We start from the raw sequence: 72,089 nt of genomic DNA, 5'->3' as shown, positions 1-72,089 counted from the left end.
GGAATTTGCAGGATTCACAGCTTCAAAAATGAGATGTGCCAGCCTTTAGAACAAGCTTGTACAAACACGGGAAACCAAAGCCTCCATGTAAACAAAGGGAGGTAATACATATATTCACACCTGAGCAAACAGACACACTCGTACATGAAGCAGCAATGCTCCAGCAGGTTCTACAGCATTCACTGTATTAGCAGACACAGCTCTCATTTCTGCTATTGCTTTTCTCTTGGCTTCATGATCAGAGAACCACTGGGGCCAAGCCTGCTAGTTTTGCAGCACACTGTAAAATGTATGAAGAGGTCTCAAAAGCTCTGACAGGGTCTCATCTATACTGAGCTAGCTTTATAGTTGTGCTCAGGGAGTGCAGTGTGCTGCACTGAATTCCTACTTTATTTTTTGTTGTCCATGTACTTTTTGTGTTTTCTGTAGTTTTTGCCTGTAAGCATGGATTTGCCAGTTGTCTTGCTGAGATCTTGGAGGGAAGGAGATGTTGTTTGATTTTTGAGGAGACAATGAAATTTTGAAATATATCCTGTAATTTGAAAGACGTAGTTTAGATACTAAACCACTAAGTGATGTGTAATCATAGAGACCAGAAGAAGAAAAACAACTTAGCATCACAAATATTGAACACTTCTGAACTCAGGCACAGAAGACCTGCCAGATATCTCAAGACTTCATAAGAAGCAAGTTGCTTCATCGTAGTCTTTGCTGCCTCAGTGCCTTCCCTGCCCTGCCACTACACCAAGGAGCAGCCCTACCTTCATTGCTGGTGTAAGATGAGCTAGACTGTACTTTCTGCTTCATTACAGAGTAGCCATATTGGTCCTGAACACACAGTCAGAACACGTGGAGTCTTTCATGTCTGAGCACACTTGTCCAGCTAGTGTGGCAGGCTTCTGGATTACCAAGGCTCACCGTCATCTCCTTAGAGTTGGATAGGCTGACCTCTTGTATAGCCACAAGTCCCATTTACTACGCTGAGAGGTAGAAACATTCAACCATAATCACAGTTAGCTCAGATTTGACATAGTCTTCAGTATAAGATTTACAAAGATTTAATGTTACTTCAAGAGGCTTGAAAAAGTCCCTGAGGGAGTTCATCCACAGGAGTTAGATTCCTTCATGGGATGCATTGAAGTCAGATGGGTACGTAATTCCCATTAAGTTAACTTGTACAAGTATTTTTATAAGTCCCTCTCGGCACTATTCCCTCTTGGCTTCTCTTCCCTCTTCTCCTTCCCCCTTCAATCTTTTACATAAAGATAGCACTTAGCATAAAGATGTGTTGCAAGGCTCTTCTCAGTGCCTATGAAGTGGTTTTAAACTCTGGCAGAAGTGCCTAAGTGTACAGTGTTCAGTGAAACTGAAAACAGTGGGGATTTTTATGGAGATGTTGTGCAAGCTCTGTTCTATCCAATACATTAATCTCAAATTTCCCAGGTGTCAATGTAAGAAGACTAAAAGATGGTGCTGATTCCCCAGGGCTCTCCCTATCTTTTGGCACTGCAATTAAGTCCCCTAAGTCTGATTCCCATTTCATCTATTTCTGCATGACTGAATCAGGAGTGGTGGTTTTAACCAGTGACATAACAGGAAATATTTTAGCCAAAGCTATGTAGCTAAGTCTTAGTTATACTTTTTTATCTTCAAAGAAAAGACAGATAATATACGATGAACTGCATTACCAACAAAAAACACGGAAAGAAAGTAGGGAAGGGTGGAAGCAGACAACTGACAAACCAGTAATTTCTTAACAGGGAGATGAAATGAACAACAAATTTGTTTATCAGACATTTGGTTAACCTCTAATGGAACATTTCATAATTTATAATTAAGCTTTCCATTTTGTTTTTAGACCTTAATAGCTAAATTGGCATCTTGTAGACCAGGCCAGGAATCAGGCACAACTCCCTCTCTTCATCAGTTCTCCTCCGAAGCTGCATCAGCCCCATTTTTCGATGTGGCTGATGTCTTGTTCCTATATCCTCTTCTGGCTATGCTGTGTTGGTGAAGGAGACCTCCTCACTCCTCCTTCCCAGGCCACCTTCCCAGAACTGTTCACAGAGACCCCTTCCTGGGAGCCCTCCCCACCTCCTTTGTGTTGACTGAATAGGTTTGCTTTGATATCTTCAAGCTACAATGAGTTTATTTCAACTGAGATTGGTTAAGGCGTTGTGCATCTTAACAGCCTTCTCTCCTGGCAGGGTGTACAAATGAGCATTTGGTGATAAAAACTAAGCCAACACAGCTGCAGCTGAGAGAGAACATGTGGACAAGACTTTGCTTCTCCATCTGAGCCCATTCAGTTGTGTAAGGTAGAGCTTCAGCGCTCTTTATGCTCCATCCATTTAGGCAAGAGCAGGGAAAAAGAAAACAGACAGGAGACAGAACTTGAGCCAAAACTTTCCCTTTGCTACCACGCCAAGAAAAGGCTGGAGAAGGGTCTCAGATGTGGTGGTTGTGAAGTCAGATGGGCAGCCTGGGTGCTATAAATATTAGAGTGTGGTACTCGGCTTTAGCACAGCCCGGCTGGAAAGGATTTTGCTCTGAGGGCCCCACCAGATCACAGTGACTGGAGGTGGGAAATGGACTTTCATGCCGTTCCAATTTGGTAGACACAGTTTGATGTCCCAGCTGAGGCTCCCGGGGGGAAATAGGAAGATGAGGGTCTAGCTTGTGAATCGTGCCAAGTGTTAGCTGCCACACTGCCTGCCTGCATCAGATTTGCATAATTTTCCCCTTTCTCAATAGCAGAAGTGCACGCACCTGGAGGGCTTTGATGACAGAAGTACAAGCGCCTGGGGAATTCTGGCACCACCAGGGTCAGCTGGCTGCTGAGAAGAGGTTCAAAGGCTCTAAATACTGAGCCTCAGGGTCCAAATTCTCTGTCCAGGAATGCTGATCATATTGGCTGTTTTATTTCAATGGTTGGACAAATATTACTCCCAAAATCTGAAAAGTTGCTTTTGCACTTTGAGGAACCTGCCTTTTTCCTCAAATGTCATTATTCCATTTAAATCCCCCATAATAGCCACTCTTGCTCCATCCCTTTATCCCACTCTTCCTGATGTACTCATCCTTTTAAAAACTCACAAATTAATAAAGCTTGTTCCTAAAACTCTGCCAATTATGTAAGTGGAGACTTTTATCACCCATGTTTTGGAGTAAAAAAGGCATCAAATTACCTAATGCCAGGGCAGATACTGTGTAAAACTGTGTGTTTTAACCAATGATTCCATCCAATAAGCGAGGTCAGTCCATGACTGTCTTCCATAGGTTTGTTACAGGTTTTTTAAGGTAGGGAAGGAAGAAAGTAATTTGTTAATTGGAAATTGATTCCATCCTACTCCTCTTGAAGTCCATGTAAGAAATCCTATGAATTTGAGTAGGCATAAAAAAAGGCAAAATCCAGTTAGTAATAAAATGTTATTTTCTGGCCAGTAAGAGGCTTTTATTAAAATACTATTAAGTATTAAAAAACAAACATGAATGCTACAGAACTCCACTTGACATGAATGTCTTTTTAAAAATAAACAGATATGTTTGATTATTTGTAATCCAGTATAATCGACTGTGTAATATTAAATATTTTAAGAAAAGTTTTCTTCCATTTGTTCTCAGCATGGTTGGCCTGAAGCCAAATCTTGTTATTTTTAAAGGCAACACTCCACTAAGGGTTTCAAATTTCTTTCATGTTGGCTCTTTTTATGGCGTTTTGAAATTGATTATGCACAGCAAATTTATAAGACAGGGAAAAAAACCAAAACCCACAAACAAACTATGGCAGCATATTTCTCTCATGTAGGTAAACTCCAGGTCTTGTTCCCCAGGTTTTTACAGCAGGAGAGACTCTACAAAGTAGTTGCTAGGAGAAATAAACCTGTAAGTATGGAATAATGGTTAAAATACTTCTTCCATAAAGCCAAAATATAACCAGTTCCTCCCTAAGCCACTATCAGAGAAGGAGAAGCAGGTGCATTCAGAGCTGAGAGTGCCAGTGGTGAAAGAACTTGCCTGAGCCTCAGCCAGATATAGAGGTCTGGGGAGAAGACAGCTTGTCTACAGACTGAAACCAGGACCTTCATTTCATACAGTTTTGAATGCACTGTTTAATGGCCTTTTGGTGCCAAAAGATCACATACATCAATCTCTGCAAGAAACTGGATTCTGCAGTAGAAGGTGACAGAGCAATTTTTCTCTGATGGCATTTCACTCCCTGGCAGAAAGTGTATGCTTTTGCTCTTTCCTGGATGTACACCTAGCAAATCAAGTTTGCTATGACTGTTCTGTTCCTCATGGTCACAATAGGTATTTTGCACCCCTACCACATCCTCCTTCCCATGACAGCCTCTTCCGTCTGCCATTCTCAATCTCAGAATGATTCAAGTCTTGAATTTTAAACATCCAGAATTAACCATGCCACATTTGAATGTCTGGGGCCCAGCCCCAATGTGTATTAATTTGGCTTTCCACTCAAGAGGTGTTTTGTCTCAAACAATGAAAACACACTGTACATTCAAATTAGCTTTCATTGCATTTGAGCCCAGCTAGCAGGCTAGGACACAGGTTATATTTCCAAATATTGTTTGGCAAACATCAAACTAGAAACATGCTTTCCTAAAAGAAGATGGAATTTCTCCAATATTAAACCATCTCCAAGAGCTGGGACTTTAATTAAAATAACGATTACTGCAAGACTCGTAATGAAATTGCTAGTTTGATCATCTCACATTCCTACCCTACTCAGGCTTCTAAGGTGACATCCTTTTCTTCCTAAAAATTTCCTGCAATGTAAAAAATGACATGTGTGGGCACCCCAATTCTCTTGTAAGATATTTGTACAGGCCTATAACCTCTTTTGGGGATTTCTTCTTAATTTGTATTCATTCGCAACCAGCAGAGAGAATGAAAAGTGAGGCAGGGAGAAAATCATTCCAGCAGTTCTGCAGCACCCTGCAGCTTAGCAAAGGTAATTTGTGTAGTTACAGCCCTGCTTTTATTGAACACATCTGCAGCAGTCATTGGATTGGGATGTTTCCTTTATGCCTCCTTGAGAGCTAGTACACGTCCTGGGTGGAAGGCTGAATTTGAGAAATGTTCATATAGCCTGTGACCAGCTATGAGAATAAAAAGTCAGATGACTTTGATCCTATTAAACCACAGAGATACTATAACACACACACATACACACACACACAGAGAAGATAAACAATAGAAAGGACTCATGGGTAAACAGCTATTTATTTGTTATGATCTCACCCTAAAGATTTTCACGTTAAGGCTTAATGTGGTTTGGTGCAGAGGTGAGCTGGGGCATGGGGTTGGACATCAAGCCTGTAAATAACAGTATAAAAAACACTTCAAAATTCTGTTCAGATCTTTTTTCCTTGTCTAAAATGGAATTTATGGATTTTGCCTTTCTACTATTAGGATGAAAATAAAGTAGGATAAGACATCCTTGCAATTAGAAGCAATTCAGGATAAAAAGTTAATCATGACTAAACAAGGGCAGCTGCGGGCAAAAGGCAGAAGAGGACTGACCTACAGCCACAAGGTTGATTTTACCCAGCCAAGCAGATGAGGAATAGGGCTAGATACCTGGAGTGTTCATGGGGCACTATTCCCTGAGAGTGAGTGAAGGAGATGCAATGGAAGCACACACTCCCTTTAAAAACCAGAAGGAAATTCTGTTTGACCAAACCAAAGGTGCCTGCCATCCCTTTCCCATCCCTCCCAGGCTCTGAAATGTTCAGAAGCAAAATAGTGGCCCATTCTACTTCTGATTTTATTCCTGCAGTTTTTTTTTGCATTTTAATATCATTCCTGCTACACCTAGCACTGCAAGTATTGTGTTCATATATACCCAGGGAAAGAAAAAGACATTTAAAAAGTGTAGATTCCTCACTACACTACATAGAAATCTGTCAAAATTTTGCACAATAGACCAACTGACAATTAATCTTCCTTTCACCCCCAGCCACAAGCTGTGCTTACATTCCTTCATGTCAGAAAAAGCACATTCATCCATTATCTGCCTCTTTCTTGTCCCACTCACCAAACAGCTGTAATAAAAAATCCTACCTTATAAATTACTTCAGAACGCAAAGGGAAATCTCTCCATTTTGTAACAACTTGGCTAATTTAAAATGGAATGAGGATTCTTTTTCCCTCATGTTTTATGCTAGCATATACTTTCTAGGACATCATATCTTGTTATCAATTTACAGCAAGTATTCATCCAGATTACTACAGGGTCCTCCAGCAAATGCAGAAACAAATTGACATTAAGAAGCCACACATTTTCTGTAGGGAGTCACCTTCTGCAAACCTTGCCTGCCCATAAGTATGCATAAAAATGCGGCTTCTGGGAAAAAAAGATTGAATTCTTATCTTGGGGGAATGGAGCAGGGAAGTTGCATTATTAATAAATCCAAATGTTAGGCTTAAAAAATTATGTAGAGTTTAAGCAAGGGTGATATATTGTACTTCCCTATTTGAGAAGGAATGGCAAGGCAGGCCAGACATGGCCATTTTTTCCTTGAAGACAACTCATTTTCTTTCATGTGCTTATTCAGGACTCATGACTTGAGTGCTTTTTAAGTGGGAGTCCCCACAGGACCTGCATTCTGGCCCTTTCTCCACCATGTCAGTTCAATGGGTATGCAATTCCACTGAAGTGAAATGCTCTCTTTTCCCCGTTTAGCTTTCAAGAGCAGTGAGGCATGTTACTTTTTATTTTTTTATGACTGAAGAAACCAACTTGTCTGTCACACCTTTTGCTGCAGTCGGATATGAATAGAGACCCAGCAGCCATCGCTCACAGATTCCCTGTATTTACCAGAGGGTCTGTTTAAGGAGCTGATAAAGGAACTTTAGAAGCCCCAGACACCATCAGGAAGGACATATTCCCTCAGACTTCACTGCCCAGGAACTGAATTTCAGCAGCTCTGCTCACATTCTTTATCAGCTATGGAGCCAAGGATGGTCTTGGATCTGGAGTCTAAACTGCAAAACCCACACTGGTGTGGTGACTACAGAGCTCCTCAGGACTGCCTAGGCTTTGTCCAAGGCCACTTCAGGCCCCAGAGCATGGCAGAAAGCAAGGCTGCCTAAAGTCACCCTCATCCACATTTCCCTCAGGCATCCATACAGACTGCACCTCTGAGATGCGACTGAATTTCACTCAGCCTTGACTAATGAATTGACACTGTCTGTTTTGGCATGGGCTTGTCCCTGCAGTGCAAAACTGCTGAGAATAGGGGCTGATTCAAGAGCAAAAATTATCTTGTGACCAAGAGAGCAATCACAGCCCTCATGACTGCACACAGTGCCCTTCCTTCAGTGCTGCTCTGAGAGGATGGCACAGGGGAAGGACACCCACTCAAATAATTTGCTGGGCTGGAACCCAACTGCTGCATTGATGGTCGGCATGTCAGAGTGCTGCTGGCATGAGATTAATATAAATGCATGAAAAGGTACATCTGAGGGGGTGTGTCCTGAGTCTTCCTTGCTGGCTGCATCCCAGGATCACAGCTGGATAACCAGCTGTGTCCCAGCTCTGAAGCACTGCCAAGCTGGAAGCCTCTTTACTGCCACTCCTCTTTATCCTTGCTGCTACTTATTATTTTACCCTTTTCCACACTTCTGCTGCATACAAATTGCCCAGCTGACAAAGAGTATTACAATCAAAATCTTGATATGGGCACAGGAGGACACACACAACATTTTATGCAGAGCCGACAATTAGAGTTTATTGTTAGTCTAATTATTTTTTCAACAGTAAAATCAAAACTAATTGAACAGTAATTCGAAGTCCAGTTACAATGATAAAGTTACTATAAATATTTATAGTTTGTATTATCTAATTATTGCTAATTCCCATTAATAGCCCAGTTTATTATTCACGAACTTCTTGGTATATACCTCTTTTTGTTATATCACACTCACCTTTCTTATGAGTAGCAACAGCAAATAATTAGCACCTGAAGTTCTTCATTGGGAGGAATATCTTTAGTCAGGTGGCTGCTTGAATTCTTCACATAGTCTGTTAATACCACTTTTTAAATTGGTGCCAAACTTTAGTTACTGGTTACTCAGAGGAGGTGTTGGAACAACACGCATGCTGAAATTTCTTTAGGGTAAAACCATGAAATTTTACAGAATGATGGCAACATCCAAAATAGGTTGGATATTAGCCATCTGTTGTGTAAATGCCAATTCAGGTAAAACAAAATCTGCAATTTTAACAATGGTAATGGTAATGGTAATGGTAATGGTAATGGTAATGGTAATGGTAATGGTAATGGTAATGGTAATGGTAAAACAATGGTAACATCTTATTTCCTAAGGTGAAGGGCTATAAAAGCCTTTCTGACACTGGTTCTGCTGATGAAGTCTTGTACATGCCAATTACAACAATGCTTATGTCAGTAAAACTCTTCTTACCCGTTCTTTTTCCAGCTACAGCCAAATAAACTGCAGTCAAAGTGTTCCATGTTATTCCCCCAAACACATGAGGTTTTCTTTCCAGCTGTTCACATCTGATAGAGTCACACTTTCATTTCGAGGAACAGTGACTTGTGGTTTTAAGTCTTCATCCTATTCTGGATACTAACATCAAGTAATCCCTTGAGCTATTCAGCATTGAAATTAAAATTAATTTCCACTGACAGTAGTGGATTTAGGATTAAAATAGTGATTAGCATTTTAGGTAGTAGTGCACAGTACACAGGTACAGGCTTAAATATATATATATACACATGTAAGCTGAACACTTGGAATATGGTACTAAGTGACAATGTATCACATTTCTGGCAAAGTTCAGCATTTATAAGCAGAAAGGAATGAACATCTAAAACCATAAATCTTAGACTGAAGTAGATTGAATCTTGTTTTTTCCATAGACAGACTGAATCTTGGGTGATCCCTACTGCTTTACTTGGAAAACAGTCATATTACCACCTACCAGCTAAAATAGCTTGCAGTAAATCAGAAGAAAGGGGTATTGGTTAGTGATTATGAGAAGGGAGAAGAGCCAGATAATTCTGGGGAAGAATTCCCCTCACATTGCCTGTGTGTACCCAATACCTGTCTGGTGGCTAAGTTGGAAGGGTTTTAAATAGGAGAAAGAATCTAATTTCTGGTTTAAAACAGAAAAAATATGGATTTGTTATGCACCTAAAGAAACAACATTTCATCACAAGACAATTCAATAGATAATGTGTAGATAGAGCTAATAAACTGCTGGTGTAACCTCAATTTTGTTTGTAAACTTGTCTTCATCCAGCAGGCAAAAAACGTCATAAAACTGTAAATGACTTACAGCTCCTTTAAGAAGAGATCAATAAAAGCAAAGTTGTCAAGACTTATGTAGAAAAACCTTAAATCTTACAGAGTAATGAAAAAGAAACCTATATATATTTATGAGTTTATCCATGTTCAGTTTATAATAATTTCTCAGATTTTTTGGTGTCCATATAGTCTTCTTCTTCTGCATTAGGTCTAAAATGTCAGGGTATAAGAGGCTTAAATGCCATTGACTTGATTGCAGTAAGAGTTAGGTTTTTAAATGTCTTTGAAGGTCTGGTCTTTACATTTACTTTCTATGTTCAGGAATGATAGATTTACAATTCTCACAGAACTACACTGAGAATAAATACAGTAAAGATGATTAAGTGATAAAACTCCTTGGTAATTGAGACTATGTGGGTATCTTAGGTGAATAAACACTCACGTTTGCAGGACAATTTGACAATTTTCAGCTTACATCAGTTTGCCCATAACTAGAGGTGAGAAGGAAACAGGAAAGCAGAAACTGGGAGGACTTTAGGATCAAAGCTAAGTGACCTTGACAGGAAGAAGGCTTTTATATCTCCAGAAGGAAGCAGCCCGAGCTAATGACAGTCAAAATGCACTAGAAGAGCATGTAATATTTAAGATACTGAAGTGGAACACATTATGAGTGCAAATAAGTAAAATTTTTAGAGATGTTTGAGATTTAATTAATTGCATTCTTTGTTGCAAAAGCATGCATTGCTCTGGATATAGGCAGCAAACATTTGGTCACTTCAAGTTATATTTAAGTTCCAGTCATTTAAGCTCTTGTCATGAAAATCAGGCTAACAGAAATTTTGCCAGTAACAAAAACTGAAAGAAGCAATAGGAGAACAAAGAAACATTTTTTTTTAAAATTAGGAGTGACTTGCTGGCTCTACTGACACAAAATTCTTTACAGACAAGACTGAGGCTGATTGTTTCTGTTCACTGCTTTCTGTAAGAGTATCAGAGATGTTTAGATTTGGCTCAAGAAAATACTTAAGATACGTGGAGTCTTTTCATTAAAGGAAGAACAGATAATTTGCCCCTCTCTGATGCGAAGCAGCATCAGAGATTGTTCTGGCACCTTAGGTGGTCACGTTTCTTTTCTTACTGGAAATAATTTTCTTGAGCATTAACTGCAATGGGGAATGCCTGATGAAAAGGATTTTCTGAAACAGAAGTCTCTCTTGTCCAGATTAGTATCTCCTTGTTTGTTTGTTTGGTTTTTTTTTGTTTTCTTTTTTTTTGTTGTTGTTTTGTTTTTTTTTTTTAGCAGGGACATCTATTTACAGGCATAAAAGCTCAAATTGTACAGAAATTATTTATTTTAATTTTGCTGCTCCCAGACTACTTCTCCAGTTTTGTTTTTTTTATGTTGGCTATCAATCCTGGCAACTCCATGAATTAATTCAGAATCAAAATCAAAAGCTCTGGTGAGCAAAGGCCAATTTTGCTGTCTTCATTGGCTTGCACAGAGAAATATTCTACTGAGTCCTGGACTGAGAACAACCACTTGAATCATATGTTCTGTATTTTTAGGATTAGCTCCTTCAATTGTCTAAAACATAAAAGCAGAGCTGTCCTAGAAGCTTCTAATCCCCAATTTACTGCGTATGATGATCACATAGTTATTTAGCATTAACAATATAGTTAAGAGTTGCAGGATGGCTCCAGTTCCCTTACATGGAAAACAATAGAGAAGAGTCTGTGTGGAACAGATTTTAAAAATAAAGTACCATAATAAAGTCTCCATTACACAAGAGGAAGATTTCAATAATTCCATTATAGACTCCACTTGCAAAAAACCCAAATTCTTTATATCCCAAAGAGATTCCACATATAATTGCAAAGAATTTAGCAATACCAGAAACACCAATGGTTTTAAGTCAGATTGCAGTCTTTCCTGACTTTTGTTGATGTTGTTTTCTGCTTTTTTTTTTTTTTTCCATTTCTATGAAGAAACATTTTTACAGGGATTTAATCACATACATTTTTTTGGTTTCAATGCCCAGAGAAAACTCCTCACCAGAGGAGTATGGTTTAACAGTACAAGCAAAGGCTTTCATCACCTGTGTAGTATTTGATTTTCACAATGTATGCACACAGAGCTGTATGAACCAAGAGAAAAAAAAATAAAATTGTGCCATTCAAATTTTCACAGTATTTCTAATTAAGCAACTCATTAAGGTTTTTCAAAGAAATAGTGACATAAGTGGCATTATGAAATACTTCAGAAGCTATTCAGTCACAAGTAACATTATTCTTGTATACATTTTCATATTCTGAGAAACAAAATTGCTAACAAAAAAATATATTAAAAGGCCCTTCTCAAAGAAGAAAGCCACCTCTCAGATTAGTGATTTGAAAAGCAAGTATGCATGTTTCCTATTCAAGAAACTTCAAGAGTTTCAGAAACATCACTCACTGTTCACAAAACCGCAGTTAAATAATGAGTCATCACACTGAACTGCTGAAGTTTATTGCCTCACCTGAAGTCACAGGTTGAGCGTAGCTGCTTTTGCCATGCACTTGAACAAAGAATAAATATCATCCTTCTGGAAACAGAATGTCCTGTTTTTCAAATTTCTAGAACATCCCTGCTAGCATGGCATGGTACTTATTCACCCTGAATGAACCACAAGCGTGCCTTATTTCCATTTTAATACTCATTATTCAGTCCTAATAACTCTGAAGTCACTCAGCAATGGTCAGTCCTTCTTGCTGCTGCAGCAGCTTCCTTATGCTAGTCCTCCTGGGCTATCCTCGTGGCTGTCTCAACCCTCTGTCATCCTCTAACCCTGCTTGAGAAGATCTCCTAGGTCCTTAACAGGATCACAAGTAGGATCAAAAGATCTAAGAAGGGAGGCCAGCCCATCTTCATTAGCTCTCCTCTCTTTTGCTACAGCTTCTTAGGTTGTGTAGTTAAAAAGGATAACATTAAGAAGCTTTTAGAGAATCTATAGTGTTTTAGTGTAGCCAGTTACTACCATGATCAAAGAAATAACAGACCTTTTCATCAAGAAAGAGACATGACCTCCTAATCTACAGTTCTTTTAATAGCACATTCATAATGAAATCAGTCTTAATGGGCATCTCTGTATTTTCTAGTTGACTTGGCCCATTGAAGCATACTTGCACAAATGGAGTTTGCTTGCCCACAGTGAGCTGAGAATTGCAGGCATTTCTGATTTGGTAGCACTCTGCACCCATTTCACATTGGTAAATGGCCAAGAAAGTCTCTGAGAGATAAGAAAGCTCCTGACAATCAAATGCAAAGTCAAAGTTTAGCTATTTCTATCATGCCCAGGTTCCAATACCTAATGTCCCACGTTTGTTTTCAGAGTGGGAAATTAGCATATGTTTCTGTCAAGAAGTCAGGAATAGTGTACTGAGCACTGAGCCTCTAGCAGAGAGGAAGATGCAAGCAGCAGCTGGTGAATAGAAAATGCTTAAGAAAGACAGCTGCTTTGCTCTACCACAGATGCAATGGGGCACACTGGGAGTAGGGATAGTGAGGAGAGTCACTGTTTCAGGGAACTGTGAAACACAGGCAAAAGAGATATTAGGGTCACTAAAAGAAAAGAAAATAAATAAGCAGCCATCCCACTTGACATTGTGGCTATCCTAGAAATGTGAAGTTACAGACAGTTGTAAAGAAAAAAAAAGAAAATAATAATCTCTTTTGTACATAGGAAAAGTGCATAAGTTCTATCATGCCTAAATTAGAACTATGCGAACTTATGCTTACCTGTTTGCCGTCACTTGATAAAATGGTTCTGTTGTTAGAGTGGGTTTCTTCTGAAGAAATAAATCAGGGGTTTAGCAATTAATATAATATTTTACAACAACATACACTCTCCCCAAAGCACATCCAAAACACCCCTGTCTAAGAATTTTCTTTTACTTATGTCTGTTACTGAACTGCCTAATTTCTACTGTCAAAAATAGTCAGTCTTTGATGAGAAGATATGCCTGTACCTATTGAGAAAGACTGCCTCACCTCCTCCTTTCTTTTATTCCTGGCTATGCATGTGGCAGTATAGTCTCTGCCTTCATTATCACACTACAATACTTGAGGGAGAACTGCAATGCCACTAAAGCATCTGCAAGCCCAGATTTCTCTCCTGTGTTTGGAGAGTATCGCTGACACTTTGGCTTTGAGTAATTGCTGATCAGCACTGAAAGGATCTGTTGCCTGTGGTTCTGCCTTATTTATGGGACTCTGTGGATAATTTTCCTCAGATGGCATGAGGGTAGATGCTTAATAAATGGTAGGCTAAGTGTGCATGGAGTAAGGCAAAACAGGGTATCTCCCCTAGAGCGAGGGAAACAGTTTTAAGGGAGAAGCTGAGCAGATTTTTCTTTAATGTATCCAAAGATTTTTAGCAGTTTTCTTATCAGATATTTTTGAGTGGTGGCATCCTATACCTTTCTTAGACTAGAGTCTTGTTTAAAATAGCTCTATTTTTTTTTAAATGAAAAGCCTAAATGTCACTGATCACTTCTAAGAGCATGTCTAGATTTCCAAATTCCAATGTCTAAAGAGAAATGAAGCAACAGGTATTCAGACCATGTAGCTTTTTCAGTGGGAGACAAAGCACTTTTAATTAGGCACTTGATGGTCACCTAAGAGTGTTTCTATTATCTGAATAGGAAGGCTAGGCTCCTTTTCAGACATCAAATTTTGATGCATAGTGTAGACTGAATTTCTTTGTTTGTTCAAAACACACCTGTTTTGAAGAGCCTGCTAGTTCTCTGTTCTAACATACCTAAATAAATAAATAAAAAGGGTTAGGGAAAACCACAACCTTATAATTTGCTAGTAGCTTATTGCATGTCTGAGAAAAACAGTAACTTGTACGACACGATTACAACACTGCAGGCTTATATCAAGTACTTCAACAAGAAATTAGATTTTCCTACAGCATTTTCACAGCTTCAGGGTTACTTTGGGTACTGCTGGAAACTCTGGCTGTAGTTCCATGCACATCTGCTACTCTCTGCCATTAAGGTATTCATCAGGAATAAAAAATATGCATATCAGATAAGTATAGCAGTAGGAGCATTACTGATTTGTTCTTCTACTAAACATAGTTGATTGCTTGGCTGTTTTAATCTTCTATCAAGGAACAACTCAAATATAATTTACAGTATTAGTCTGTGTTATCTACTAGTCACATACCTGTCCCTGGTTTATATTAGAACACAGCATTACCAGGGTTCTTCCTGCTGCAGAGGGACATTGAAATGCTGTGGAGGCCTGTCCCCACACCACCTGCAAAAGACAGAAGCAGCTGGGAGCAAGACCAGCTCCTGCTCCGTGTTAGTGCCACCCAGAGGTAGCTCACAAAGAGGACAGCATCAGCTAGGGCTGTGTCTGCCCTTCCTCTCCCACATCACTCTTTGCAGAGGTGACCTGTGATACCTACATAAGGCTGTTGCTCTTGCCTTCACACCCAGGGAATGTCAGATCCTTTTCCAGGTGCTCCAGCTACAGTGTCCACATACCCTCCAGCTCACACCAATGTCCAGAACTCGTGGTGCTTAAAGCGCAGGTAGGATGACTTGCACTTCCATCAGAAAGGAAGAATAATAACCTGGTGATTACAATACTTCTGCAAGCCTCAAGAGTCTAGGTCCAGGTGCTGGCCCTTCTACAGATATTCTTGAATTACCACAGAAATGTCACTTAATGCAGCCATACAATGAAAACAAGATTTCCTTTTCTGTGCCATTTCTCTGTCTTGTGTGTTGAGACCGTTTTTGCACAGTGGATGAAAGATACATTCCCAATGTGGCTAACTACAGAGACTGAGAGTGGGCATCTCTGGAACAAGATGACCCCTAAGGCTTCTTTCAAATGCCAGGTGAAAAAAAAATAAATCAAAATTTCTGGAAACAGACAAACACCATCATCAGTTCACTCATCAGCTATTGAATAAATTTGTACATCATCTTTTGCCATGGCCATTCATGAACTTAAGAAGGAGATACACTTCTCGCTTCCTCTCTTTTGTCAGTGTGTGCTTTTGTGAGGCCTCATGCTCTCACTAGGTCCACTAGGATTAAATCAGTTGTGTTGTACAGAACCGCCATGTTAATAGTTCCCAGTGCAGGATGGAGGTAGTAGTTATCTTAGTATTTCTGCTGCATTTAGTTATTTTTATAGTTCTGCACCTTTCTTCCTGCTGAGGGAGCTGAATAAAAAAAAATTACTTTGAAAGACATTATAATCAACGGCTGCTGACTGCAATTACATTGTGTACTTGATGTCTTCATAAAGCACCTCTAGTTTAAACCCACAAATCTTTCAGTTTGAATTCTCTCTTGGCTCTGTTCTGTTTTGTTATTTCAGTGGTGTATTTACAGGAATGATCGCTAGAGTATATGGGTTTATGTAACAAAGATACAAAAAAAAAAGTTATCAGAAGATTAAAATTTCATCAGCTATCTGTACAGTGGAAAAGTAACATTTTGTTCCATTTATGACTGGTATTTATAAAGGCAAGCCTTGTGGACAATAAAGGAAAAAAAAATTGAGTTTCAGGGCTGTAAAAGCTTATTCACATTTAAGAAAATTATTAGATGAAGACTTTTAGATTTAAATGGTCATAAGAGACACATAATTGTAAAGTAAGCTCAAACTTAACAACGGCATTTTAAGTCCAAGTCAATTATGGACAAGTCTGCAGTGTTACAGCTTCTCAGCACATGAAACTTAGCTATTACTGAAAATATCCAGGAAGAAATTCTTTGCTATATATGAAAATGTATTAATATGATTTATTAAAATATATGAATATGACACTGAAAATAAGTGAATATGATAAATTTGGAAGCTTCTATTTTTTGAAGCTAGCTGGAATACTTTTTTTTCCTTTGTGCCACTAATGTCACTTTAACCTTTGCCCCTCTATGGTAAGAAAGTAATTGTTTTGCAGATTTTCCTTTAAGACTTAATAATTTCCTTGCAGTCTTGTCTCCAGGCTAGCAGAATCACACTCCTTGTATTAGATGGGACAGCCCCAAGGACACCCTAGGGTCCTGGCTTTTTGACTCATTCAAATTCTCCTAGGGACTTGGACATTGCTCCTTTGTCTTGGCCTTGCAATAAGGTAAAATCCAAGCAATAGATCACCAGATCCTTACCTAGAATGCCTCATTCCATACCCCAGACTTCTGCACAGTAAGAGCAGAAGTCACTATTTAGCCTGTTTTTCTTGTTCCCCATTAATGCTTTCCTCACCTTTGGTTCCTCAGGCTTTGACAATGAGTTGTTGATGTTTTCCCCTGTCGCAGACCTGAGATTTAACACTTACATATGATATTTGGGCCAGGGGAGAGTCCTTCCAGCAAGACTATGTGAGTACAGAGAGTTCCTCTCGCTTCAGGGTCTCGCTGGGGGACTAGGAAGTGACTCTGCTGCATAGGGAAGCTCTGAATCCAGAGCCTGCAGTCCAGGTGCTGTCACTGCCAGTCGGCTCTGTGGAATTATTCGGGATTTAAGCAGGCTCGGTTTGCCTGACAGACTTTGCTGGTGCTGGTTGGGTAAGCACCTAGAAATTGATGTCAGAATATTTCTAATGTGTTCCCACATCATCTACAAAATTAAATATAAATTAGAGCTTCCAGTGTAGAACCCTCCTTTTCTTCCAAACATGCTGCTGGTAAAGACTTCATACTATGATGAAGCCAGGGAGTAGTTTGTATTTTTCTAGCAACAACTCTAAATTAGACCTGATTTGGGGGCAGTAAAGGTACATATTCTTGTGCATTCACAGTGTAATCTTCTAGAATGAGAGAGTAGAGTCTATTCTCTTTTTGCATCTTTGTCTAAGAATTTAAGCAAGCTACATGAGGATAGAGTCAATCTTGTGTCACAGAAATAAATAAATAAATAAACAAATAAACAAATAAATTAATTAATAAACATGCCCCAAGCCCTAAAACATTTCTCATGCTCAGTTTCCTATATGCTATGCCAAAACAAATATTAACTTTCACCCCCTCAGTCAGTTTCTGTGTGAGAATAGCAGTATGCTATCAGTTCTTCAAAATACAGTTGATGTTCATTCCAGTGTACTAATGGACCTTAATCCAAATCTGCAAAGCTTTGTATGCAGTGCTCAAACAGTGAAACTGTACCCCAATGACAGGGAGTAAAGGATTTATTAAACTGGCACTTCTGTTTAATAAAGGCTGTATCAGAAACTTTAGAGATGCTGATGGTTGCTGGCCTATTTAGAAGCTTTGTAACATCTAATTAACAGCAGCCATTAACATCCAGGATATATAAATTCATACAGAAGCATAATAGAATGCTTAGGATCAGAAAAGAAATTATCCTAAAGTCCAGACTCTAGTATGCTTTAGAAAGCATGCTCCTTGGAGTCTGCTGATGGATAGAGTACTATGGGGCTGAACAGAAAGGAATGAGGAAAAGCTGTTTTCCTTCTCCTTGCTGATACCTCTTGTGGGAGGGGTCTTTGCTCCTCTGGTTTATTTAACAACCAGCCAGGAAGACCACTACAACCCACAGTGCTGAGCAGGAGCAGAGGTGGAACCTCTTTGGGGCTCCTCATGTCAGGAATCTGTACCTGATGCCTGTGACTGTGCCAGAAAGGCATTTCCAGGGCAGGGCTCCCTGATTCATAGTAGTAACTCCAATGGATGCATTTCCTTTTTGATTTATAGTTGAAATACTTGGATATTGCTCTGGAAGGATGTAAATTTGCACTGAGTTCTCACATTAAGACATTACATTAATGAAGTATTGGAGAGGGTGAATAGAAAGGCTGACTATGACTGCTATCATCTCGGGAAATAATTTTGAAATAGATATTTATAGTGATTAAGCAATTGTCTGAGATTTAAATCTTTCGAAGAGGCATGAACATAAACTTCAGCTCTGCAGCTTGTCACACTGAAGAAAGTTCTGTGGCTGCAGGTGACATTGCTTTTATCTTAACAATGACCATAGCTAAGGTTAGACTGGGATGTTTTTAAGCTTGGATGTGCACATTCCTTCATCTCTTGTAAAAAGCCCAGATTTGCTATATATTTGAGCTGCCAGAGCTAAGCCAGTTGTCTGAGGCTGTTGTACACTAAAATTGTTTTTCACTCCTGACAGTTGATTACACAGCAAGTTCCCCAGCCACCTGACCAGCTGATGGTTGAGAGAAGTGCCCTGTTTAAAGAGCCTCTTTTTACCTGTCTTTGTGCAATGTGAAGAAAACGAGTTTTAGCCCCCTTCCCTGGATCCTATCAGTTGTATTTGCACATCTGCACTTAAAGAAAATAAAATCCTCCTGGTGAATGTCTTGTTTTCAGAATAGAGATTGCATGAGAAAAACTATTCCATTGCAGAGACCTCTCTGTAGCATGAGGTACTGGGACTGGAGCACAAAATGGTGTTTAAGAGCCACAAGAGCTTGCTCTACTAAAGGCTCAGCTCAGAGTGTAGTGCTCTGTCCTTTTTATTCACTCTACTGAATTTATCACTACAAGCCATAGAAGAGTAATCAGCACCAACAGGGCAGAGGCACCCTAGATGTTGTTGGTGCTTACCCCAGTTGCAAGCTTAAGCCAGGGTCTGTAAAGGTGTGTTTCCTCTCTTGCCACGCACAGGGAAGTTCCTGAGGCTTAGCTGCTCTGCTGCATCATGAAGGCTGTGCAGTCAAGAAGGACATTAAGGGGTCATACCTTTATTTCAGCATTTTGGACACATCTCTGCAGGCAAGAGAAAAGGGTTGCATTTCACAGCTATGATATCATTCTTGTAAGCTATAATTCAACATGAACCACTATAAAACCTTTCCTATGACATCAGAGATGTGAAATATAGCTGACTTCAAGTGCAGAAAATTCCCCCACAGGAATAATTGTTTCCTGGCAATTGGTGTTTGAAGGACTGATCCTTTAAAAGGCTGGCGCAAATCCCATCTAGGTAATGCTGCTCCAAACAGCACTTCTCAGGAAATGTTATATGCAGGAGCAGAGGTATGGAGCCCCACCAAAGGATCTGGCCATAGAAGTGATGGGATGGGCACTAGAGGAGCTTGTCAGGTGATCATTTTCACTTCCTTATTTCTCAAAAATCCATGCAGACCTCACTAATAGCAAAGTAGTAGGTTTGCTCATGTGCTGCACTCCCTGCCTCAGACCCTGCCTCTCCAGTAAGGGAAGACACAGATGCACAGTCAGAACCACTGTCTAATCCATCTTTCCACACATGCCCTTCAAACACAGATCATCCTGATGATACACCCATGCTGATACATGGCAGCTCACCAGGTCTGCCTCTGCTTAGGGCAGTACTTAACTCACCTAGGCCGGTCCCAACCTCCCCCCACAACAACGTGGCAAGTAAATGGAAGTAATAAATGTTGTGTGAGACACAATTTCCTTTTCCATATCATGTGAAGGAAGACGTCCACTTGAATACAGTCCAATGAGATTCAGGGTAATAATCGATGTTGACAGAGCCATAAAGGACAAGACCTTACAGAAGGGTACAGAAGGGGACAAAAAGAGTCTATAGACATGGAGAAGGTTAAAGCCAACTCAGCTCTCCCTACCCTGGTGCCTGAATCTGCTGAATCTGCTGCCTGTGTCCTGCTCTAGCAGCCTGCACATTACTTTGCCACTGCTCCATCAGTTGCATTGAAAGCAATTGTTGAACACATTGGAAAGCTTAGTCATGCCAGCTTTTCCTGTTCCTTTTCTGGGAAGGTCTTGTTGTGAAGGCAGCTCTGTTCTTGCTGTTCTCTCTGTGTGCATGGGTACATGTATGGATTAATACACCCAGGGGTCTGTGTCTCTCTCACAAACTCTCAAAGCTGTGTGTTGACACAGCTCCCATGACCTGCAGGACAGAGCTGTCTTTCCCTGGCTAATAAGAAATCTACCTACAACCCTTTCCTCTTTTCCATGGTGTCATAATTAATTGTACTATTTACATTCTTCCTCTTAATGCTAAAAATCTTACTCCTTCTCAAACAGAAATTTCCTCTTAACAGTATTTTACCTTTTGGAAGAGTAAAATAATAGTTTTGAACAGTCCTGTTCTCTTGCCTGCCATTTATATAAAAATTAAGTGGTATTTATTTATAGAAAATCATTTGCTTACAGAAACTGTAAGAGACTTGAGGTTATTTCATACAATTCATTACCAAGAAAAATAACAGCCAGAAGAGTAGCAAACCCAAGGCATTGCAGGTGCTGTAACTCCATCAGTGTAGCTCAAAGGCTAAATTCTGTCTAATGTACACCTTTAAATAGACAAACACATTTTATTGGAGAAAAAATGGTCTTTGATGTAGAATATGATCCAAGTAGTATTTCATGAAACACAATGAAGCAAACAAAAATTTTCTCTTCAGTTTTGTAATCAGATTGTCATTCCACAGTCTTTATTTACAAATAATGAGAGATGCTGTATTGAATTTTGAGCTGGTTCAGAATGATTTATTGGGTTTGATCAGAATACTGAAAAAAAACTCCAAACTTTTTTTCAAAGAGCATCAGTGAGAAAGCAAATGAAAATTAATCAAATTATCCTTCTCTGAGGATATAGATTTGTTAGAACTAAAAATTTAGTGAAGTGTTTATAACAAAAATATATGTTGTGAAATGTTTCTGTCAACTGATTCTGATTTTTTCACATTATAAAATGTTCCAAAACTGTTCATTAAGCATATTTTATGACTGGTTACCTGAGACATGTAGTATATTTTCTTCCTTTTAAATAGAAGCTTTCAGCTTTTTTAAAAAACAAAAGAGCTGTCCACAGTACTCTGGGGCACTGTATTTGTAGCTTTTTGGATGCTAAAAATTATGCGGTATTCAGAGGTGGAGATTATTTTTCATAATTATTTTGTAGGTGCACCAGTATTTAGTATTATTAATAGTAGGAAGCAGTAGCTAGTAAAAACTCACAGTTAGCAATGCACTAGCTGCGGTTTGTTTTCTATTTTTAGAAGTTATTAGTGGAAGCATTTACATATATAACTATGTATTTAAAGATCCAAAACTCTGGCAGTAGATAATGAAAAAACCAAAGTGTCCACTTCATTTTCTATGCAATACCAAGCAGGTCTATTATGTGTGAGATGTTGACAAATACACACATTTATTTCACTAACCTACTAAGCCAGGCCTTTCCAAATGGAGGCAAAGGCAAAAGTCCTTAAATGTGAGGGAAAAATCCTGGAGTTAAGTCCAGTCACTTCAGTCCATAACAATAGCAGCAGAATCCCTCCTGGGAAGACAGTGTGCAGTTTTGCTAGCACTTTTTTAATGTAATATGGTAATCTCATCAAGATCCCCAATCAGAAAGTAATCAGTTGCATCCCAAAGTTCAGGCAGTAAAAAGAGAAATATCTGGCTTGCCATTATAGACGAAGGGAAGCAAATGGGGTTAAAGGGGACCCAAACACACCCTAAATCCAAACATCATACTCCTTCCCCATACTTGATATAGATTCACTCGGATAATTTGAAGGACCATTTGCAATATTTTGAATCAGAAGTAGCCCAGGTTTTCAACAATCATTTTTACTTGCCTACTTTGTGGACTTACTGGCTGCAGTGATGACAGTTAAGTATCTTTGCAAAAGCTAAAACAGTTGTTATTTTTCTTTTCAGAGATCCTTTGAGACTGCAAAGACTATTTAAAGAAGGAAGACGGCATGAGATTGGATTTTGTGCAGTAAAGTAGGTTAATTTGAGGACAAGACAAAAAAAAATCATTATTTAGACCTTCTTGTGTTGCCGTGATGAGAACTTACCATTGCTTCTGGCTGCTGTTTTGGGCTGGTCAGCCCCACCAAAGTTTCTTAACTCCATTATCCAAAAGGACTAGTGGCTTTCCAGAAAAGGAAAAGGTTTTGGTGTTGTCTGGAAACAGCAGGCAAGACCTCCATCGTTCTAAAAGGAGCTGGATGTGGAATCAGTTCTTTTTATTGGAGGAATACACAGGAACTGACTACCAATATGTTGGCAAGGTAAGTTTCTTTTGTATTCATCTGTGTTTTGATCTCAGAAGCACTGGAAAGCTAGCTGTAGCAATTGGGGAAGAACAATGCCTGCTACAACTTTTAGTTCGTGTTCCCATGTGCCCAGCTTCTGCTGAGGACTAATTCAGCAGAAGGGTTAGTGTGCTTCAGCCTCAGATTGTAATCAGCAAGTCTTCATTTAACCAGGAAGTCCCATGGCAAATCATTGGCAATTCTGTTAAAGATTTTGCATTTTATTTTGTGTCTGGAAATAATGCAGCTTAATTATAGGCCAGATTTTTAGTTTTTAACTGGGATATGTGTTTTCCCTTGTGCTCACTAATTTTGCTGCAGTCAAACTATATAAGCCAGGAGAGGTTTAGATCTAAGTTAGGATTCACAGTACCTACATTTTTGGTGAGGATTTGCTCTACCCAGCAAAAGGTAATTGTTTTCCTTTTTATTACTCAGTGCACACAACAATGATGCAGCCATTTCCTGATAAGGTTTTGTGGTGCCACTGAGGACTGTGTGACATGACCTTCACACCACCAGTCATGCTACTACAAGGCATGGTTGAAGCACACTGTGCATATATGCTAAGAAGCAACAAGCAGCTGAAAATTTCTAATCTCAAAGCATGCTATCAGTTGGGAAAGGGTAAAAAAAAATTAAAAGAAAAATCACAGCTTAGTTCTGAGAACATTCGCCTCCCTGAGCAGCAGACCCCCATGTAGGTAACAAACTTTATGTGAGCTGTAGAGATAATGCACCTGTGTTAGGAGCCTAAAGAGAGTCTATACTGCCCGAGGTGCCACAGTCTATAGGAATATGTCTTGCAGAATGCAGAAATTATGCTACTGATGATGACATTCAAAGCAGAAACAATACAGCACCTTGGTTTTCCAAACTAAATTGGGGTTCTATCTGATCTAGTTTGATCTCTCAAGCCTCTTAGCAAAGGCTGCAGATCACAATGGTTTGACATTTTATCTCCCTCTGCAAGCTTCTGAGCATTCCCATGAGAGATGGTGGCTGCTTTTTTTGCCTGCCAGTCAGCTGTCAGTCAAAGTTGGATGCGACACTCCTTTCCTGCTAAATGGCTGTAAGGCATGATTCAAATGAAGAGCTACTCAGCTGGTGTAATACTCATAGAACTCCAGACAGGATAATCTGCATTCATGAAAGGTATACCATTGAGCCCAATCTACTGGTAAAGGCCAAAGGCAGAGAGTCCTCAGAGAGTAGAAGTAGAGAAGGAAGATAAGAGGGTAAGAAAAGATACCAAAACAGAAGACAGTAAGAGGAACGAACTAGAAAGACAGAGATGGAAGGAATGGAAGCTTTACAAAGAGGAATCAAGATGGAAAGGAGGGGGAAATGACATTAAGTGGGGGTAGAGGATGAAATGGGAGAATGTTTATGAAAAGAGCAAAAACAAAAACAGAAGATGAGACTGTGAAGGGAAAAAAAAAAAAAAAACAGGTATGAAACATGTAGTCAAGGATGAAAAAAAGGCAACAAATTTAAAGACAGCGGTCCTCCACACATTCTCCTGTTTCACAGCCTGCCGAGGGTGGTCAGGGTAATGGGGATCTTTTTGTTCAAAGATAAAGCATATGGCCCTGAGGTAATCCTACAGCCTCTCATTGTCACTGTGAATTTTGACATTAAACCTGATCAGCCCCCCATTCTTTCCACTGCAGAATTAGAGTAAAAGCTATTGGCTTCAGAGGGACTGATGGGGAAGTGAATATTCCTGCAGGATAAGTTTGCTGAGAGACAGTTAAAAGATGGTCTAGTTGGACCAGAAAACCAAGACAGTTTCAACAGAAGTCAGAGAGAGAAAAATATGCATGTTATTTTTAAAAGTTGTTCTTCCACCTATTTGTACTTTATTACACTTTCTGTTGTAAAGCACAGAAACAACACATAATGTATAAATGTCATTGATTCTGCTTTTCCTAAGCCATTTGCAAGTGGCCTTTCACACATCTTTCAAATGCCAGAACTGCTCACACTCTTGTAACTGAACAATTAGCCAAGAGGCATGGAAGAGCAGCCTTTTATTATTAAAGCTGAGGATTGGTGTGAAGGGAAATGATAGAAACATCTAAATGTCTCCAAATTGAGGTAACCAGGCAATTTAACTGAGCAATTAAACTTGATTGATGTGGGCAAATGAGGATCATGAACATTTTTATGAAGCATGTTTTTGTTGTTTTTTTATTTCTCAGAGGACAAAATGTTAACCTTAAATATGGACTTTAAATGGTAGGAATATAAAGAAGAAATGTGAACAACAAAATGTTTTAAAACAATAGCAATATATGTATATAAAAGAAAATTGTGCATATGTCTTACTATATAAACAGGCAGACATGAATCTTCTGGGGTTTTTGTATTTAGGGGTTAAAGCTGGTGGGCCTTAACATCATAGCCACAAAAAGAAAAGATTCTATATAAGCTAGAAAAAAAAAAATTTACTCAAGCTGGTTTCACTTTTGCCTCATCATTTTTTAACATCTGTTTAATCCAAACATCTACATCAGAATTTGAGATGGAAGAAGTCTGTTGTGAAAGATTCTAAAAAACAGCATTATTTGTATAAGCTGCCCAAATTACAGTTGTAAAATCCTGTAACTGATTAAACTATGAAAAACACATCAAAATAGTTTTAGAGAGTAGGGAAAGAACAGTGCAACAGTAAGCATTCAGGTTTGGGATAATGAAAGAGAAAGGTAGTATCTCTGAAGACAGAGCTCAAGGCAGTTCTGAAGACAATACTGCAGCATCATCTGAGTCACAGACCAGAGCACTGTTGTTGTCTATACCCTGTATACTCTTTATTCATTGAACCCAGAGCTTTCCATCCTTTAGGAGTTAACTGTCCAAGCACATATGATTTTTTTTTTTTTGTAGACATGGGTACTGTAATCTATTAAAAAGTGCTCCCCAGTTTTGCATTCTCCACACTTCATTGTCAGCCCAATCTTGCAGCTGTATCTCACTGGACAAGGATGTGCAACTGCCAACGAGGCACTTGCAGTGTTATAAACACAAACTGATGTTTGCTCTGGCGCTGGCACCAGATTGATCACTTTATTACCCATCCTTGTATTCCTGAATTTCATTCCTGTGTATTTGTGAAATAAAGTCTTTTTAAAGAGTTGAAATTCACCCCTCCAGTCACTCTAGTCTCAGACCTAATAATAGAGAACTTGAATAACAAGTTTTAGACTGGAATTATTCATTGCACTGCTGAATAACTTGTGAACTATAGCTATGCATTGAAGTGTGACTGATGGGTACAGTGACATTTTAACCTGAAGATATCTTTCTTCTGGTTCAGAAATTATAGCACTTGGCAGGGACTCAATCCAGAAATAAAAAAAAATAATTATATGAGCATCAAAGTAGAGGTGTCTAGCACTACTACCTAGCCAAAATTTGCAACATCTGAGTTGGGTTTTAAGAGATCTAGTTGAACGTGTGGCTGCTTAGTAAAATTTAAAAGGACTGAGGTGAATGCAGGTTTAAATCACAGGTAAACAATGAAGTGGTAGTGCAACTATACTTAAAAATACATACTGTGTTTCCTAGAGATCTTCAGATATTCCAGGGGAGAAAAAAAATCTAAACATCTGACCTGCTCCAAGATTATACTCACAGGTACAGCTACTATTTGTATGAACTTGACAGCTTTGACATGGCAGTCCCACTGCCTACATAAAATCCATGTACTGGCTTCCATCACTGAGTTTAGAGCACAAACCTAGAATAATTGTTGCATAAAGGGATAGGATTCCTCTTTCCTTAGGACTAAAGAAAGATCTGAACAAGTCTTAAATTTTACTCATTAACCCAGGAACAGCTTCTGGCAGTCTGCAATATAAAGGACCAACTTGCTTTCCTGGTAGCAGCAGGTACAACTGTGGAATGGTTTTGTAACACTCTCTCTGGCTGGCACTAACAGGGAACTTCCAGACATACTTTTCATTTTTGCTGTGTCTTATTGATGTTCATATAGTTCAAGCAGTATGCTCGCCTGGAAGCTATCTGATGTTGCTACCTGTACAACCCATCATAAACAATCAACCTCTGCTGACAACTCCATTTTTCAAGGAAGATAAAGTCAAACTCCTGCTGGTATGTGGCTTGGCAAAGCTAAAAGGAAACTGCATTACTGTAGGCAAACCCAGAATCTTTTTGTTTGGGGTTGAAAGAACCTCTTGGAAAGATGAATTCCCCTCTCTCAAGGAATGATTTAAGGTATTGTTGACCCTGCTTTTGAGGAGGGGATGAACTAAATTTTATCACAGTATAGTTTCAGCAGTGTTTTTCTTTCTTTTGTCTGATTTTACTTCTGGCTACAACTATTCTTAAGGGAAGCACAGCAGTGTACATCAGCAGAAGCAAATGAAACAAAAGGCAGAATTTCTTCAAGCCATTGTAAGTAGAGGGACTCAGTAACAAACTGAGGCAAAATTATCTGGCTGCGAGCACACACAAGTGGCTACTTAAATGGAGAAAACTACTGCCATGTAATACAATCCATGCCTTTTCATCATTTTGGGAAGTAATATGTAACATTACTCCAATGGTTAAAAGGTATCATATCTTAATTGGATGGCATGATAACTAGCAAGACAAATCTTTGCTTTCTCTCAGATTTTAGTGTGCTAGTGTTCTGTACTTACCTTTAAAAGTTTTGTTCCCCAAAAAAGCAAGATGTGAAAAGCCACACTAAAATGACTCCCTCATCTGCACTTTTAATATCCTTTATGCAGCTTTATTGGCAGACACTTGCTCAGTATTTGTTTTCCTTGCCTTGTAACTTGTACTACTATATATGCTTGATGCCTTCAGTTTCCTCTTCCAAGCATAATGACTATTTACTATTTTTGAGATGCCTAAAGTTAAAAGTTGCCCTTGTAACTTCTGTTTATTCAGAGAGTATCTCAAAGCAATTTTCCATTCATTTTTGATTATTAGAATAGCCTCTTTCAGGGTCTAGATTTTGCATTCTGCATCCAGAAGAACGGTAAGTGTTAATACCAGCCTTTTGCATGTGACAAAACTGATGTACGGGGAGGTTAAATGGCCTTCCACACAGCTAAAAGTCGGAAATTTCAAAACAGAGATTGGAAAACAAAACAAAACAAAAAACAAAATCAGAGTTCTTAGCCTCTCCCCCCTGCTCCCACCCCCTCAGTTTCTTTGATTAGGTCACCTGCCTCCTTCTTCAATAAGCCAACTATTTGTCATTCTCTTAAAAAATAGAACAAATGCTGTGGCGCATCTGTGCTTCCATTATTCCTCATCCATCAGTCATATTTTATGTTCCCCCACTTGACTTTCCCAAGTGCCCTTCATTTCTATATTGAATTGCACACACACACACACACTTGTCTTGTATTCCTCTTTGAAAGATTTACTGGCGCTGATAGAAGTTCTCTGTACTGTCGGTCTCTGCGGAATAGAGATAACTCTGTAATGAGGGACAGCTGAGAGGTTAAAGGCCCAGGACGACAATCCAGAAACAGCTTGCTGGTTTTGAACCAGCATACGAGGGCTAGGAAAGGAGATAATGAGCAATGGGTGGGATGGGCAAGGATGGTATTCAGAAAATGAAAAGGCAGGAAATACAGCATGGTTAATGTTTACGATCATCATAACTGTGAATCTACTTGGCCTCAACCTTGTATCTAAATACATTACACAAAAAAAAAGAGCCTTACAACCATCTGTTTCAAACAAACCTCATTTCCTACAGTATGGCACATGATGGTACTTACAGTGTAACGATACAGAACCTCCTCCTCTTCTTCCCATTCTACCTACAGAAGCAAGCAAATCCTGGGACCCTCAAGGCAATATTTATGTTAATTCTTATTTTTCATTTTTGTGTCCCAAACAAAACAATTTTGTTTTCCACATGCTAATAACCCACACATTCCAGTGCTTACATTTTGGATCATATCTTTTCACAGATTATCCTGTACTACTCTTGTTAGGACATAGTCCTGAACTGTGTGTCCCTAGACTTCCAGCTATAGAAAAACAGTTGAACATATTAATCTTGCTCTCTAGGGAGAGACTACATGTGAAGTTCATGCTTGATTATGGATTATTTAGATCGCTGTCATTTAGATTGTTTTATCTTTTTTTTTTAATAGCACAGTAGCATTCTCACTATGAAGCTGCAACATCATGAATATAATAAATAAAAATATAAAAAATAAAGTCGCTCTTTCAGGCCTAAGACAACCATTGTTACTCTACCACTTATTGTTTACAGTTGTCTTACCAAATATAGTAAACCATAAAGCTTAGAGAAATCTCTATTAAATTAAACATATTGTCTGTGCCTCCCTTTTCTTTTGCTTCCATTTCCCTCACTGGTGAACATCAGCTCACAGTGGGGCAGCAGCAGGTTGAGAGCTGTGGCCAGTCAGTGTAAAATTTCAAAACATAAACTGAAAATGTGTTGTGATGTGAATTCCTACTGTTGATCTGTATTTGCTAATGCAGACTGTGGCTTGCTTTCACCATTAACTGGGTGAAAGAAACCTCAGCATGCAGTTGCAAGTACTTCAGGATGCAGTGAAGCTTATAGTTGTCATGAAAGTCTGAGGTGGCAGATGAAAAAATGGAAAGAATTGCCCTCTGGAAGGAAAAGAGAAGGAAAAAATATTAGTCCTTTCTCTCTTGTCTCCTAATTTAATAAAAAAAACCCACCCCAAAACAGAAGAACAACAGTTGTAAAGAAATAAAATACTGAGTGAGCTGGGAGTTAAAAACTCATATTAAAGGACAAGAGGGAAACATTAGCAAATGCTTATGTTAGAATTATAATTCCCACTGTTTTCTCAACAGAGTTATTTATTTTGGAGTTGTATTGTTTGATGAAGACTGCAGTCCTTCTATCCCCCAGCTTGCTTATGCCATGTGGTACAGGGCAGGGCTCCTGGAGAGCTCAGCTGAAATGGCCTCTCTTTATGGGAATATTGTCCCTCTGGCATTATTTCATACTTTGTCTCTTTGTGAAACATCAAATGATGTTTCACATTAGATGTCTGCTGGAACAAAGGAGAATTTAATGTGTTGCATAGGTTCACATAATGATAATTGAGTCATCTTTAGCTTATTGGTCATCTTTGCCCACTCTATATCTTCATGTTGGAAGGCAACATCAATTTCAGTCAAGGCATTTGTATAACTTTTGTGTTTAGCATCATGTTGTCATTAGTGGAAGGTCACGCTCTCCCCAGAAGACAGAACCAAACAACATATGTGTACCTTTGGCTCTTTAACATAGTTCCTTGTACGTAACAGCCCTTGCAATCAAGCTGGTTGGAGCACTGGCAGAGGATTTAAAGGACATGCAAACTGACATGGCAAAGCATTTATTCACAGTTCCTTTCCACTTCGTGTAGTTTTACACATTTCAGGTCGGTTGCTTAAACCACAGTTAATACTGTTTACAACTGCTAAAATTGCTCAGAGGATGGGCATAACATCATCCCCACATCTTGGGAATAACAAGTGCCACAGAGGTTGCAGGCAAAGAGTTAATGCCTGTAGAAAAAAATTCTTGCATGTATATTTGTGGTATTTGTAAACCCAGGTAGGCTTGACCCTCATGCTACTTGCAGGTAGATCCTGTCAGGATCTATACCATTCATCTTATAAATATCTGTTATTTTACCTACAGAAATATTTTATAAACAATTTCCTTTAGAATTTTTAGATTGATAGTATCACAGCAATTATATGTGCTTCAGAGAGAATTCTTTCCTTTCATGAATACTAGATATTGTATAATTAGGAGATCATAGACACAAGTATTCTCACCAAAAAGAATTCCAGGCTCTCCAGTCAAAATTAATATGCATTTCTAGATAGGCTATGCTGGATCTTGGACCTGAATTGGTGTGACTTTATCTATTTTCAGAATTTAGGTACCTTCCCCAAAGACTGTGGCTTTTCAGACATTATAGAAAGAAATATTTCATCACTGTCACCATGCTTAGATGCATCCAATTTTTTATTTTTTTTTTTTTTTTTATGGAACAGAGTGTGTCCAATTTACTTAAAAGGCTCCTGATTTATTGGTATTTCTCTGCTGTGGATAATGTTTCACTCTAGCAGAATTTTCTGCCTGACTCAAGGCTCTTTGGGGCCAGTGGGCAAAGTGCCATTCCGTATCCCTGAGCAGTTCTCCTTTATTCATGATGAATGGGTCCAGCATAACACACCCTCTGGTCAACTCATCAATCATCTGGGTGAAGAAGTTGTCTTAGGACATTCTGCAGAAATCTGGGTTGCTTACATACAGACATATTGCCCTTCCAGCAAAACATAAGAATGATTAAAGTTCCCCAAGAGTCCTATGACCTGCAATCACAGGGTTTCCTCCATCTGTCTAAAGAAGGCTACATCTGCTTCATCTCTTTGAGCAGACAGTCTGTGGCAGATACCTATTGTGATGTCTTGTGTTGGCTTATCCTCTTATTCTCAAGATCTCAACTGATTTGTCACCTGTTCCTAAGCAAAGCTCCACCTACACATTCTGATTATTTGCTAATCCATCTCCTTGCCTTCCTGATCTGGTCTCTGTAAGGATCTACATTCTGCTGCTGCGTTCAGGTTGCATGAGCTGTCCCTTCACAGCCTCACTAATGGCACTTTGAAAGAGGAATCTGCTCAATGCCAGACTTGCCTAATGTTTCCCATAAACATTTTTCTAGTTGAGGAGTTGAGGAGTCCTGGGTCCTGTTGAGAGATAGATGTGTAGCCTTTCATATTGCATCTACTGTCTCATAAACCCTTGATTATCTGGTTATATAACACAAATTTCTGTTTAGAAACAAAGTTGGAGAGCATAACAGAATGGAAATATTTCTCCTTTTCCCAGCTTCTGACCTATAGGACTAAATGACAGGGGCATGAAAACAGATTAAAGACTCAATTAAACTTTTGGATATGAATTAGTATCCTTTTTGTTAAGTCTCCATTTAAATCTGAATGTGGGTTCTCATTTGTTTTAGCATTTGTCTGTATCCTCCCTTCTCCATCTCCTTTCTTCCTCCCTGACACACACACTTTTATGCAGCATATAAAATTCATATACACATTTCAGGGTTTGATTGTCAGCATCAAGCACTCAGAATATCAAAGGGTCACCTTTGTCAGTAAGCAAAGGATGAGCATTTGCTTTCAAGCGCATCCATCAGGGAGTAGTCAGAAGCTGTTACTTGCCGAAGAAGCCTGATGTTTTATTCAACTATATCCCAGTAAAAACATTTCTGGATATTAGGCCAAGGGGTTTTTTTGGTTTTTTTTGTTTTTTGGTTTTTTTTTTGTTTTTTTTTGTTTTATTTTGTTTTGCTGTTCATCTTTCAGATAGATTCTACCCTACCCCAGTGGGAGAATAGAGGTTTTCAAGAAATTAGAAATGTATGTGCTCATATACCTTAATTAAGGTGCTGTATTTGCTTACCATTTAATTATGAAGCATTTTTGAAAGTTCATGAGTCCAAAGAAAATATTTTGTCAGTGATTAAATAGATAATTCTGACCACTGATAAAGAGTAATCAACTGTCTCTGGGCAACTTCCTAGAGAAATCCAAGATAAATAAAGCCAGACATATAATACAGGCCTAGTTCACTGACTATACCCATCACATAATTTGAAGACTAAGGCACATACACTAAAATTATTATCAAAGTGCATGTTTGCTGAATGTACTCTTCAAAAAATATTTTCTCCTAATCTCAACAGAATACCTGGTGCCATCTTCTACTATATTAATTCCCTTTTCTAATTGACTAATGCAGTACAGGACAGAAGTCCCATTATAGTCAGTGGAAGGATATCAGGATATTGGAATTAATTTCCTCTGACTTGGAAAAAAGCTGTAAAGAAAGTTGGTGCTCTTGAATTGTAGGCACAGTTCTAATTGAAAAATGGGGTTTAGGCATGCATCCCTTTATGAACTCACTGTATTCATTGCATTATAAATAATGTATTTAACTCATTATATTACAACTTAGGCACTTTCTTTCCTTTAACCTCTCATATGAAAGTACACATATTCCTTATCAAGGAATTTTTAAGATACCTCAAAATGCTACTTTAGCTAATGTAGCCAACCTCAGAATGCAGAACCCCCCCCCCCTACCTACCCATTCAAACCTTTGATGACAGTAACCTTCAGCTGGGGGATAATAACAAAAACCTGAGAACAGTTAGATTTTCTACCATTGAAGCTGCATTAAGGAAAGGCAATCTGCCCCACCCTCTAAATACAGCAAGCTGTGGCAAAGCCCCAGTATTGCTATTCTTGATGTCAGTTAAATGATATTCAGTCTTTCCATAAACACAGAAGAAATTACACCCAAGGTTCTCAAATCATGTTATAATCATTGCATACACAACTGGACATTGTTAACATTTTACTGCAGGGAGAATGTAGAAGCATCAAATAGTGATCTGTCTAAGATCAGACAGGAAGACTGTGACAAAGGCCATATTAAAACTTGACAGTGTATTTGCAGCTACAAGCCTGTCTTTCCCTTGCTTATCTAGTGGTTTTGTCAGAGATCCTCTTAAAGGTGCTTCACTCCTTGTTTGTGTTTTTTTTTGTATACCAAGCAAATCATCAGTGATGTCTCAAACTAAGTCTCCCTTTTAGTTTTTAAGACTCCATGCTCGAAGCCAATGACCGACTATCCAGTTTATGCAGTAGATTTGCACTGCTAGCAATGTCTGTCTCCTAAAATTACTTGTACAGCTCTTTCAAGAATGCAAAGGCTTGAATTTTCACTTCTGATCACCAAATTGTATACACTAGATAAAATAATTTTAAACATCTATTCTAATATTCTGCCCAGCTATTCAAGAGAGTTTTCCTAGTACCTGAGCTAGGTTGTGAGAAGTCTGGACTTGGCAAAGCCATTTATACTTTTTAGTAAGTTAACGACGATGTCTCAACTAAAGCATGTCTACCAGGTCCTTTTGCTACCCACCAGTTTGAAAAACTGGCAAGAAGAAATAATTCTTGCTTTGACAAAGAAATCCAGATGTTTAATTGATGTACCAAAAGCATAAAACGGGGATATTAAACTGCCTAGCCTTCCTTGAGAGAAGAACAAGATCCTCAAGCTTTTGTGAGGATAATTGCAGAAGTCTGCATAATGCTCTATTGTTACCATCACTACTGTTTAGCTGAAGAGAGCTCTTTGATCTTTCAAAGGCATAATGAAACCAAACTGCTCTAAGTAGAGCTGGGAAAATTCCGCATATAACCATGGATTTTTTTTATTTTTTTTTAAGGTAAGAGGTCAGTTATTACTCAGAGTCAGAATTATTTTGAGTTCCTTAGAATCTGAAAGGAAGACTGCATCTTTCTACTGTTATACAGTAGTTCAAAGAAAAGCAAGAAGTTTGATAAAAGGACATGAAACTTAATGACCCATATGTATAGAGATCAGACTTGACACCATAGTGTCTTGTTCATTACAAATTAAAGACCTATTTGTCTTTGTAAGGGCAAACTTTGTAAATTCCTGAGGTAATTTGGCTTAGAGATAATAGAAAGGGGAACAAATAAAGTGCATTACCATGGAAGTGCTAAGCAGCACTCAGCTCAAGAGAACATAGAGATACCTTTACCTAGTTTGCAGCTTTGCCAGATATTCATTAAGATCTGATAATCAGTTGCCCCTAGAGAGAAGGGCTGTCGGAAAAAGGTACCTTGCTAGTTTAGTGTACTGCAGAGCAGGAGAAAAGCTCTTGTGCCACTGTCCCTGTTTAATCACAATGAAAAGTAGAAGCAGCTGGAGAACCCACGAGGGAGAAGACTTGAGAAGTCCCAGGAGATGCTGAAGGATTGGCATATTCCAGTTGATTTTTTTGCAAAGCTGATTAACTGTGGCTGCATGTTTACACTTCAGGTTAGAAAACCCATTTGTGATTTTGAAGGGTGTGTAATAAAGGTGTGAGTCACCAGAGTATGGATGTTTATTCTTAGATCCATACATTTAAAACAGAACAGGTTCCCAACTTCACTTTGGGCAGCCTATTCCTTAATCCAAGGATCTCAGCATCAGCCAAACTGTAGTCGCTGTCTCTCTCAGGCCATGTGGCTTCTCATATGGCCCTCACCAAAAGAGCACCTGCCTGAAGGCAGTGAGCCTGAGGTTCCAAAGTGAGAGAACACATTACATCTTGTCTCTGATCTAATGAGAAATTCTTATTCCATTGTCCTTTATACTTCTTACTATTTTTATTTTTTTTCACACCCTCTATTATTATACTAACTCTTCAGTGTTCTATTTGTTTTAAAATCAAATGCCACCATCTTTTATATTGTTTGCCTTTTGAGTACCTGGTTGCTTCTGAATCTCGAGATATGCTTTTTGATCTGTTTGTTTTCTGATTTTGTTCATCTCTATAAAACTGGTATTAGCCTCTCTTGGGGTCATTCATTTACAGGGAACAGATTGTTACTGCTACTTTTGCGAATGAGTAACAAAGTTCACTGACATTTTGATACTCTGAAGAAACAGAAAGACAGCATCACCATGATATTTTTTTTTTTAATTCTCCTGCAATTCTTAATACCAGGACAATATGTTTTGCAGGCAATAGTGCTGTTGCTGCTTTTAAAATGCTTATAGCTTTTTTTCCCTGTCAGCAGTGGGTGCAATTTCAGCTTTTTTACTGTTGTTCTTGAATGTCAAGGCTGCTTTCTGTTTTTACTTTTAAAAAGCAAGCAATTAGATTAAAGGTTACCCTTAGAGGATACTTTTGTTTTACCCTTTGCATGTTATGCACTGAGGTGGTTATCTTAATAAAGTATTTGACTTATGTTTAATAGTTCAAGTATTGAATTCCTATATCTTTTAATGTTTTTTCTCATTATTATTTCAATATTTACTCAGTTTTTTCTGTCAGTCTGCCTGTTTGAATGCAACCAGGATCAATACACTTTTTGTAAACAAGGTATCTTGAAGATATCTTCTTTTTGTAAAAACACAACCTGCTATGTATTATTATATTAATAGGATTCTACAGCTGAATGAGCCAGGTTTTGAGGTGTTCTTGGATTTTCTCTACTAACTCTTATGGATCAAAAATGCAAGCACATTCAAATAGACATAGTGTATTTTTCAATAACTCCAAAGAAACTAACACTCTAAAATGCAGGAACCTCCTATAACCTCAGTAATTCTTCAGTGCTTTATTTCATTATTTTTTTTATAGATTGGATGTTTTCAGTTAGGATTTGGACTACTCGATGATCCTGTTAAATCTCTTCCAACTCAACATATTCAGTGATTCTGTGATTCTTGATTTCAGTCTTACCCTTTATTATGAGAAGATACTAGAGTAGAAAAAGAGAGCTATTGAAAATGGAAGGAATAGAAACAGGAAAAAAATGAAATGTTCATGAAATAGGAGTTATTAAGAAAAAATCTAATACACAATGCTTGGTCGTAAATGGAAGGAGAAGGAACAGAAGAAGGAGAAAAAACAGAGTATTTTAGTCTGGAAGAGCTAGTTTGATATAGCAATGAAAATTTGTGCTTATTTCTAACGCAGATAGGAAAATACTAACATTGTTGTTCTGAAATCTATGTCCATTTGTGCAGAAGGAAGGCCAATTTAAATGCAGCAATTACAGAAAACCAGCTAGGAGCATCAGCCCTTCATATCTGGCCTTTTCTTCACTAACTGTTTTTGGAATCCACTTGACTTGAAAACATAGATGACTGAGGTTGTAAACAGGTTTTCAGCTGAGGACTCAGAAATGCCTATTTTGCAAGCAAAGGCTGTATATAGGCTGGGAGTCTAGGAAAAAAAAGCCCACAAAACAAGAGGGTATGGAACTACTATCTGTAAATGCAGGATTAGAAAGTATTTATGTATGTGGGAGGAGGCTCTTAAAAACAGAAACATAATGCTGGTACAAAAACAGCACATCTAGTTTGGGAAACAAGATCTTTTCTACTCTCCAAAGCAGCTATTTCTTTGAAAAGGAACTGTGAATCTGTTGCATCTTTTTCTTTGCTAGGTATGGAGAGAACCAAGCAAGATAAAGCTGCATTAATAAACTCAAACACCCAGAAATCAGTCACACTGAACCATATTCAGGTTTTCTGTATTAACTATGGCATAGGAACTGTATTCACCATACTTAACCAATCACTTACTATAGTTAACCAGTTCAATTACTCCATAAACTGTGACATCTGTAAGGGCAAGAAAGTGCTGAAAAATGAAGACTGCTGATGGCTTAGGACAGCAGATCGCAGGTTAGTCAGGAGATACAAAAGAGTGTGAATCTACTTTAAGTACCTATGGTAACAGTTTAAACACAGCCCCTGTGTGAAAGCATTATTCCTGACAGATGTACATCTGGCATCATGGTGCTGTGATCTGCTGGCACAGGGTCTGTTCGTCTTTCTTTTTTAATCTTGTCAGGTTTTTTAAATTGTTTTATTTTCTTTGAAAATGGCAGTGTTTGAATCTTACTTCAACATCTGTCTCTTGATTTTGGAGGCTATAGAGTATAAATCTTACTATAATCTTCAAATTGCTTTATATAAAAAATGGAAAGGAATCATCTCTTCTAGTTTCTGTAAACACCAAGAAGAATTGGAATCACTGTAGCATCTTTCTCCCATTGTTTTCAAAATTATTTTTAAGCATCTAGCCATCTAATCATCAGGTTCAGCAGTCTAGCCTCTATCTCTGCCCACTGGCCTCCTCTGCATAGCTCTATAGTCCATTAACTTGAGTTTAATTTTATAGAGGTATAAAGGTGCCAAAATCACTAACCTCATGTAGAGGTTGAAGAACAGTAACTGTATCAGGCAAATAAACCTAATTTTTGCGTTGATTGGCTGGTCAGGTGCCTGTTCCATAGGTGCACATATAAAACACCAACAGCTGTGGCCCATGGTGGTTCTTCTCCAGGAATTATGTGAGAAACATGAGAAGTAGCATAATTTTGCAGTTTCTGGAGGATTTAAGGACAAGGGCCAGAGCAGGAAGTATCTAGCACCAGGCAGTGAGCTGAATGATATGAGGGAGACAAGAGGCTTTGGCTTAGGTCTGAGTTAGGTAGGTTATGTGGTGTTTGGAAGGATCCAGAACTTAGCATGATTGAGACCAAAAAAACATGGCACACACATCCATCGGAAATCTGGCATTTCTGATGGTGCTGTATCTCTCTGTGGGCCTTCTGGAGTATCTTCTGAAAGGAATTATGGGGTTTTTTGTGTAGATGTTTGCCTTGATGATATGTGATGTATTTTGTGTATATGGAACCCATATGTAGTGTTTTGGGGGTTAGTACCTAATGTGCAAAGCCAGTGACATTTTCCTTTTAATACAGAGTCACCAAGTAGAGTGAAAAGCTTGATTATTAAAGCTGATTATTTGATGATACTAGAAGAGTTGGTTATTACAGTAATTGAGGGGTTTTGTTGATGCTGTAAGGGTAAAGAGCACCAGGAGAGCCAAGGAAGAGTGCAAGGTTGCTATTACTTTTGCTATTACAGTGTTAGCAGTCTCTTTTTACATACTTTGATTTTTCTAAATGCTTCAGTATTGCACCATGTAGCTTCAAGCAATGCATGTAGTTGAATTTGTTCCTTACTAGACAGTATTTTGGTGTTTGGATATAGTAAATTTGGAGCGAAGTCACGTGCTGCGAATATTGCCAGGTGTAAAACCATGATTCTCTTCATTAGCTAACTACCAACTGCTTGCTTACTGTTTTAATATTTTTTCTCTGTATCATTAATGTGTTAGGAGACAAAAATGGGACCACACTAACCCCAGAATATCAAGCCACTCTTAAAAACACAAATAAATAATGAGACACAACAGACAGCTTATCTGTGCATAATTTTAAGTTGACGGTTCAGTGTGAACACCCCAATGTCAATTGACTTTGATCTTTGCAGAGATTCAGTAACTGCTCTGAAATTCAGCAACGAGCGTGTAATATTCACAGAAGGGAAAGGAACTTGGTCTGTAGGGTGAATAGAAAACCATTTTACCCACTGAATTGCTAGGTATCATAACCAGCAATATGACATTAGTGGGAGCTAAACTGCAATTTACAGCTGTCTTTCATAACCTAAAGCCACTTCATAAATGAGATTAACTATGCTGTTTAAGTCAGTGTTACAGAATGAGGTAGAGGAGGGGTGTTATTTAACTCTGGAGAATAGTCATGGCCTGCAATTTCAATTTTTTGGAATTTAATTACCACAGCTGTAAAAGTACATTTTCAGTACAACCTTGTTACAAATATCTGTGCTAGAAAGCCACTTCTCCCTGGTGTATTCCATTTAAACACACAAAAACGTTAGTGGTTAGTTTCAATCTATTAAAACATGTGGGATCTCACTTCAATTATTCAGTTTTGGTCCTGATGTTTCATAAAGTTTCATATCAAGGTGAATTTAGCATGTTAAGGAAAGAGCTCCGAGTTCACTGCCCAGGCCTGACTGTTCCCGTCCTGTCCCAAGCCCCCAGGTCAGCCACATGGCGCTGCCTCAGAAACACCACAGCAGGGGCAGTCTCCAGCTCCTGACAGCCCTGCCCAGCCATCACCATTCCCAGGAGGTTCCCAGTACCCAGCACCAGGGCTGTCCTGGTCACCTGTGGCTGCCCTGCTTCTGTCTGGGGTGGTGGGACAGGCCATGGATACCAGGTCCTGCCATTGCCCACCTGGGGAGATGCTATTCCCTGCACCACAGCAGTTTACAGTCTTACTGCAAAAGTACTTGGAAGATGCCCTTTAATTCTTCCCATGTGCTTTGCTGAAGGAATCCCTGAGTGTTTAGAATGGATCCAGCTTAATTCTTAAAATCCCGGTAAAACTTTTCAGGACTATTACTTTAAAATTAAGCATTGCTATCTGTTGAAGATGAACACAAATGCTGGCAATATATTCAGTCCAGAAAAAAAATAAAAAATTAAAATGTTTGTGTTAAAATACTTTGAGCAGAGAGTTCTCTTCTCATTTCTTTGGTGTTGTGCCGAAGACAGTCCATTGCCACTACCCTTGGATATTTTGGAAGGCTCTGCCAGAGATACTCTGGAGAACGAGGCTACTCTGGATTGTGGCTAATTTGAAGGAAAAAAAACCCAAAACAAAACAAAAAACAAACAGCTCTCACTTTAAAGTAAATATGTGCATGACAGCAAGCAGAATGTCCAACCCAAGGAGCTATTGCAGCAGTCCTGAGTGCACTTCAAACACTTCTTCCTTCAGGAGGAATGCAGCCTTCCCCATGTCCAGGCAGATGCATTTGAATTGTTTGGGCCAGGACATCTGGGAGGAACAAAAGAAGGATAGAGGCTGGAGAGTTTTATCTGACTGTAAGTCATTAAAAGCAAACCAGATGGTTCACTTTATAGTGGTATTAAAGTAAAATGAGTAAAAGTATGCCTAGGGCATAGGAAAATTTTTAATTTGTCATTCGTCCTCAGCCTTAGCCAGTGATTGATGGACAATGTCAGAAGAGTGTCCAGATTAGATTCTGAGTGAATCAATTTGTTATAATATTAATACAGTGCAATTGCTGATGCATTTACTTTTTATTGCATAGACTTAGTTCTTCACCATTTTGCTTACCTTCGGGGTATTGCTCAGTTCAGCCACCAACTGAAATGAATGCCAGTGTGTAACACTGGATTCCAATGAAAGTAAAAAATCTGTCCTGAAGTGGAGTACTTAAAAAATTGGCTGCACTAACTTTGTCTTGAGGAATGGTTATATGATACAGCCCAGACTGCATGAGGGCTGTGTCCCAGACATTTTATTCTATCCCATAACTATCTGCCATGGCCCTTTTATTTGACTAAGTTTATGCAGAGGATGATGGACACCTTTTTGCAATATGGGTAAGAAAACAGAGTGAATCTATAATATCTTGTACTGGCTAGCAACAGTCCTGCTAAAAGCATCTGCAGTATATTTACATACATTCTTTATTACAGCAAACTTTCTTTGCAGTTAGGTGTCCAGGTAGTGAAAAGTAACATCAACTTAAAAGGAAAATGGGGTTGTTATTACCGTTGATTTCATCCTCATGACCTCACAATGGTGTTAAGTTTTATATGCAACCCATCAGCTGTATTTTTAAGTACATCTCATCTCCAGGCCTTTCTTAAGGACTCAATTTACACCATTTTTTGTCCTTTAATTTTATTCGCAAACTTATTTTTTTAGCATGGTAACAGTAGAAGTTTCCCTCTTCATATGGGTCACACAAACAAAATATTATTTCTAATATAAACTGACACTTAATCAAAAGAAAAAAAAAGGGAAAAAAAAGAAAACAGAAGATTTGCTTTGGCTGCTGGGTAGAACTTACCTACCAAGCAAACAGTCAAGTACAGATAAAGTAATTTAAAATAATTTTTTAAAATATTTTCCTCACAAGGGAATGTTGCATATCTGTCATCTGGGAGAAACTTCTCTAGAGATCTCCTTGGCTTTTTTTTGGTAATATAGTTATTGTCCCAGCAATTAAGCAGATAGTGTGATACAGGTCTAGCCCACAAAAACCTTATGGCAAGAGCTATCATCCTTTACTGAAATCAAATAGATTTCAGTCATGCTTTTAGAGACACTTTGTGAATTAGGTTGATGAGGCCACACCTGATAATATGCTGTGCATTCAGTGTTGGTTTGAAGAGCAAGTATTCAACCAGCCCTAGTTTCTCTGTAATATACGTGTAGGACATGACCTCCCACAGGTCAGACTCTCAGCAAATAATCCACATACAGCCTGGCTACCTGAGCTCTTTGTTTGTTCTGTCATGTCTTAGGAAAGTTGTAAAGCTAAAGATATTGAAGCTGCAAAGGATTTTGTCAGAGGGAGCATTTTTTTTTTGAAAATATAGTGATTTAGATTGAAGTCTAAAGATTGAACCATGGATGAGGATCACCTCATTCTCAGTATTGATGACACCAAGATGTACTTTTCTTGGTATCCAGCATCACATTGGGTCTTACAAAGGTGGGTTAATTTTGGAGGAGAAGTGGAAATGTAATAAACAATTGACATGAAAAAATCATGTAAGGTTCCATTTTTAGTTCTTTAAGTAGTCTAGGCTAGTTATAGAGTATTATGGAAAACTATTCCCAGTGGTTCCAACACCTTTTCTATCTTGACCTTTTTTTGCTACTTCGTTCGTTGAAACCAAGTTTAATTAAAACGATGATAAAAATGAGCTTGGGACTTCAGCCTTTACCAAGTCTCCAAACAGCTATTCCATGACTCATACAAATTAATGATAGTCTCTTAATGAGGGCTGTTTTTTGTCCCATTCTGATACAGACAAAGTTAAACAGGCTTTCAAGGCAAACAGAAGTTGAATTTTTGATGTGAAAAAGTAATAAAAATACATGGTTTTAAAACAAAATTATTTTCATGCCTTTTCTGTTGCAGGTTGCCTTTGAGGAAAGGTCTATTCAAATAACCTATTGAAATTATTTCCAGCAGTAGACTTCTAGTCTGACTTCTTAACAAGCTAGTCTGATAGATGTTTTTTAGAGTTTGAAGTTATGTCTATTAAATAATATAATTCCTCTAGGCCCCCTGGCCAGGGAAATTGGACGACTTGAATAGGACTCAAGAGACCTAAATTTTATTCCAAATTTCAAGACTAGCCTTCTGGGAAACTTTATTATCCAAAAAACAGAGCAAATGGTATTGACTGGTTTCGTGAAAGGATGTGAAATCTGTTTATGAAAAATTCTGCACAGAAGCTACTTATTGCTATTCTTATTATCAAGAGAAAGGGCTCCGTGCAAAATTACACAGAATGCCCAATTTTCTCCCTGAAGTAGAAAATTAAGAAGAGTGCTTCAGCATGTCTGCTGATGATTAACCATGCCACAGTTATGATATTTTGTATTATTGGACAGTCTTGGAATGTGTGGTGACAGAGAGTTTTGCCCTTAAAGGCAGACTTTTTGCTTGGAACATGGTTTCTCTAGAGATCATTGGCATATGCACACACAGTGGAGCACTGTGCTACCAAGTGTGTTGTCTGTTGGTTTCTGATTTGAACAGAAAGTTGGAGGAAGCCCAAAACATTGACCATATGGTCATGCTGGAGGCTTCCCTTACAGCATGGCAGGGGCATAGCCAGGCACAGCTGGAGTCTATGCCAATATTCTTTAAATCTACAAATCTTACTGCCCTCTGTATGCTATCCAGCAATGCTAAGGGCTTTGCAAAACACTGAACCAGGGTTTTTTTGTTTTTTTTTCCTAACTCTTATTCAGGAAAAGATAAGCGAAGAGCTGGTTGAGAAAATCCAGCTCTCCTGACGCATAAGCATGTTCTCTCTAAGAGAAACGATTTCCAGTGATCCGCTATCTAATAGATTTTTGCCCCCATTGACTTCATCACTATACTCTCACATTGGAAACCATTTTAATGTTTCATTTTAATTATTTTTTTTATTTTCTCTAAGGTAACAATCAAATAAGTTGTATTTGAGTAGCCTGGATTTTAAGGCCAGGGGAATAAATAAGGCTTTATCTAGGAATACCTATAAGGCTATAATTTAATCAGTTACACTTTTTGTGTCACTCAGCAACATTCCAAGAGATGTGAAAATCATCTGGGGAAATAAAAGGTGATGGTTTGGGCAGCTCATGCTTTGTATGCTAATTATCATCATTCTTTTCTTTCCCTTTCCCCCACCACATTTCAGGTTTGTCCATGACCCTTTGGATAAGGCAGCTGATCTCTTCACTTCCAGTGCTGTATCAGTTTGTTACACCTGCCTGCCTCTGCCCTTAGTTTGCCAGATCTGTGAATGCATGTATTTATCTGTTGTTTGTGTATGCGTTTGGTAGGTTATTTTATTGTGCACCATATAATATATTACATGATGTCCATGGGGCATAAGAGCAGAGCACCCAGAATTTAAACTCAAGAAGTGGCTTGACTGGACATTTTTTAATTCTTTGCTTATTGCAATTCCCAAACCCACTGGTTTTTCACTGTAGGATATCATTGCCCTATATATTCCTAGGATTCCACCTAAGTCACTAGCATTTGGATTTGATTAATGTATATTTAGTTTGGGAAAGTGATCTGCAGCTTCAGTTTATGGTTCTCCTCAGGCAATTTCTTATAATATTGCAGACCATTTCAATTCTGACATCAAGGCACAACTCAGTTTATTCACTGCTTTGACTGTAGTATCAACTCATTTCCCAAATGCAGTGTACAGCCTTCTGGCTGAGTATTACTGATAGGAAAGCATATATCGTGGTATTGGTTAAAGTATCTAGAATTGTGTCCCAAATATTTATTTATTTTCCTTTCTTTATTTTTTTTTTATTCCCATTTCACCACCAGCTGCATTCAGACCAGGATAAAGGAGATGGATCACTTAAATACATCCTTTCTGGAGATGGAGCAGGAGACCTCTTCATTATCAATGAAAACACTGGTGACATCCAGGCCACAAAGAGACTAGACAGGGAAGAAAAGCCTGTATACATACTCCGTGCCCAGGCTATAAACAGAAGGACTGGAAGACCAGTGGAACCAGAATCTGAGTTCATCATTAAGATCCATGATATCAATGACAATGAGCCAATGTTTACAAAGGATGTTTACAATGCCAGCATTCCCGAAATGTCAGATGTTGGTAGGTGCTAACTAATAACTGGTTGCAGTGTCTGGTCTGGCTTCTTTCCGTGGAGTTATTGAAAGGGCCTGAGTTTACAGGTGTTGAATACAGACATCTGCTGTTTGAGTCTGGTCTAAAAGCACCTGAGACATTAAAAAAAACCCAAAAAACAGGAGAATAGTGGCAACAGCTTGCTAGAATCAGAGGTGTCAGCTGATTGAAACATGCTCCCTCTGTTGTACCATAAAAAAAATGCAAGTTTAATACCATCTGGTTTAATGTCAGTGAAAGTGAGTTGAGCTCTGTTATATGATACCTGAGTTTAATACATGTTACTAATATGGTGTTTCATGATCATCTGTGTCAATATCACTCCTAGATCTGTTCAGCAACCTTTATTTAGTTCAGGAAGGTAAATAAAATGGAAAAGGACAAGTACAGAAAGGGCTGTACACTTTTCTGTTGCCCACTGTTTCTGAGATTTGCCATTAACTTCCTATGACCTTTGTTGTTTCCATGCAAAAGAAAAGAACTCCAAAGTCCCTTGAAGTCCACTGAAACCTTTCTATTGATTTAAAATATATTGAATTGTAAAAATCAATCAAGACAAGAAAAAAAATAACTTCTTCAGAAAATGATTTTAAGTTGAGATCTTTTCCTGAGAAGTTGACAGGTTTTGATTCTTTGAATCTTAGGGACGTCTTTTTGATTTCTTTGTCTGAGAGAGATGGATGGTTGAATTCCAAGAAGCACATTTCTAATTTGAAATAATGTCCAGGGAGAGAAGCATTAATTAATCCTGATCAAGAATGAGATTAAAATAAAGCTCAGACAATATGAAAATAAAGACTATAGGGCATACACTCTCCCCTCATTCACAGCGCTTGTCACATAGATGAAAACTCATCTGGCGAAGTGAGAACCTAATATTCACATTTTAATATGCAAACACTTTATTCACAAATGGTCTTAAATGCCAAAATCTGAGCTAATTTTTTATGTTTCTTAACCCTTTGCCTAAGATTCAACACAATTTCTTTCTCTAGAAGACACATGTAGAACCTTATTTACATTCCTATGTCAAATACCTTAAGAGCATGAGTATATTTGCAAAAGTATATTCTTGACCTAGATTCAAATTCTGAATGCTTACAATATCTGGAGAAGGGTGCATTTCTGTTTCTTTAATGACAAACATGAGGAATGATCCACATACCTGATCAGTAACTGTATTAGAATGAGTTGAGAATAAGACAGTTGTCATTTGTAGTTTATGTCCTTCATGAGCAGAGAAAATTCCACAAAATAAGAATATTTCTAACTTCCTGCCACAAGTCTGACCTGAACATGAATTATTCTTTTCTCTACATATAAGCTGTCTCAGCCATGAAAAAAACTAATAATTTTTGCTTTCTTTAATTTTTCATTGCAGGTACCTTTGTTGTGCAAGTCACTGCAACTGATGCCGATGATCCTACATATGGGAACAGTGCTAAAGTTGTCTACAGCATTCTCCAGGGACAACCATATTTTTCCGTCGAATCTGAGACAGGTCAGGGGACCTTATCTGTCATTCTGGGACAATGTCTGTAATTTAAAATGACACGCTAAGCCAAGCTAGGATTTATTACTAAAAAAACTTTGAAGAGATTACATCTTACTCAGTGCAAAATCTGACAAATTTAATAGAGTGATACATCTGTAAACATGACACCTACATTATTTTAATCTTACCAGCAAAGTCTAATAAATACAATTAGTACCGGATGTGAACCAGTTTTCAATCATTTTTAACAAGCAGTGGGTACAGAGATTGCAGAGAATGCTTAAATTAAACCAAATAGGTTGGCTTTTAGATGAGAAACAGGTGGGTGTGGAAAAAAGTGCTTAATCCTCATAGATCTTCATAATGGCTAAATTAAGACTGAGGGTTTGTTCAGGTGAGTTTTTTTCTCCGTCTGCTTCTTCAAAACTTGTTCAAAGTAATTATAATTTCTGTACATCTGCAACATATCACTTTAATGCTAATTTTATGAAAGAAATCTTAATTAAGAGTAATGATAGAAGAGGTAAAATTGACTGTTGCGCTAAGTAGAAGTAGAAGTTCACAAATAGAATCCCAAAGTTCTGAGTTCTGTTTTTGGAAGATGTTTAAATTATACACGGTGACTGGAATTTTTAATGGTCTGACTAACGGACGGCTTTGGAACCTGTGCACGTACAGCATATGTATTCTGTCTGACTGAATTTGGTGTACTGCTGACTACCTGGCTACACAGATAGTTTCTTCCCAAGCTTTTTGACTGAGTTTTTCAAAAAGAAACAAGAAACTACTTCAGTGGAAACATCCGCTGTGTTAGCTTGCAGGAAGCTAGGGAAATCAGTTCTCCTCAGCATCCTTAGCGTCAGGAAAGAAATAGATTATCCCAGACAATTCATCAGGTTTAGGATTGTTTCTTACATAAATCTTAGATTCAGGCAGGGAAAAGGAAGGAGAGACGATATGTCTCAAAGTGAAATCTGAGTTGAAAGGGTGTACACAATTCTGAAAGGAGGGAGAGCCAAGATCAAAGGGAGCTTCCCTTTAAGCATAAGATACTAGATAACAGAAGCCAGGATTTTTGCACTGAAGCACTCTTTCTGACTTGGACAGTACAGTATGTGCTCCTCTAGAGTTATAATAAGGATAAAGCAGCTGGGAGTTCACCAGTAATAAACTTCTATCAAGAGGTTTGTGTGGGGGATGGGAGGCTAAGTAAACCACAGTCTTGATCTTCCTTCCATGGAAATCAATTGCAGAGCTCCTAGAGTGAAACATGTCTCTTTCAAAGCCTCTATGAATTTTGTCATGGATTTCAGTACTTGAATTTCACCCCTTTTGCCTACAAAGGAGTCAGTTCTTACCTTGAGAGACCCAGTGAGAATGCAAACATTTTGTTTCATGGTAAATCTGAATGATTTAATTTCAGTAGTAGTTGGCCTTATAACTGGTATTTGTGCCTTTGAAGAAGGAAGTAACTGCAAAATCATTTCAATCAATGTATAAATAGAAGTATATATACCCAAGCATGTTTGGATGCTCATAATTTTCTTATTTTCTCTTCTTCCATTTAATGTTGCTACACTCTTTAATGGTGTCTTGCTGAAGTTAACTTTTCTCTTTTTTTACCATATCTGTCAAAATAATGAACAAACAGCCTTTTTCCAGTTTAGCGAGAGATTTTAGCATGGAACTGAAAGAGGGTAAATTGTTAGGTAAAATAACATGGCTCACAAATAAGTAGAACATCTTCCTGTGGGTAACACTTATACTGGGTCCGTCACATAGGCAGGAGCCTGAGATGTGACATGACAAGTCTGTAATTTAATGAACCATCTCATAACAGTAAATATTTGTACTGGGCAAAGTTTACTTGCTACACAGAGATTGTTTTGTTATTTTAATAAGAATTTCCATCAAAATCACTATCTGTGAACTCCTCACTCTTTAATTTTCATGTTTACAGGCATTATTAAAACTGCTTTACTGAACATGGACCGTGAAAATAGGGAGCAATACCAAGTGGTCATCCAGGCTAAAGACATGGGAGGCCAGATGGGCGGATTATCAGGAACCACCACCGTGAACATCACGTTGACTGACGTAAATGACAATCCACCTCGTTTTCCCCAGAGTATGGAATATTTACACTCTATGTTCTAACACTAAAATGGACAAAAATGGTCCTTGTTTTGTTTTTTTGTTCACCTTAGATATTGTTTCTTCTATTGTGAATTTACGGAGTATCAAACTTCCTTTAGGAAAGCAAAAGAGAACATATAACTAAGCAATAGTATCATGCCAAGGTTAATTGCAATATCTGGGAAATTAATATTTAATATTTTTACTCGAATTGCAGTTGACAGTCTGAGAAGTGAATTAATGTGCAGAAACAACTTCTATTTTTCCTACCTATTAAATAACTGATCATCATAATACATATTTCTTGTTCACTATTATTTCTTTCAGGCTTCGTGATTTATTGCATTCTAATGTATTTGTTGTAATATAATATATTGAAGTTTTCATACAAATTTATTTAAATATGCAAAAATATCCCAAGAGCAACTCTATAGAAATGAGTATTTATAACCAGGAAGCATTTGCTACAATGAACTTTCTCGTATTCTTTCATACAGAAACAAAAACATAAACATAAATATACCAGGTATTTTTGCCTATTTACTTTGCTTATCTCAAATAATTTGGTAGATATCTGTGTGATGCTTATGGGAATCAATTGCACAAGCTCTCTTAGAAAATAATTCCTATTAATGACCATTCATTGCCATGAGGGATTCAAAGTGAATCAGCTTTCATCCTCTTCTCTTTCCTGTTCTTTCTTTATTTCCTTCTTTCTCTCTTTATTATTTTACTTTTTTACTTTGTCTAACCACTGCTCTCTGTATGATGTGTGTGTATCGCAGTGTCAGTGTGTGTCAAAGTCAAGAGCAGCTGTTACAGAAAATAATTGCAGATATTATCAGACAAATCAGTGAGCTATGGCAGTTAAGTCACTGGAAAAGTTATTGGAAGCAAGTTGTCATTTAGGTTCAAAGTCTGTTCTTAGCTGTGAGCAAAGAGTTTCCATTTGAATTAGAGCAACTTAAGAGGAAATATAACACTCTGCACCCAATGAGTTAATTATATATCACTGGACATGAGTGTCTTCAATGTAAAAGCCAAAGATACAGCTTCATAATGCCAGCACGCCAAACGCAGAGGTTTTTTTCCAAGAAAAATTCAGTGTAGTACATTTTGAATAGGTATTTGAGCTGGATTCAGCTATAGTGTTACTAAGCTGCGTTAGCTTCTGACAGTTCTTAATATTTGCCCTTTGGCCTGAAGACAGTTTTCATACACATTCTGATACAGCCAACAGAGACTATGAGAACATCCAGCAAGCGACATCTGTTGCTAAAGCTACATGTTTGTGGCAAAGCAAAATGCCCATCCTCCATATGAGAAAACAGATAGAAAAAAAGTAACTTTTACCCACATGAAAGTATGTCAGAAGCTGAAGACTTTTGCCCCAGGAAGGCCTGTAGTACCAGTGACTCACTAACTCACCTGCACATGCCCAGCATGGACTGTGGACCGAGAGATGGTGTCGAAAGAACCTTGAGACTGACTAACCAGGCTTCCCTCTCTGTCTGCTGTAGGCACATACCAGTTCAGGGCTCCTGAGTCTACGCCGCTCGACTCCCCAGTTGGCAGGATAAAAGCTAATGATGCTGACGTGGATGAAAATGCAGAGATTGAATACAGCATCACTGAGGGGGATGGATATGACATGTTTGGAATTACCACGGACAAGGACACACAGGAAGGAATTATAACTGTGAAAAAGGTACACATCTTAACGCACTTAATCCCAGACTCTGAAACACCAGTCAAACCTTTATCTAGCACGTACTTGTTTTTCATTTTTTAGTGCAACAAGTATGTTTTGTTAATTTTAATTCTATCTGTTGGGAATCTCAATGTATGTAAAGTTTCTTATATGCAAGCAATCGATATCCTTCTTCTTAAACTTCCTTTACTAAACCAATGCACAAGCTTTGGAGGACCTGACAGAGTAAATTACCTAAGGAGTGGGGTGCAACTGAGAAAAATCTCTACAGCCTGAATATAATCACAGAAAAACTGAAGGAAGCTCCACCATCCAACTGTGATTTTCTCCCTATGGTGCTTACAGGTTTTGCTCACTTAGCAGAAGATACTGTATTAAGACCACAGAAATTATGAGTATCACATTGCCTATTGTTCATTATAAGAGAATGTTGATTCAGCAGCTATATTAAAATACATAGAAAAATTTCTTTTGACTCACATTTTGTAAAAATTTGATATACCTATCAGCATGTTTTTGCTTTAGAATAAAAACAAAAATCAGTGCCTTGCGAGATCATAGTGGACATCATCTACTAGGTTGCACATTGGTTGTCAGAAAAGGTTTGAGAAATATTGTTTACAGTGGGTTATCAGGCAAACTTGATAAGGTTACAGATATCATCCTTCATCAATTCAAGTTCAGTCATCACTAGATAGACATTGTGTAGATTTTCTGAACATGCACTTGCTTGTTGATATCAGTACGACACCTGTCATTACTTGTTTTTTAGGAGATGCCTTCCAGGGTCTGATCATGATATCAGTCTAACTCCATTTGTATTTCTGTCTGTTGCTGACAGAAGCTGTGAATTTTCTACAATACAATGGAAAAATGGGGTGACTTGTCTGTCCCCACATTTCTCCAAGTAGTAACAAAGTCTCTAAATGCTGTTTTTTCATGGTTTTAACAGTGTGTGTGTTATAGTTTGGATTTGCCAACTTTTAATATATTTACCTTTTGTTGTGAAATAGAATTAGGAGTAAAAGCAAAGCAGGCTTAAAACTTAACAGGGGATGAAGAAAAATTTTATTAATAACACAAAGAAAAAATAATAATAAATTCAGAGCAGATCTTCAGACCACTCTCTTCTTCCTCTTTTTCATATCTTAACAACATACAGAGACACTTCAGTCAATTCCTTACTTAAATAATCTTTTTCAGTTTACTTTAGGGAGAGGAGTTTCTTCTTGCTTAGCTAAAAGGATCTTTTTTAAGAGGAAATAACCAGTTCTTTCCTGACTCCACTTTTTTCATTAATAACAGCTGCCTGGGATCCGCCATCATGAAACTCCTCCTACCCTCACAGCCTTCCCAGAGCTGGGTTGTGGGTCATGTCAAAGTCATGGGGTATTACTTTTAAGGATGAGCTACTCAAAGGCAAAAGTTCTCTTTAGCTCTCTTCTCTCTGTTCATACTTCATTCCCAGGAACAGAGACTCCGGTTTTTCCCTCAGGGAAAAGGATCCTCCAAAACACTTTACACCTTACCTTACCCACTCCCCCATGTTCTTTCTCCATGGTTTAAGGGAATTCTTTAGTGTAGTACAGTCCACCCATATTTCAGCCAACCTTCATGGCATCTCCTCATTCTCCTTCCTTCTAGAAACTTAGCTTTTGCTTCATTGACTTTGGTGTATCCTTTCTGTTCTTCTCCCTCTCACCCAAGGAAGGATGGAGAGTCTATAAGTCTTATCTGAGCATTGGAAAAAAGTGAAAATCTCCCCCAGAAGTTGCAGGGGCTGTGCCAGGCCATGCCGGAGCTGTGTCAGGATCTCAGGGTGCCCAGGCCACGCCGGAGGGGCAGGACAAAAACCGCAGAGTCCACGCAGAGGAGAAATGGGTGCCAAGGCCGTGTGTCCATGGCTTTCCCCCGGCGCTGCCCGCCCCCAGCTCCAGCCGCAGCCCGGGGGTTCTCCCTCTGCCCTGCCCAGCACACAAAGCCCTGGGGGCTCTCCCGAACCGGGCCCGGCTGCCTCCCCCCAGCCCGTGAGGGCGGCCGGGCGGGCTCGGCCACCCCAGGGCTGCTCCGAGCCGGGGCAGGGCAGGGCAGGGCCCCCCAAGACACGGACACACCGGGAAAAGGCAAGGATCTCAGCAATGGGCTTTTCATATTCTTGGCCACTGGGGCCCCGGGTTAAAACGAGGCCCAGCAGCCTCCGGAGCCCTCTCCCGCCTGGCCCGGGCCACATGAGAGGGGCCCGGGCCAGGTCGGTGATTACCTTGTAAGGGGCCAGAAATGCAAGAGAGCTTTCCTGGGCTTTACTTGCTTCAAATGTGATTCACGGAGTGAACTGACTTCTCCAATTGGTTTCTCAGGTTGTCAACAACTAAACCAGCCTCCAATTGGTCCCATCAATTCACAGAGGAAGTTCTCATGCAGAAAATCTTCCTAGTATCCCCTCCCCTCAGGTGCTTTCTAGATACAACCAGTACAGTGTGCTATGGTCATAGCCTATTATAGAATCATGTTTGGCTTTGCGGTTGGTCCTGGATATCCAGACACTAGATCCCACAGTGTTTCATTTCGGTGATGGAATGCTGAACAACAGCCTCTAAACAAGCAACACCTCGAAAATCTTCCCTCATTCAGTGTGTGGTGCTTATGGGCAAGAAATACATAAGAAATCATCAAAATGTCAAAAATGACAGAATAGCAGACGTGAAGAGTTAAGGCTGTGTGAGAAAACTGCTTGGTGTTTAGGAGTTCCAGGCATAGAATTCCTTGTAAAAGTGGTTTTCTTCCTAATGTACTATCTGGGCATAGAGCACTTTCTCATTTCTGTTGGCATTTTAATTCCAGTTCAGGCTCCTGTTATCTAGCACAGGCCTCTCCATGACTTCCCACCATTCATCCTGCTCATCTGGCTGAGAATCACAGCAATCCCCACACACTTCTTAAACTTTATTTTTCCTTCCCAGGCCTTGGATTTTGAAAGTAAAAACTTGTATATTCTCAAAGTGGAAGCTACCAATACTCATGTGGACCCTCGATTCCTGTACTTGGGGCCATTCAAGGACTCAGCTACAGTCAGAATTCAGGTGGAGGATGTAGATGAACCCCCCATGTTCAGCAGACCAGCATACATAATGGAAGTGAAAGAAGATGTTCCATTAAACAGTGTCATAGGAACAGTAACTGCTCAGGATCCAGATGCTGTCAAGAACCCTGTCAAGTAAGCATATTCTACTTCAGCTTGCCTGTAAATTTTTTGCAGCCTTGATTTTGCTTTTATCTTATCAGCGCACACAAAAAAAATCCTCACTTGTAACAATGTGAATTGTAGGGCATTCTTGAATATGGAGTATTGTACATGGTAAATGATCTCTCACGCGTGAGCATATTTAGGTACATGTGAATGTGTTTGCATGGCCTTTGCATCTTGAGTTATATCCAATCTCTTTATTAACTAATGTATGTGGTTATTTCTACCATGAAAAAATTTACTGCAAAAATACCACTAAGAAAATCTTTGTGTTTTCCTTCCACCTTTAACATTTTCCAGTGCAGTGCAGTGCATCCTCTTGGCTATATGACAGGGGAGTGATTCAGCAGCCTTTTCTTCTTCCATCTGTCCAGATCTGCTTAACAGAGGCCTCATTCATCTTTTCTAAATCACAAGCAGAAATGCCTCAAAATCAGCTCATGTGAACACCCAGGCTCTGATCTCACCTGTATCAGTGCAAGGCTTGTAAGATAAGAGTCAGTCTCATGGGCTTCATAAATTAAACTTGCCATGAATCAATAAATTGCTCTTAGAGGAAGTGGAGAAAATGTTAAGGTTGGAGCAGCTAATCCTAATCTTTTTTTGTAAACTGTGTATTATTTAAGTGTGTACTGGTGTAATTAAGTCATACTGGATAGCGTATTAAAGAACTTTTAAATAGTTGTGATCTTTAATTAAAGTTCATTGCTACTGACAAGGCAGCAAGAGGAGGAATTGAAAAGTGCAGCAATATTAAATCCAGGTCAGTTTTCAGCAGGTTTCTGAGTTGGGCACCTTGGAAATTCAATAGTAGCCTTTGATCAATATAGAACAGTGCAGGTTTAATAAAAATCTAGTCCATCAATACTTTACACTTCTGCCAACAATTATCTTTCATGAAGATTTCTTGAAGTAATGACTAAGTTTTAAACTCTTATCCTGTGACAGCAGTAAATAGTATAATTTAATAATTTTAATTTCCTAGATGAACAAGCTAAATCTAAAATGTGTCTGTTAGAAACTATCTTCAGTTTGCATAGCATGCCCTAAACATGAATTCTTGTTCAAGACTAAGCCTTCTAACTTTAATTGAAGTTTTCTTTAATTTGTATCAAGACATGCAGCAATTCTCTGGTATTCTGGGCCAGCAGAGCATAGTCACTTAAAGAGCAGCAAATGCTGACTTTGGTGAAGCCCCAAGACAGAATGAACATCTTTTGTAGCACATTTTCATAGGCATTGGCATGCTAGCATGAAGGTGAAAAATTGGTTGGGGTGACACCCAGGCCCCTTGCAGTCTTCGTAGGAACCTGGTTTTTTATATCTAATGTCATTGGAGAGTAAGGGAAGTGCTTCCCTCCTTCCCTGTGGTGATAACTACAATCATTTACATTTCACACCAGCACCAGCTCCTAATTATAAGTGATTTACAGTGGATAGGGACTAGGCTGTTCATTGTTGAGTACTGCCTACTGGCTCTTTGCTATTAATTGAATATGTGTGCTAAAACTTATCTAACTTTCAAAGGGCAGGTCTTTAATACCGTATAATACTTTGCATATTTTAATATCAGATAGTTACTGAGCAAAATTTAGCAGAAGTGTCAAAACTGATACAGTGCAGCTGAAAGCTTGTCTACTTTTTACCTTAATAGCTTGCAACAGCCAAGTGCAAGGAGAAGAAAATAAAAATCGGAAAGAGATTTGAGTAATAGAAATAAACATAGCAATAAAAAACATGAAAATCAGTAAGAGAGAAAGGAAATCAGCAGAGAGCAGTAGCCTGAGAGATGTTAACTTGCAATAAATGTAATTTTATGGTGCTAATATCTTGGGTATCTGCTAGAATTTAGGGGCATGGGTTGAGTCTGCATCTTTTTGACAAGGTAATTTTTTTTTTCCCTATCATGCAATAGAGATGCTAAATCCTATTTTCACTCTGAGCTTTGGGGAAGATGCAATTAGTCTGTATATATGTGACTTGTCACTTGCTTGTCAATTTTTCTTGACGGTTAAAAATAAAATCTTTAGATACTTGATATTACAATGAAAACCTTCCATTTTCTCCTCTCCTTGAGTGAAGATTTCTCGTCTTAAACAAACTGAGCCCTAACTCTGTTAGATGAAAGCCCCTTTGATCTTCCATTAAAGGAAACCTTCACAATATCATTATGAAAATGCATTATGAAAAATTCACACACACATCCCTTCCTGACCCACAAATCTTCCTGACTTGTGGTTACATTAGACAGCAAGCTGCTGAGCATCAGAAGACAATGAAGTGATAGCAAAATATGAAGCAGTTACCTGCCCTGGTTGTAAGGTTGCATAACCATTTGTGTGTTGGTAGAGCTAAATTGTGTCAGTATAAGTCTTACAAATTTTGCTCTGATATGATGTTGAAAAAATACAAAATACACCAATACATGTTTGGCTATATTTGAGTATGTGTCCAATTGTAGGAACATTAAGACGCTTCTGAGTAGCTCTTTACAGTCCACGGGTGTTATAAAAAAAAGTTTTGCATTCTACTTGTGTTTGATCTACACAGAAATAATATGAACCTCTGCATACTGATAAAAAAAAAACAAAAAAACAATGCTGAAACTGGCGCTGCTGTATTGTACATCAGATCTTTTTAAATTGCTAGCTGAGTTTTTTTGCTATAGTAACTCCTCAGAGGCATAATGAAGTTCATCAGTCACTGGAACTGTCTTCCTGCTGTGATTTGATTTACTAAAGTACCCCAGATGAAAATGATCTGCAAACAAATGTAAGGCTAAATTTTGTTTGTGTATTTTACTGACAACATATTTGCATGTGTTGGATTCTCTCTTTTACCCTTTCCTTCTTCCTGTTATGTACAAGGAGAGACTGGAGTCTGCATAGATACTTTTCAACTTCCTAGCTTGTCAATTCCTCAAAGCTTGAAAGAGATGAAGTCCTGAAGTGTGACAAATACACACCCGTAGTTTCATTAAATAAATGTAAAAATGAGTTTGATGTTGTCTACTTAATTCTTACTAGGTTGTGATCCAGAAGTCAGAATCAGCACCAATTCAACATAATTAAAAATCCTTGATCAAAAGAGACTGGATTATGCAAACTGAGAACAGAAGTGACAGTCTAGCTTATTAAAACCATCCTTCTAGACCAGATTTAATGGTATAATTGGAATATACTTTAAATGCACTGACCTTGTATGTATTTTCTTTGGGATATGAAGAAATAAAATTAACATTCCATTAAGAAACTGTCTCTGCTGGTTTTATTTTTATGAGTTTGAATTTCCACTTTACAAATGACTGAATACATATATGGCTTTACATATACTTGTACTTTAAAATCCTTAATATCTTGAAGAAGAAGCTCTCAGTGTTACAACCCTGGTAATCTTAGAAAAAGCCCAAAACCTTATTTTTTTTTTTTCTTCCTGATACTGTACCACATATTGAAGTTGGAAAATCTTATGAAAATAGTGATTGCAATGCACCAAGGCATTAAAATGTGCTAAGACAGTAAGATATTTAAGGTCCATTCAAAATATGAAGCTGGAGTGAAAGTATAATTGAAGAAACCCCAATAAACAGGCAGCTCATGACTAAAGCTAGTTGCTTATTTAAATGTCTTGCTGAATAAGAATCTGAAACATAGCATTGCAGTTAGCTGGAACAGCTAATCTATGGAAAATACTGATATTTCATTTCAAAGAAGAATACAGAATCCAGATTTAACTGCAAAATGGAAATACCAAAGTATTTCAGCTGAAAGGTGTGGAAATGAGCTACAGAATATCTGAAAATAATTGAATTCACAAGATACCAACATAATATCATATAAAAGCCCAAATGAATGAAAGTTAAAATAAAATACTTACCATATCAAATACTTACTTTGTCAATATATAAAAGAGTTAGCCCAGTTTGTATAAACTTATTTTCATTAAGAATTTCAGCAAAGTCAAGAATTTCACACGTGCTGTTTAGATTTGGACAAAGCAGCACTTTTCAGGCTGATGTTAACGTCACAGTGCTGCATAAAGGAACTAAATTAGTGACACCACAGCTGACTTCCTGCAGCCAGAATTGCAGTACTGTCAGTGAAGAGACAGCAGTGAATGAAAACTAAATCTGAACTCTGAAGAATTAATTGCAAAGTGTGCCCACGCAAGTCCTACCAAAATATGTTAGCTCATTGTGCTAGTATCTTTGAATGTCATGTGGGTGCTTCCCTAAGAATTCAGTTTAGTGTAAATAATTAATACTTGCCTTTGTTTTTTTTTTTTTTTTTTGAGAAAGGCAGGCTTCACTTAAATTCTTATTTTGGAATAAGACCTAATAAGTCTAATTTGCTGTAGGCATTATATCCCACTTTTTAATTTGCAAACAAGAAAAAAAATCAGTTACAAGATAATTAGAGAGTTAGTTCATTTTAAAATTTTGGCAGAACCACATTTCAACTAGTTTCTTCTATTCCTTCCTTCTTTCATAAAAGGTCTTTCTCAGAATTTAAGACACACTGCACAGGCTAGGAAATCTGTGCAGAATAGAGTATCTGCTGTAGGGCAGAGCAGGGGACAAAAATTTTTCTTCAGCCTCTGCATTCCCCTGAATTCTGTGGTGGCAGTAAACTCTGCCATTCATTCTCCTGGCCCAGTTTTCATCTGACTGCTTACCAGCTCAGCTGTTATCTTTACCCTTGCCTGGACACCAGGGACAGCAGCAGCTGCCTTGTCTCCATTGACATGGCCTGCAAGGAGGCCAAGGGAGCACACTGGGCTTCCTAGGATCTGTCCTGAACTGTACAGGAGCACACAGTTGGGCTTGAAACAAGAGCGGAATAATGCAATTGCATTCTTGCTTTGGCAACATCAGAGACATATTTCTGTCAAAAACTCCATAATTTATGCAAGAATTTTCCCTTCAGGAGAGATGAAACCAAGTCACAGCATTTGGATCAAGGTGGTAGCACTCTCTCCTGGGAATTGAAGAGTTCTACTTTTAAACTTGGATTTATTTCAGCTGAAAAAGCAAAAGATCAGATCGAAAATTTGAATCTGTATTTAGACTCTGAGCTCATCAGAGCTTGTTAGCATGCTTTTTCACATATAGAAACCATCAAGCAAGGCCAAGAATGTTAGCTTTAATGAGTTACAACAAACCTTTGTGTGATATGTACCACAGAATAATGAATTTCTGTTCTGTGCTGACTTGGTTTGGGTGGGCAACCTTTTTAAATGCTGGGAAGTGAAAGGTACAGATGCACCCCAAGTGTTGAATTTTGTACCAGAAATTATTTGGAACAGTTGAGATATCAAACCATAAAAGGAGGGTTTTATAAATGAAAAGCCAACTCAGCCTTAAAATAAATTTCGTATCTTTCAGGACACAGACTTCACATTTTTCACTAAAAACAAAGCTTTGATGATTCTCAGAGGTATGTAAATTTCACAGCAATTCATTTATTCAGTGACAATACTCCACCTTCTAAATCAAACCTCCAATGTGTCATTATTTAGTAGCTCAGAACTAGCTCTTTGTGTGAATACATAAAGACTGCGAAGCCTGTGCTGAAAACAAAAGGAAACCCCATTTACTAGCTGTTTGATGTCTAGTCTTAGAAAAAGGTTTTAGAACATAAAAATTAGAAGGAAAGCATTCCTCTAACCCCTGTCTCTTTATTTGCAGGTACTCTGTAGATCGTCACACTGATATGGACAGAGTATTCAACATCAATTCAGGAAATGGTTCGATATTCACTTCAAAACCCCTTGACCGGGAAACACTGCTGTGGCACAACATTACAGTAATAGCAGCAGAGATCAGTAAGTTAAACCTAAATACGACTCCTGTCCCTGTTGTAATGAATTTAGCCTTCTAGCTGAGTATGTGGAAAGCGCAGCTGGGCACATGTCAGGTTTATGGATAGCCCACTCAGTACTAATGAAGAGGCAGTAACTCTGCAAGAGGCCATCTGCAGTTTTGTGTTTGCTAGGGACACAGTTCATGAAGAGGTAACAGCAGGGACAAAAGGTGACATTTCTGTGTTCTCTGATTAGGTATAGCCACCTTAAATTTTGAACATGGTTGTTGAATTCTGAAACTGGCATGCAGCAAAACAGATGGTTTAAAGCCAAACTGCATTCCTTGGCTGAGTTCAGTCTCATTCAGACCGGATGTTTTGAAATAAGACTAAAGTGTCTGGGCTGAGATGGGTGCCCAGATCTTAGTCAGTTTTACACATCTCCATTTTTTACTTTGTGTGCATCCTTTGATATTACAAGGTGCAGCTACAAATCAGTCTGTCACTTAGTTTAGGATTGTTCCAAAGTGGTAATCTTGTGATAATACTAGACATGCTGATTTTAGAAGTCAAAATGCCAAGAGTAAGGATGTGTTCGAGGTGGCATTAATAAACAATCCACTTTGTTTTAATACATTATCTATAAGTACATCACATGCTCGAATATCAGGGAATGCAATTCTATTTGCTTTTCCAGAGTCACAATGCCTATGTTTACAGTGGAATGGTAGATAAATTTAACAAAAACACCAGTTCTGTGACTGTCACAATGTCTCTCTTCAACTCAGAGGCTAAAAAGCTTTTGGTTTTTCTGAGACGATGTAAGCTCTACTTTCTTTTTTGTATGTGTGTATGGCTCAATTACCTGCTTAACAGTGAGAAGAGTGTAAAAAGCTCAAGACTATTTGACTCAATTTTCTGTATTGTGTAAGTCTTCTTTAAAACTGAAAACCAATGTAAAACAATGCTACTGAGGCAAGAAAATGGGATTATATGAAGGAGTAGTGGGTACAAGCCTATAGGAATGACAGGACTTTGATAGTTTTCTCCCTCTCATGAAAGTTTGCACCTTTTAATGCTAGGTATGTGATTTCAGCACGCCAAACACTGAATGTTAGTCTTATGGCTGTATTTCTATTAAGTTCTTGAAGGTGGGTTCTAGGGTCAAAAATTGTACACTATAGGCAGCTCCTGGGTAGAGCGGAAGGGCAAAATAAATGCCTGAAAAGGAAAGAATTGCAAGAACATTTAGCATTGACAATACCACAAACTCTTGCATTGACCTCAGCTGGGCTGAAATAACATGCAGTATAGAAAACTGTCTGAAAGCCAGCTTAGCATCTATAGGAAGTACTCATTTGGTTTCTTGCTTCCTCCCCTAAGCACAAACCTTCTACTGTACCAAACCCTCTCAACTTAACCTCTTGTGTCTGACATAGGCTTCTGTCTTAATTACCATTCCTCTTTAGCCTGAATCCTTTCAGGCTGTAACAAACTGCTTCTCAGGGTGTGTTTTACTAAGCCTAGACCAAATTTAGAATAACTGGGATAGATGTCTTCCAAAAGCAATTTTCTTTTTTTTGGTTGAAATGTACTTTTCTGATCCAGGACACTTCACTAATTTTAGTCTCAGGAGACTAGACTGGAAAGTATCACTGCTTATTATTCCTGGCAAACCCAGAAATTTCTAGCAAGGCTACTTAAAGTCCCATTCCACTAAATTCCATGGAATCACTTATTACTCTCAGTGACATTATCTCATCAAGCTCCAAGCATATTTTACTGAAATAATCTAAAAAACATCAAGTCAAGTTACAGGCAGAACACACCTTCAAATGGGTGGGTGCTCCCTTTGATATAGAAAAAAAAATTATAAAGTCATAAAGAGAAACATCTTTAAGTGATGACAGCTCTTGATTTTGTTTTACAGTAAAAAAAAAAAAGATACAGAAATTGTTTTGCCTTTGTCTAGAATTGTCAGGAAGTGTAGATTGCTCCATTTCTAAATGTTCTCGTTTTTCACCAGTATGAGCCGCAATTGCTCAGCAGCCCAGAGAATCAATCACGCTGTGACTGCTGCACATAAATAGTTGGTGAAACACCAGGTCAGTACATCTGCCACAGTCAGACAGCAAACTGGCATTAAAACGCGGGACACAGGTCTAGTGAGTCACAGCTGCAGAATTACAGCTGATTTACCAAAGACAATTCCCAGAGTGTTTTTAAATATTTGTTGCTTAACACTTATGGGTAAGTCAAACCTTGGCAGGACTTTAAGGCTGTATTCTGGGAAAAAACACCACTTTAACGGTTTTGTAGCTGGCTCAGCAGAAAACATATCCTCATACAGAGAAGTAGATTTAAGCAGTTTGTTGAGTCTGTGGAGATTCAGCCCAGAAGTAATTAAAGGATAATGCAAACAAATGAACCTACATGAATTAATTTGCACAAATAATTTGAAAGATGATGACACAGAATATCCAAAAAGAAAAAAAAAGACTTGAAGATGTATATTAATTTCCATAAAATCAAAGAAAAGGCGCATGTTCACAGAGCCTAGAGTTTATTACACTATGAACTTAAATTGTGAGAACTTTAAGCATGTAGGAGTAAAATGAAAATATGTAGGTTTAGGTTTAAAAAGCAGGAAATAAAACAATTCTTCTTCAGAGGAGAAGAAACATGTTTGCCAATGTATTTGAATGTATTTGCTAGAAAAGTATGCCCTATAAAATAGTCTTGCCAATAGTCCTGTGAGTTCAAATGAAAGCCTTTGATTTCTGCCTCTTATAAAAATTCAACTCTTTTATTGATGTGTTTTAGCAAAGAATTCACCCTAGTCTATATTATACATAAACTGTTATTTTATACATCGAATGAATTTAGCCCAATGGCTGATAATAGAAAGAGGTTTATGCCTAATGGAATCATATTAACTTCAATGGGACTGTGGAGCCTTAAAGCACAATATTTTGTCCAAATGACTGAGCTCTGCAATACAAATAAGCAGTGCCAATTTTGGAGAAGGCATTTTCACATGTACAAAATGATGATAAACACATTAATAGGACTTTTATTAAAGTCAACAAGCTACTATGATTAATAAATTGAAGCTACTATAATGATAAATATAATAATAAAACAAATAAGCTACTATAATGAATGCTTATAGAAGAACATAGAGTCTTAGATCTGCTATATTTTATTGCACTATTTTTTCACTTGAATGATAGGTTAAAATGCATTGATAAAGTATATTAACATGGGTAGGAAATCAACATGGGAAAACTCAGTGTGAGCCCTCATGTAGGAGAGGGGAAGGTATTTATTTTAAACTAAACTTATATCAGTCACACTCAGATTTCTACCTCTCACATTCCCATACCCTCATACTCCTGGGTGAATATTGTGTGATATGGAGCACAAAGGAGACAGACCAACAGCAGTGTCCCTGGGTTTCTTTTGATTAGTGATGACAAATTTCTTTGGGACCAGATCTTGTACATTTGAGGAGTCAGTGGTTGTTATGGTGTGGCTTTTTGCCTCAGAATCTTGCCTATTTCAGCATGCATGGCTCTAGGCAAGGTTACTGCCACTGCTTTTCTTCCTTAGTCTGTGTATCATTTTTGACCAAAGCCTGCCTCCTCCCAAGAGGAAAAGGAATGGTCTATACTGTATGCTGCACTTCCAGATGTTTGGGTTTTTTGTTTTTTTTCCAGAAAAATGACAGTATTTTCATTGATATTCAATGCTTAGGAATATCTTTTGTGAATTTCAATCTCTTGGCATTATGCAGTCCTTATAGGGGAAAAAAAAAAGATTGTTTACATAGGGCGATCTGAACGTTCTATATAGTGCTTATGTTTTTCAGCTGATACACTTCAGTATTTACTCTAGAACATCAGACAAAACAATCCACAACAGGTTAGAAAGCATCTGTGATCACAGCTGCAGTTACTATTTCTGTAAAATAATGCTAATCATGGTAGCTTAAGGATCTGTGCCACAAGATTTGTAAGGCACAGAGTATTATTATGTTTAACAACTGAAGAAAAAACCCCACTCATGACTCTTCCTGTTAGACAGCTAAGGAAGGGAGTATGTTCTATGTACTTCACTGACACCAAACAGCATCAGTCAGGCTAATAAATATAGTTAATTTAGTTCCAGTATTATATTTACGTATAACACATAGATTCATTAGCAAAATTGGAATGATCAAAGGAATGTTTGAATCCTGGAATCCTACTCCATCTTAACTCTATAGTTTATACAGAATTAGAGTAATGATACTACATTCATCCCATTCATAACACATTCACCAGAAATCAACAGAAAGTAAGTGAAGTGCTCTGAGTGAGAAAAATTAAGGCGATGAGCTCCAAGTCTGTCCTGTTCTTCCACTGCACTGAGTCAGTAACTGGGCTAAATAAAATCTCCATTCTGGTTTTGTCATTTCAGACAACCCTAAACAAAGCAGCCGTGTCCCAGTGTTCATTAAAGTTTTGGATGTAAATGACAACGCTCCAGAATTCGCCATGTTTTACGAGACCTTCGTCTGTGAAAATGCAAAGGCAGAACAGGTGTGTTGTCTGTTCATACCATGAAAATATTCCAAATTAAATGAGTTTTGCTTCTACTCTTGCATTACCTCATCAAGCAGTGTACTTTGCATTGCATCAAACTTAATTGTAAAATTAAACATTGGCTGCACATTATCTGATTTCACTCAGTATTCTTCCAGCTGATGTGACGGTATGTTTTTAAATGTTCTTTTCTGTACTGCACCTTGTTACCTCTGATTCATTTTCATTCTTTCAACCTTTGCTTTATTCAGGCACCTCCACTGTCTCCTTCAAAAACAATTTCACGTTTGTAAATGTTACAGGTCCTTTCTGTGATACAACTATATCCTGCTAGATAACTCTCAGTCTACCACTCCTATTGTGAAGTAGTTCAAAGTTGCTGATGATTTGGAAGATTAAGCCTAACAATTTCTGTGACATGAGAGTGGGGTAGATAAATATAAATTCAGCTTGGACTGTCTCACCTTTCATCTCTATTCCTTGTCACATGCAAAAGTTTCCTACCCATCTGCAGTGGCATTAACCCAAGCCTTCTGGTGAAATCAACATGATTTTCCTGCTGACTTTCAAATGCATTATGTCACTCACTCCTTGATGGCATAGGAGTGGTGACCTAAACAGCATCAGCAGCATGTGGATGACTTTTCTTAAGCTCACTATAGCAACATTATCTGCCTTGAAGCAGAAGAAAAAAATTAATACAAAAGATTGCTTTTACAGTTTTTTTTTTTTTAGAGTACATAAATAAATATAAAGTTCACTGACTTAGGAGATAATTTTGTTCTTATTGTTTCAGCTGATTCAAACATTAAGTGCTGTTGATAAAGATGACCCTTACAATGGACATCAGTTTTCATTCTCCTTAGCTCCTGAGGCAGCCAGCAGCTCAAACTTTACACTACAGGACAACAGAGGTGAATTTCTAGGAAGAATTTTCTTTATTATCTTATCCTTGCTTTCAGTCTTCAGATGAAGATTTAATGCATGCTTTGTGTTTCCAGACAACACAGCAGGGATTTTCACGCGAAAAACCAGATATAACCGGCATGAAACAAGTACCTACTTCTTGCCAGTGGTAATATCAGACAATGATTACCCCATCCAGAGCAGCACTGAAACGGTGACTATTCGAGTGTGTGCTTGTGACCATCGAGGAAAGATGCTGTCCTGTAATGCAGAAGCCTTGATTCATCCTACTGGTCTTAGCACTGGGGCTCTTATTGCCATTCTTCTCTGCATCATTATATTACTTGGTAAGTAGCTCAGGGACATTTTGTTCCTTTCATGATTATTTTGCATTACTATAATGATTATTCCAAAACTAGGACAAAGGAAAAGTAAAGACATCTTTGTCTTATTCTGTACATATATTATTGTATTTCCTTCTCTGTGGGCTGCTGCAGATGGGGTGTATAGGGCACAACCTATAATCTAAAAGGTAGTGGTGAGGAATATATGAGGAAGAGGAGACAGCTGGATTCCACACTGGTCGATGGAAAGAGACACCTGTAGAGAGACATTCATTTCATCCCATCCCATCCCATCCCATCCCATCCCATCCCATCCCATCCCATCCCATCCCATCCCATCCCATCCCATCCCATCCCATCCTTTATTGGTGTCTGAGGAGGACCATTACTCATAACACTCTGCAGGTGTCCATCCCTTTCTGTTGACCATAGAAAAAGAGCATAGAACTTGGTTTGGAAGAATTAAATTCCCATTTCTAAACTGAAGAGAAGCAAGTCTCAGTGCTTTTTTCTGTTGGAAAAGGATGCTGAGTGGTGCTGAGGGACTCTCAAAGGCTGCAGGGTCCTCCATTTCAGCCACCTGTGATTAGAAAGAGGTTGGATCCTGAGTGGTGTGGAGGATGTGCAGAGTTCTGGCTATGGCACTTACAGGTGGTCAAGGACAGTTTGCAACATCTCTCACATACTTGTCAGGTTCCACACCTCTTGTGCTGCAAACAGAGACAGTTGGCCACTCAGCTATTATCTTTACCTGTTCATCTGGGGACAAATGAAAAATGCAACATAAGCTGTTCTCTAGGGGATGTTATTAGGATGCTAGGAGAAAGGAAGGGAGTTAGACCAATTTTACAGCAGTAGGGTCAGGCAGGGGAGAAATTGTTTCCTTCATAATTCTGCTTCTTTTTACCATACTCCTATCTTCCTTGGACATGCTTATCATCACTGCAAAGTCATCCTGATCTTTACTTTTAACAAAAATTCCCTCTCCAGTAATGAGTTGAAGATGAGGTTGTGGTTCTCAGACTCTAACAATATAGTCATGGCTTGCTCAAATAAGCTCTATCCCATTTTCAGAAGAGATTCTCACAATAACAATCTGATCTTTAATTCACCATAAAATTCATTTTTCAAAACATGGTATCATTGCCCCTAAGGGCTGAGCTCACTTTGTATTAAGTTCCTTACCAGAAAAAGTAATGTAATGCTGCAGGTAGTCTTGCACTCGTTAGTACAACTGTGCTCATTAATATCAATCTGACATTAAGCGATTTCCTGTTTTATGTCAATCGAAAATAATTGATTCTGTGTGCTAAGCAGCACTTTATGTCAATTACTGCTCATGCCACCATGCACCATAAGCAGATTTTCAATTAACACAGCTATATAATTTTCTATTTTCAGGTTGGTTGCAGGGTTTGAATGTGTAGCCACTACTGAGTGAAAAACAATACGCTGGGAAGACCTGAACCACAATTCAAAGTTTAGCAGCAACAAAAAGTGGCTGTAAATTGCTAAGTTTATATGCAGTTTGAGTTAGTTTAGCATCTTATCAGGAGGTTTCAAATACTGCTGAACACAGACATGCAAATAAAGGTCATGTACTTCAGCATTGTAGATTATGATGGGGTCTTTTTCCTGCAAGTTCAGCACAAAGCAGTAAAATCCACATATCAGACATGCGATGTATTTATCAAAGTCTCATCCTTGCATGTTTTTTGTAACACTGCTTTTGTAATGAAATACTTCAGCAACTCTTTGATGTAAAATCTATCATTCCTATGTTTTCTCAGACCATTCTACCATCACTGTTCCAGAAGTCCATTCCAAATTCACATTGTGTTTTTCAAGTTCTCCAAAATGTTCTCCAGCTATCTCTCTTCTTTCATACACACCTTTCACCAGTCCTTCCACATAGCACCACAGCTTTTTGCGCTTGAGGAAGACAATTGTCTCTAACTCCATCTTTGCACAGCAGCACGAAGAAGCATCATTCAAGCTAGGACCTTCCTGTGACACCATAAATAAATGCTCATCATTAGGCTGAGATCCTAATGCAATCTGAACCACCACTCCTAATCCTTCAACTTCACCATCCATTTCCTTTCAACTCATATTGACAGATATTCTTCCTTATTCGCAATATTCCTGTGGTAAGACACAGCATTTTCCTACTTTATCCTGTCTTTTTGGTGTTCTTCCATAGTCAATCTACAAGATGCTCAGGCACACCTACAGACAGTATTTTGCTCTAGGTAATCCTGCAGGGGAACACATTATTTAAAAAACCAACCAACCAAATTAAAAAACCAAAACAAAACAAAAAGAGAAACAAACAAACAAGCAAAAACAAACAAAAAACAACCATGTCCCCTGACCAAAACCACCAGAATTTGTCTGTCAAAGGAAACCAAGAATTATAAGGTTCTATGGAATAAAGTTTTGGGATGCGGACACCCTTAGTCTTTGATGTTGACCTTTAAAAGGTTACAGCTGAGGAAAGGACTGAAAAAAAATTCTTTAACAGTTACTGTGCTTGACTCATGCCATTTTGGAAACAAAGATGACATGAAGAATCATTGTGATCTACCTTATCATCTGACATCAATGAGTTTAGGCATTTCTGCTTTGCTTTGCAATGAAAAACTGTAAAGACAGCAAGACGTGTCCTTCCTTGGAGTTTGCACAGCAGAGCTGGAATGCTGGGCACTGCAGACCTCAGACTACTAAAGCAACACTGACAGCAGAAAAACATCCCTACTCCTTGCTACTGTTCATTTGTCAGTATTCAGCCATTTACATCTTAATGTAGAATCCAGCTAAGAAATCTGGAACTAGCTTCTATAGGAAAGTGTTGACCATGTCCCTTTCCATGCTCTGTGTCCACTTCTCCATCACTACTGAAACACATTACTGAGTAAAAGTACCAAAATTTCATCAGGGTCATGGAAATACTTCCTTTCTTCCAAATAAATGAAAAATATGTGCATGCAAACACACACTTTATAATGAATGACAAAAAATATGTTCTAGAAATCTGCCTTTGTCAGATTAAAAAATACATTTATCATATCTCATCAGTCCATTATTTATGTACTTTGCAATGTAATGTACACTGTAAAATCATTCCAGGAAAGTTAAGAAAACTCAGACTTTGTGCCAGCTGAAAATCCACTCCATATTCCAAACTTTATTCCCATAGGAGGATAGATTTACTTATCTTGAAATTCAGCTTTGCTAAGCTCAGTAGATACCATCCTTGTCCATAGCAGAAGTTCCATGTTGTCCAAGGGATTCAACATAAAAAACATCTGATGCTACTTATTCTGGAGAAAGTGTTTCTTCCTTCCCAGCTCTCATGAAACTAGTTCTGTTCTCAAGATCACTAAATTAGTATATGGCTTTGGGTAGCAAAGTGCCTAGTGGCAAAAAGACCCTCTGCTTGGCTTCCTACAAGGTCGACATCTTTTTTTCTGTGTATCCATGCCATTACATCTTCCAAGGAACTCACAGGCCGAGCAAGCGCAGCCTGAAAATCTGATGTGCACATTTTCAGTTTTTCAAAACAGCCTCTCAAACTTCAAACTCAAGCAGAGGCATTGCATTTCTTCTAGGCTTTAATGGAGTTGGGGATTAACCTTCTTTCCCTTTCTCTTTCACTGTTGTTTTTGTTTGCAGTTACCGTGGTGCTGTTTGCAGCACTGAGACGGCAGCGGAAAAAAGAGCCTTTGATAATTTCCAAAGAAGACATCAGAGACAACATTGTCAGTTATAATGATGAAGGTGGTGGAGAGGAAGACACCCAGGCGTTTGATATTGGCACGCTGAGGAATCCCGAAGCCATAGATGATAATAAATTACGCAGAGACATTGTGCCGGAAACACTTTTTATGCCGCGGAGGACTGCAACAGCACGAGATAACACGGATGTCAGAGATTTCATTAACCAAAGGTTAAAGGAAAATGATACAGATCCAACAGCACCCCCGTATGACTCATTAGCAACCTACGCGTACGAAGGTAATGGTTCTGTGGCCGAGTCCCTCAGTTCCTTGGAGTCGGTGACTACGGACGGAGATCAGGACTACGATTACCTCAGTGACTGGGGACCTCGGTTTAAAAAGCTGGCAGATATGTATGGCTCAATGGACAGTGACAAAGACTCTTAATATGTTGTCTTTTTTTCAAATTTTTTTTTCTCTTCCTCATTCCCAGAAACAGCACTGGGATATGTGAAGTGGCTATTTCTTTCTGTTTCTCCACAGCTGTTTGAAAGGGTTCTCTGTTCTACCCATTTGAATTGTCTAATGACTGCAGTCTGTGTGGGTTAGCTGTCAGAAAACTTTCTCTGGTATCATTTTATGAGCTTCCAAGAGGCAAAAACCTTATTTTTTGAGTGCATCAAGTTTACCAAGCCAACCTTACAGGCACAGCAGTAGTGGAGGGAAAAAAAAAGGATCAGATGGGGAGCAATACTTTTAGTTGTTCTGCGTATATTGTAAATTGGAGTATATTACTATTTAAGCTCACTTGCTTTTTACTTGTATTCAGACTATTCAGCTCAGACAACTGCTCTGTCAATTGTGTATTGCACATCCCAATGTAATGAGGTACCCTAGTTTACCCTGTGTATTATAGTCAAAAGTAGTGGTGATGGAATGAAGGTTTATTATACAAGTAGAGTAAGCTGAGAAAAGAACATCAAACACACATTTTACTCATGAGAAGGGTAGAGAGGCTTAATGGTCATTTAAACCTGAGCATTTCTCTAGAGCTCACCATTGCCCCATTGCACAGAATCATACTAACACACATGTATATATAGTTCATTGACTGCTCTGTATATATTCTTTGGACCTAGCATTGCTGGAGAGATGTGTGTGTGTGCACGTGTGTGTGGTCAGTAGCCCCAATATATAAATCTTAGATGGTTTCCCCGTTCTAACCCAGGCTCGCTTTGCGATACAGGGAAAGGCATCAAATCCAGCTAGAGATTAGGTCATGACTTGGAGGAAGGTTCAGATCATAACTGTGCTTTTGTCTGCACATCCTCAGTCAACTTCCACTTGCACAGCAGTTCAGTGAAGGCCACTGTCCTGGGGTGGTTGGAGTCAGGAGATGTTCATGTCCAGCTACTCCTGCCTGTTCTCATGTGCAGGTGTGGAGGAGTGACCTCAAGGTGACTGCCATCCTCTGGGGCAAAAGGAGCAGCTTCAGTGGAGGAAAGTGCATTTTTGTCCTGACCTTCTCTGCCTGGATGTCCAGGGTGGATTCCTGACTGACTCTCTGCCCAGTTTTGCTATCTGTAAAATGGAGAAATAATGCCTACCTCATCAGGATGTTGCAAGAACCATGTAAGACATTTGGAAAATGCTTTCGAAATAGAAAATGCTGGCATTCTGCCAGAGGAAGTAACTTTTCATGCTTTGGGGTAGTTGTTTTCTTTTTTTTTTCCCTTCCAGACTCAAGCCCTGAATGAACAAATAAGTGAGAATTAATGGTCATTCCAGTGGCCTGGAAAGAGGGGTTTATAATTATAACTATTAAAAAAAAAAATAAACTACTCAGCCAGAGTTGTTAAAGACTTCACCAAAAGGTAAAATTTTAACCACAAGTTTCTCTGTGTGTGTTTAACTGCTTTGCCAAGCTAAGTAATTTTTGTCCAGGTGTGGGGTGGGGGAGTTGCCTTAATATTGGGCCAAAATAGTTTCCTTTATAGCTTGCACACAAGTCAGTATTTCAGTTAGTTTTTCAAACAAGTAGTGGCTGCTCTTCAACTCCAACCCTCTAGGAGAGGCTCTCTGGAGAAAACCCTAAGGGGCTGCCATGGGGCATATCTAATTCCAGGTGTTAAATGCCACCCTGTGTCCCAAAGTAGAGAACCAGCCCATGGCACTGTGCCAATGAAAGAATGAATTATTATTTCTAAAATACCTCATGTGTAACTATTTTCATTTATTTCATGAAGAAGTATTTAATATCATAATTATAGGAATGGATCTATTTTCCTCCTACCCTAAATTTTAAGTGAATCATTTTGAAAATTAAACAGCTCAAATTTACTCCAGGAATAAAGTGAGATGAGAAAAAAATTAATAAACAGAAAACTAAGAGCAATTAAAAATTAATCCCTGGAATTCATTATTCTTTTTGAGTTAAAGAGAGCAGTCAGAGTCCCACATATCAGACTTTCACAATGAAACAGTTTTAGGTTTTGTGGACAGAGAGCAGAGGATGAGCCAGCCATGCTGCAGCCCTGGCTGGGCAGGAAAGGACTCGTTGAGCACTGCACACCTGGAGGTGTAGGGCACAGCAGCTAAGGGCATGCAGATGCTCAGCACTATAGATTGGATGTTTTCAGAGCAGAGGAGCCCAGTTTCCAAGGGTCCAGAGCCCTTGGCCTCCCTAGTGGAGGCATCTCAGAGTGTTTAAGTCCAAGAGACTGTGGTTCCAAAGTCCATCACTTATTGGGGTCTGAGCTGTTGCACCCATCATAATGGCAATGGCATGGCTAGAGCCTTAGTACATCCTCTTCAGGGCCCCTAGAGTAATTAAAGATGCTAAAAGCCTAGCTCTTCCTTCTATGGCTTCCTTGAAATTGGAACTTCTAGGGAGCAATCTGTCCAAAAGCTGGCTCTGGCAGACAGGAGAGGCCATCTAGATTTCAGATATGTGGAGAAGCAGCAGATGCTCAGCACTGCCTGCCACAGGTGCCTCAGTTTGGGCTGCTGCCCTCACGGAGTCAGAGAGGCCAGCACATTCCCCAGGGGCTCTCCCCAGCAGCTTCCTAACACATCCCTCTCTCACCCCTCACTCTGGGGTTGCCTTCAAGCAAATAGCCTCAAGTTCAGAATCCAGCTGGATGCCCCAAGTGAACCAGTGAACTGTCCCTTCCCTTGCTTAAGCCTCAAGGAAACAGATTGGTGTGTGGAGGAAATCCAGAGGTGGCTGTGAAACCACACAGGTGTTCAGCCCTGCAAGCCACCTGCAGCTCACTGGGAAGAGGGAGCCAATGGTGCTTGGCTGAAGAGAGCCCCGGTGCTCCAAAGGGGCTGGGCCACCCTGCAAGTCAGCCTGCACTAGTCACTTCTTGGGTGGGATAATGAGACAGGAGGATCAGTGAACTCCTTGTAACTATTTTCCTATGTTTGTACGGTGATTTTGTCTGATTTAGTGATTGTTAGTAGCAGTCCAAGCGCAAATTTTGAGTTGGTTTGGAGTTTTTATTCCTTTTATTTCAATGCTGGTTTTATCTTGTCCATTGAGTGACACAGTAAATAATAGAGAGTGGCTACTCGTGCCTGTTATGTAAATATATTATATATACAAAATTATGTTATGTCACCACAAATATGGTGCCTGAATAGCAAATGCATTTGTCTAAGAAAATTTGAGACAAACTTGCATCCAAATTATTATTTATGCATCTAGGTTTTAAGGTCTATTTCTTTCCTGCAAATTAAACAGATTTAGCATCTCTCCCACAGCAAGGAGAGTTGAATTCTTTCTTTTCTTCTTGCTTGGCAGTACCACAAAGTGCAATTTATAAAATCAGTACTGCATTCTAAATATTGAAAGTGCCATATTGCAGTGAATACAAACCTTTGCAGTAGTGTTTCTTTGCACTTTGTTGCATGGTGGCGTGCTAGATGATAGAAATGAGTATTTAACAATGCTTTCACACAGTGCTACAGTTGTCATTTGTAGATAACCACTTGTTGGACTATGAGCTATGAAGTGGCTTTCAAGGCTGTTTTAAGCCTGCTCTTCTTTCAACCAAACCTATTTAAGAAGAAGAAATATTATT

The 72,089-nt window shown here is 38.6% G+C and overlaps 1 protein-coding gene across 2 annotated transcripts; it reads left to right on the top strand.

The window, feature by feature from the left end:
- Nucleotides 1-22,097: 22,097 nt before the first annotated feature.
- LOC134047992 (cadherin-6) lies at nucleotides 22,098-68,451 on the top strand. Of its 2 annotated transcripts, XM_062499537.1 has the most exons (11): nucleotides 22,098-22,325; nucleotides 43,735-44,029; nucleotides 45,444-45,563; nucleotides 47,518-47,685; nucleotides 49,214-49,401; nucleotides 52,365-52,618; nucleotides 58,335-58,471; nucleotides 62,911-63,032; nucleotides 63,832-63,949; nucleotides 64,037-64,288; nucleotides 67,961-68,451. In XM_062499537.1, the coding sequence occupies exons 1-11, from the start codon at nucleotides 22,098-22,100 to the stop codon at nucleotides 68,449-68,451; spliced, it is 2,373 nt and encodes a 790-aa protein (XP_062355521.1). The 2 variants fall into 2 exon arrangements, with proteins under 2 accessions (XP_062355521.1, XP_062355532.1); XM_062499548.1 differs by lacking the exon at nucleotides 45,444-45,563.
- The last annotated feature ends 3,638 nt before the right edge of the window (nucleotides 68,452-72,089 follow it).

The sequence above is a fragment of the Cinclus cinclus genome, chromosome 1 (genome assembly GCF_963662255.1).
Source record: "Cinclus cinclus chromosome 1, bCinCin1.1, whole genome shotgun sequence".
Classification (NCBI taxonomy): Eukaryota; Metazoa; Chordata; class Aves; order Passeriformes; family Cinclidae; genus Cinclus; species Cinclus cinclus.
The sequence above is the reverse complement of the archived record's forward strand: the minus strand, read 5'-3'. Positions and strand labels throughout refer to the sequence as shown.

What these genes read in the sequence shown, in the direction of transcription:
- LOC134047992 (XM_062499537.1), top strand. Translation starts at nt 22,098, where the DNA reads ATGAGAACTTACCATTGCTTCTGGCTGCTGTTTTGGGCTGGTCAGCCC. An exon ending in GAATTATAACTGTGAAAAAG is followed by an intron (nt 49,402 to 52,364) that starts GTACACATCTTA and finishes TTTCCTTCCCAG; the next exon opens with GCCTTGGATTTTGAAAGTAA. An exon ending in CTGCATCATTATATTACTTG is followed by an intron (nt 64,289 to 67,960) that starts GTAAGTAGCTCA and finishes TTTTGTTTGCAG; the next exon opens with TTACCGTGGTGCTGTTTGCA.